Consider the following 72,089-nt stretch of genomic DNA (forward strand, 5'->3'; position numbering starts at 1 on the left):
ATTTGCAATGATGCTTGACCATTCGCACTTAACAGTGAATACCGATAATGTGTGAGTAAAACGATATATGCAAGGTGCATTTAATAAGGTGCCATCGGCAGCACAGCTGATTATAGAAATAGAACGCACAAATGTCAAACTTCATATATAAAAAATATTCGCCCGTACGCCCGTATGTCAAACTCTATATATAAACAAGTAAGAGTGCTATATTCGGCTGTGCCGAATCTTATATACCCTTCACCAAATTATACTTCAAAATTTTAAATATTTTTAGGTAAACAAAATTTAATTTTTTTTCCAGTTGTTTTTTTGAATTTTTTGGAAAAAAAATTTTTTCGATTGTTATTTTAATTTTTTTTTTTTAAATTTAAATTTTTTTTTTTTTAAATTTTAAAATTTTTTTTTTTAAATTTAAAATTTTTTTTTTTTTAAATTTTAAAAATTTTTTTTTTTAAATTTAAAAAAATTTTTTTTTGTTTTTTCAATTTTTTTTTTTTAAAAAAAAATTCGGGTTCAAAATTTTTTTTCCCGATTTTGACCCATTGTAGGTCCAACTTACTATGGTCTTATATACGTCGTTGCAAATGTCTTTGAAATATCTATCATTAGATATCCATATTGTCTATATTAATGTCTTAGTAATCCAGATATAGGTAAAAAAATAGGTCAAAAATCGAGGTTGTCTTGGTTTTTTCCTCATATCTCAGCCATTTGTGGACCGATTTTGCTGATTTTAAATAGCAAAATTCTCGAAAGCATGTCTGACAGAATTATTGAAGATTTGGATCCCGAAGATATCTGGGGTCTTCAGAAAACTGATTTCAACAGACAGACAGACAGACAGACAGACAGACAGACATACAGACAGACAGACAGACAGACAGACAGACAGACAGACAGACAGACAGACAGACAGACAGACAGACAGACAGACAGACAGACAGACAGACAGACAGACAGACAGACAGACAGACAGACAGACAGACAGACAGACAGACAGACAGACAGACAGACAGACAGACAGACAGACAGACAGACAGACAGACAGACAGACAGACAGACAGACAGACAGACAGACAGACAGACAGACAGACAGACAGACAGACAGACAGACAGACAGACAGACAGACAGACAGACAGACAGACAGACAGACAGACAGACAGACAGACAGACAGACAGACAGACAGACAGACAGACAGACAGACAGACAGACAGACAGACAGACAGACAGACAGACAGACAGACAGACAGACAGACAGACAGACAGACAGACAGACAGACAGACAGACAGACAGACAGACAGACAGACAGACAGACAGACAGACAGACAGACAGACAGACAGACAGACAGACAGACAGACAGACAGACAGACAGACAGACAGACAGACAGACAGACAGACAGACAGACAGACAGACAGACAGACAGACAGACAGACAGACAGACAGACAGACAGACAGACAGACAGACAGACAGACAGACAGACAGACAGACAGACAGACAGACAGACAGACAGACAGACAGACAGACAGACAGACAGACAGACAGACAGACAGACAGACAGACAGACAGACAGACAGACAGACAGACAGACAGACAGACAGACAGACAGACAGACAGACAGACAGACAGACAGACAGACAGACAGACAGACAGACAGACAGACAGACAGACAGACAGACAGACAGACAGACAGACAGACAGACAGACAGACAGACAGACAGACAGACAGACAGACAGACAGACAGACAGACAGACAGACAGACAGACAGACGGACATGGCTTAATCGACTCCGCTATCTATAAGGATCCAGAATATATATACTTTATAGGGTCGGAAATGAAAAATGTAGAAATTACAAACGGAATGACAAACTTATATATACCCTTCTCACGAAGGTGAAGGGTATAAAAAATAAGTGAATTCGCCTGTATTTATTTCAATTCGCCACTGCTGTCACCTTGTTAAATACGCCTTGGAAATATGCATACAAACAAAAAAGCCGAACTTTTGTTTACAACACGAACATCTTACACAAATATACATTCACAACAAATAATACAAATTTTTGGATGAAGATTTTTATTTTTGGCTACTTCAATTACTACCTCAACTGCTACTTCTTCTACTACGTCAATTGCTTCCTCAACTGCTACCTATATTACTACTAAATTTTAAAAGTAGCAGAAATAATGGAAAACAAATGAACTGCTACTTTAAAACTTTTTCTTTTTTAAGGTAGTAATACAAAACAAATTACCCTGCTACTTTTAAATTTGTCTTTTATTGCTACTAATACAAAGTAAATTAATAAAGTAGACTATTAATAAAGTAGACTCAGTAGAACAGCTGACTATTTTTTTTATTCGGTCTGAATTGTCAATTCACTTGTGGTTGTTGTGGCGAAAAATACAACAAGCCCAAAAGCAAAAACAACAGCTCAGACCTTAAACCAAAAACAAAATTGCTTGTGGTTTTTGTAAATGTTGTATTTGTTGTAGTACTGTCGCTACTTTATTAATTTACTTTGTACTACTACAACTACTGCTACTGAAATGTGAAGCACAGAATATGTGATGTGAAGGTAGCAGTAGTAATTGATTGACTCCGAGTTTTTATTAATTTTTTAATTAGACTACTTGTGTTTTTTTGTTGCTACTGCTACATGTAGTTTAGTTTTTTAAACACTGCATAATACGACCGATAGACAATAACAAAAAACCGTGTTCTTTTTTTTATTGTAGGATTGCCGCCACCTTATAATGAATTCGCCTTGGTTTAATTATTGTTACTTGATATTTGAAATTGTGCGTAAGAGAATGATCGGTAATTATTTTGTTACTTCTCTGTTTATTTTTGTTGTTTTGGTTTATTTTAGTAAAGTTATTACTTTGAAGCGAATAAAATCAGTTGTGTTTTGATTAGATAACTTGGCAAGACGAATTTATAGAAGGTGACCATAGAAGAACAGTTGATTATTTTTTCTTTCATTTGTTTAGATAATTTAACTGTCAATTCACATGTGTTTGTTGTGGCGAAAAATACAGCAAAAACAACAACAGGCATCTGTTGTACCTGTTGTTTTTGTACATGTTGTATTTGTTGTAGTTCTGTCGTCACCTTCTATAAATTCGTCTTTTTAACTTAGATTTGATTACGAAAATAGTTTAAGGTTTTAAATTATTTTGTATCACTGTTTCGTTTCTCGTTGTTTATAGTGTATATAAATCAGTGCATTTGTGGTGTTAAAATTTAATATTTTAAAAAAATATATATAATTATATCAATAAAAATCACAAACTGTTATTATTTATGAACAAGATAATTTTTTAAATTCTCGTATTAGTTTATATTTTTTGGCTCGCGAAAAATTGTTTTAAAATACTTGTTAAATAGTGAGTTTTAATTATTTTATGGAGCTTAAAGTATTTGTGACTGTGTTTGCTAACACCCCGTGTTTTGAGGCTGAATATTATAACCTGGTTTTACTTATTACACAGGTCAACAGCAAAAAATGTCTTGACTAACCACTATATAGATTTGATGCATCATGGCTACCTAAGTACAAAAATGGTAAAAATTTTCAATTTAAGTAAAATTATAAATTTTGTTAGACGTTTCTTCACATAATTAATGATAACTCAAAAATGGTTAGTTGAGATTTATGTACATGCATAACATTTAATCCGTTTATATATATGGTTTCAATCAGCTCAGTAGTTTCGGAGTTATAATAACAAATCAAAGCAAAAAATATATTTTTTACGTGAAAATATAAATTAAACACGTGTATTTTGTTATTATAATAAAAACAAAAAACATGTAAAATGTCCACTCAAAGTACACGCTTGTAAGCATATACAATTTTCTGAAAATAAGCGAATTCACTTAATTGTGAATAAATAATTCATCGCTTTTTATGATTGATATCTCATTTTGTTCCTATTACATGTGGCTTTGCGATTAAGCGATATTTCTGAACAATTTCCGCCGTTTTAGATTTTTTATGATTTTGAAAAAGTGCTATTTTCACATAAAAAATATATTTTTTGAATCATTTGTTATTATAACTTCGGAAATACTGAGCCGATTGAAACGCAATACATATGTGAAAATATGTACATAGCTTGGAGATAATGTTTTCAAAATTCAATCAATCGAAAGAAGAACATTAACTACTCAATTTTATGTACATATGTACATATATCAAACAAAAAACTAAAATTTTGTGAAAATGAGAGAATTCACTTAATTGTGAATAAATTCGAAAATGATCAATCGATTTTTATGATCGATATCTCATTTTGTTGCTATTACATGTGGCTTTGTGATAAAGTAATAAACCTTAACAATTTCTGCCATTTTCGATTTTTCATGATTTTTTTAAAACAAAAAAATGCTATTTGCTATTATAACTCCGAAACTACTGAGCCGATTAAAACGCAATGTTAAAGACTATGTAAATTAAAATTTTTCTAAGTAAACTGTAGTTTTTCTTAACAGAATGCTACCGTTATTTGCACCAAAATCTTTATTCAATAGACATGTTAAAAATAAAGATTTCCAATCACAATGTTCAAATATCAGCTAATATTTTATAAAAATACATAACTCGTAGTAATTAGCTACATCGTGCACTGTTCTTCTATGTTTAGTACTGCAATAGTCGGCAATGCAGTGTACAAAAATATATCACAAAACGGCAAGATTCTGTAAATTTTCTGCTCGTTGTTGTTTTTGAATCCACAAAAAATAACAAAAATGTATTTTCAATTACGAAATTATCAATTCAATAATTTTTGTATTTAAAGTTCAACCAATAAAGAAAATTTGTATATTCAATTGTCAAAATTATCAAATTCAAAACACAAAATTCAACAGAAAATATCAGACAATTTTATGTTTGAGCACATGAATACTTGTTTCAATATAATTGAAACCAGTTCAATTTGTGATATATATTTGAATTAAAAAGGTTTAAGTAATAGTTTTTTCAGTGTTATACACTATTGTTTTATTGAGTGGACGATATATTATATATCAGCATATTGGATATTGTGTCTTTTCAAAAATGTGTACAATTTTTAAGAATTAAAGTCTTTTTGCAAAAATATGCGAAAAATGTTAAAATGTTATTAGGGTATATTTTCTTTATCATTTTGTATACCCTACACCACCATATGTTTATAAAATCAAAAGTTGTAAAGAGATTTTAATCATTTAGAGCTTGTTTTGTTTGGAACTTGTTTTCTATACGCTTAGAAAAAATTAACAGCGTAGCTTCATTTCCGTGCCGTTTCATGCCGTTTTAAAAACAATAATTTCGAAATTTTGCTAAAAAAAATAATTTTTTGTTTGCCAAAAAAATATCGGACTAACCGTTTTTGAGTTATCATTAATTATGTGGACTAACGTCTAAAAAAATTTTTATAAATTTCCTCTCCATAGAATTTAAAATTTGGACCATATTTGTACTACATACTGGAACCACAATACATCAAAATTGTGTAGGCTCTAAAATTTTGATTACTGTTAGGCCGATTTTTTCTACCTAATTCCAGACCGAAAATTCCGTAGAACTACTAGGTTCACATAAACATCTTCAAATTACTTGAACATGGTATTTATAAAACTAGTTTATATCGTCCCCTCAATAAAACAATAGTGTATACGAATATACACCATTATTTTTTATTGCATAATAATCTACATAACTGATTCTATATGTGGTGAAAAGATCAATTGAAATATTACTTTTGTTCTAGATGTCTACTAACACAAACATTTTAAACTCAATTATTTCGAAATGGCAAATAAATTATACACTATTGTTTTATTAAGGGGACGATATGTATTTGAGTATTATTCCTAATATGTAATATGATTTATGTATGTTACACTAGGGTGGACCTTAATAAACAAATGTTAGATTTTTGCCAGTCTCACGCTCAGTTTGGTGAACATTGGTAAAAAAAATCATCCTGAAAAATGTTTAGGTAAATCGGTTGGGATTTAGACGTGCCGCAAGCCTTCTGAATTTTTGAGATGCATTTATAAGGGGAAAAATGCAATTCTTTCAGTTTTTGTAAAAACTATGCCTTTAAAAAATTACTTTTGCAAAAATCCAACTTTTGTTTATTAAGGGTCACCCTAATGTTACACATGTGTATAATGGGTAAAATATAAAAACAACCCTTTTAATATTATGTGAATGGTAGAGTGTTGCATGTATCACTTCTGTGTAGATGATAAATAAGACCCTTTTATTTCACACTTGTGGTTAAGTGAAATATTCTTATCACCCGTGTGTGTATGTTTACCACGCGCATTGATAAGGATAATAGATAAGTCACATGTGTATTATCACGTGCGCATGTATCCTAGATTAGTTGTTAGATTTTAGTGTTTAGTTCCTAGTACTCTGTTCATATTTGCGAAAAATTATGGTTTTTTCATGCGAAAATGTTTGTATGCTACAAATAATCAGCTGTTGGTTTTAATTTCGTGCGAAAGAAGTTCTGCTTATGTTATTTCGTATTAAAAAATCAATGTTGCCAGATTATTTCACATGTTTTTCAAAAAAATTTATTTGATGTAAATTGTATTAATATAATAGCTTCAATGCTTCAGATCCAACGGAAAGCTGTAATATATCAACCAAAGTTTTCGATTTCAGTTGAATCTACTTTCAATTATTTCTTCTTGGAATATGTCAGGTATTTCATCAACAGACACAATAAAAAGGATTTCGAAGTAAATTAATTTTCCAGACATCTAGAATAGAATCATGTGCTGTTTAAAAATTAATATGAAAAAGAAGAAAAGAAGGTACCTATGTCACAGACATCAAATTCGTACGAAAATGAAAACTAAAACATATTTAGCTACTATATCAATAGTAGGCGTAGATGGATTTTAGATTGTGTGCATTAGACATGCCCTTAAAAAATAGATTTGCTTTGGGTGCACCTTATTTTGTTCATTGGAAGCTAAAAATAAAAAAATTTAAGTGCAATCGGATAACTAGACCCCATGTCGGAAATCGATTGAATGTTGTAAAATTGAGTAAATAATGGTACTTTTTCCGATGTCTTAAAAAAGCCCTATTTAAATAAAATTGTCTAAACATTTCTAATCTTCTAGAGAAAATTGTCTTGCTAACAAGAAACAATAAGAAAATTATATTTTGTCAAATTAAAATTGGAAAATAAATTAAGTATTATTGGTTTCCTAAGTTCTTCTCGAAATGTTTATACGGACTCCTAAAGTGAAGCGGATCTCCATCTAAGAACAGTTGATTTAGAAGTTCTGAGTTTTGTGTCAAAATAATCAAATTAAAAATTGTTTTTGTATTTCATTTCGTTTACCCATAGATGTTTGAATATAAACATTTTCGTACATCCAACTGATAACCTTATATAAATTGACACCAATACAAATCATTAATACCTAATTTTATATTTCAAATTTTTTTTAAAAGAAATTTAAATCAGAATCTTCTAAACTACTGGCCTGAACAAATTGCAGGGAGGTCATAGGCATCCCCTGCAATAAGACAATTACTTTTTTTATCATCCTGTTAGAAAACAAGGTCAAAAAGAGGGTGTCAAAGTCGACCATCTCTGTTTAGTTTCTAACTCATATAAATACGGTTTTGTTATTAAGCAAGTGGGGAGGTAAATAAACTACTGCTTATTTCACTAAAGCTGCCCACACACGGATGATTTGTTCGTGTTCGACTTGTTAATGGGGATGTGCGCGAACAAAATCACAACTAATTGAAAATTTTCAATCACAAATCAGGCGAACAAATCATTCCGTGTGTGGCCAGCTTAAGATATATAAATTATAGCTTAAGAGAATTGTATTTAAGTGTAAATTTTAATTTTATAAAATTACATTACTTTTTGACTTCCACGTCGCGACGTAGCAACATCAATAAAATATAAAAAAATAAGACGGTATCCAGATAGAACAGTAACAATAAAAGAAAATCTATTTTGGCAAAAATATCGCCAGCCAAAACGCCATTTTTGCTTTTCATACAAATTCGTCCAAAATCATTGTCGACAGTGGTTGTGGTCCCAATTGTAATCATGCTGGATTTTAAACAAAATGTATCCTGTTTGAGATAATAATTCAATAGCATACATACAGTTAAAGTATTTATGCCATTTCTAAGCAGGTATTTCATATTTCAAACTCTTCTTAAGAAAACCAAGTACCTGCATATTAATTAGGGAAAACCAATTACAAGGTTTTATGAGTTTCATGTACCTAGATTAATAACATACAAATATTTGAAGTAAAAGTGCGATTTCAATTTTAAAATAATTTAGTCGTACAAATATTTTCACCATTAAAACATCGTATCTTCCTTTACGGTTTTTGATATTGTTTTTAAATATTTTCTAACCAATCACATAAGTTGTTGTGTTGTATTTCGGTGTCTATTAAAAATTTAAAAAATGATACAAAAGAATTGTTGTAAGTTGTAATAACATTATTAATGTGTATTTGGTAGAGTATTCATCAAATATTTTAATTTTAAAATTACACTATTAAATTTGTGATTCGGTGGCTGAGTTTCGTGGAAAACATTTTAGTAGTGAAGTTTTTTAAAATGTAACCATAACACTTTGTTTTCAATATTTTCAAAGTACCCAAAAATAACTATTATAATCGGATCATTACTTTAAAACAAAGACTTACTTAATTCGAATTTCAATTGCATTTACGTAATTTCGTAAATTTATATTAAAGGAACCAAAAAGAAAGCGGACACAGTCACTAAGTGGTCAAAATTGTATTGAATACATTGATAGTTCCAACACAGTTCCTGCATACGTAATAAAATCCTATATGTATGTATATTATACACCTCTCTGTTATATTTAAAATATGAAATCTAAAAGAGAAAATGCACATGGCTGATGGGTAAATGTGTGCTGTATTGTTTACAAATAAAAATACTGGATAATAAAATTCAAATATTTATTATACCTAATACCAAACATATGGCGACTATGTTGATTTTGTCATTCCGTTGGTAACACATCGAAAAATTTCAATTCTAAAATCCCGGGAAATTGTGCGAAAATTGTTTTCCTTAGTTTTTTTGATGTTTTTTGAACTTGACTTTCTCTAAAGAAGCTTAAAGCTCCAAAACAAATGCAGAGGTTCCATACAATAAAAAAAGATTTGACCCAAATAGACCAATAACAAGTTCATTATTCAAAATATTCCAAAAACTCGTGAATGTTCACGGCTGTCACAGAATCTATTCTATCGAAAGTGGTATTATTTTAGTATTTTTCACATAGAGTACAACAAAAATTATTGGAATAAAACCACCGTGGAATTGAATTTTGTTTAACATTATTGAGTTTTCTTCAAGTTTTAATTAACATATTTACTTAATTTTTGATTTAATAAGCAAAACATTTCCTATTCAAAATAAAAAAATGTAAAGAAATTTTTTTGATTTTTAACGAAGTCTACATTCTTAAAATTGATAATTGGATATTTTTCTGATCTTTGAGATAAAGTGGGAAACGCACGTTCCAATTTTACGACTTTTAGGAAAAGCTAAAAAATTCTAAAAATGGTACTAAAATGCCAATAAAATAATATTATGTTCAAACAATAAGTTTTTTTCGGGGTTTTCATTGTTGTTAAATAACATTAAAGAGAATTTCGACTACATATTTTAAATAAAATAAAAAAATATTTAGAAAATAATTAAAATTGCAGATCTGAAAATAACACCAACGAAAATAACGTGAACTGAACAATTATGCTCCATTTATTTGTTTTATTATACAACAGTAAAAATTGTATAGGGTCTAGGTTAAAAAATGTACAGATATTGACTATTTTCATTACCAAACAAACCACATAACAGAGTGTGTTGGTGAAAAATTTCAGCTTTCGTTTGTGCTCTATCGTGTTTTCAACAGACAGACGCACTGTGGGAAAAATTACCAATTTATCTTAGAATTCTATGATAGCTGCTACTAAAAAATGCATTCAACATTTTTCGATTGATATGTTAATTATGAAAATACAGGGCCGTAAATAAATGCAATGAATAAGTAGTACGTTCATGAGCCATTTTGGTTTCATGTTTCACATATTGTTGTCAAAATTTCTTAATGTGAAAAGGGATTAGAAAAAAGTACCCCTAATTGCCGTCAAACTAATTTTTGAATTTGAATCTGGACCTAATAAAGTAAGTCTGGACAAAAAATTGGCTGCTACAAAGTGCCACAAAGTATAATTTTAAGCAATTGTTTAACCATCTGGCTCTGGCACCAATATTTTTCTGGGAACCATGGCACTATTTACATTTGTAAATACGTTTAATTTCTTGTATAATTTCCTATATAATCATATTGTTCGGGATACTCAACCATTAGGGATACTGGTGTAGCCATCCTTAATTTCACCACAATAGTACCAGGCTTCAAATAACTAGGACCAAAACAGTGTTTAAAATTGCATATATAAATAGGGTTAAACAAATATAACTTGTGGGCGATATTCAAGTGTTTGTTTTTTATGGGTTTTTTGCCATAAAATTTTGATTTATTTTGTTGAACTTTAATATCAAAAGAAATCAGGGACCGTAACAATTATGACATTTATAATAAAAATCACAACATAATTGTTATTTTCTGAGTTTTATTTTTTTTGTCAGAAATAATTGTTATTTTCTGATTTTTATTTTTTTTGTCAGAAATAATTGTTATTTTTGATTTTTATTTTTTTTTTGTCAGGAATATTTGTCAGACTTTGAGTTTTATTTTTTTTGTCAGCAATATTTGTCAAACTTTGAGTTTTATTTTTTTTGTCAGACTTTGATTTTTATTTTTTTTGTCAGAAATAATTGTTATTTTTTGATTTTTTTTTTTGTCAGATTTTTATTTTTATACCCTTCACCACGAGTGGCAAGGGTATATATAAGTTTGTCATTCCGTTTATAATTTCTACATTTTTCATTTGCGACCCCACAAAGTATATATATTCTGGATCGTTATAGATAGCGGTGTCGATATCGCCATGTCCGTCTATTGAAATCAACTGTATGTTGAAATCAACTTTCCGTAGCCCCCAAATAACTTACAAGCATGATTGATACGTCAATATATCGGGAATTCTTCCGGCTCGGTTGCCATTTAAAATCGAGAAAATCGGCCCACAAATGGCTGAGATAACGGGACAACCTCGATTTTTGGCCTATTTTTGATCTATATCTGGATAACTAAGTCATTAATATAGGCATTTTTTTGGTAAAAAAAATTTATGACAAAAAAATTTTTTTGGAAAATAATATTTATGACAAAAAAAATTTGTTGGTAAAAAAAAAAATTTATGAACAAAAAAATTTTTTGTTAAAAAAAAAATTCGGGTTAAAAAATATTTTTCCCGATTTTGACCCATTGTAGGTCAAAGCCTTATATACATACATCGTTGCAATGGACTTTGAAATATCTATCATTAGATATCCATAATGCCTATATTAATGACTTAGTTATCCAGATATAGATCAAAAATAGGCCAAAAATCGAGGTTGTCCCGTTATCTCAGCCATTTGTGGGCCGATTTTCTCGATTTTAAATGGCAACCGAGCCGGAAGAATTCCCGATATATTGACGTATCAATCATGTTTGTAAGTTATTTGGGGGCTACGGAAAGTTGATTTCAACATACAGTTGATTTCAATAGACGGACATGGCGATATCGACACCGCTATCTATAACGATCCAGAATATATAAAACACTCAAAGCTAGTAGAAGAAAAATTTAGTTGCTGCTCCTAAAAGTATGCACAACATATTTTTTATTATTTCTTTTATTACAAGCTTTTATTTAACTTGTAATGTTTTTTTTTAATATATATCACTTATTCCGCAGCATTTGAGTTTGTGTGTTTTTTTTACATTTCACTTACAAATTTGATGTTTGATGTCACCAGAATATATTCCCGATTTACCCTACCTACCTCTAATGTTCCATATAAACTTCAATATAAACATTTTTGACATTAATCAAAATCAGTGTAACTAAAAAATTTTTAATAAATCGGAATCAAATTACTGGTCCGATTGCAAAGTGATGTATTAACGAATCGTAGTGGAGGATCACCTATGGTTAGAAACATTTTGTACAGCTTTTAACTTGTACAAATATGGACATATTTCAATGAATGAAACTTTGTTATAAAGCAAGTGATTAGGTAAATAAATTCCTGATTGTTTCAATATGTTATCCATATCTCTTGTGGTTTAAAAGATATTTAAGTTTGAATTGTGAAATGTTTGGATTTTACCTTTACTTTTGTCTTTGTCAGAAATTTTTATCAGATTCTGATTTTCATTTCTTTGTCAGGAATCATGATGTAATAAGTAAGGTGAGAGCGTTTCGACAACAAACACAATATTTCTTGCTGACAAGTGCATAGGTTTTGTCAAATAAAAATTAAACAAATTTTATTTTGGCATCTTTTAGATTTTTTTAAGGCGATGTTTATTTTTTAAGTTAAATTTTATTGATACTCACCTGATTATTTTGTATATTTTATTTATTATTTTTATTAACGTTGATTTTAGCAAAATTTGGCTTCAAAATGTTGCTTTTCAGAATTAAAGACATTTTAATTTTTGTTAGAATTTTTGAATTTATTATTTTTTATGTCAACACACAATGTAAATAATCTTTGACAAAACCGTTACCAATGTAAACAAAAAAGCTTTTGTTATTTTTGCATATTAACTAAAAAACGACCGTTAAATTTAAATTATATTTGAAAAAGAAAAACGGTTTAATAATAGTGCTTTATCCAAATTTCATTATATTAAATCTTTTTATTCACATTTTCATTCATGATTTTGATTTAAAATTTTTTTTCTTGGAAAATAAAATTTATTAATTTTTCAAAATAAATTCAGTTTGACAAAACTCAAGCAACTTCAAAATAGATAAATAAGAATCAGCTGTGTTGTTGATTTCACCTTACTTAGTGCATCCTGGTCAGAAATATTTGTTATTTTTTTTGTTAGACTATGATTTTTATTTTTTGGCAGATATAAAAAATACCGAAAATGTGCCCCAAAAACTGAGTATTTTTGGAAAAGTACCTACTGTGACGTTATTTACCGTGTGATAGTGAACAGACTTTGTAAGTATTTAACAAACATATAGAGTTATACAAATATGGAGCTTTTTGAGGATCGGAGCTTTGCCTTTTTAGAATGTTTTAGTTTTTTAGTCAGACCTATTTTTTTTTTAAATTGGCCAAGTTTGAATAGGGGGTTTTGTGTCCGCTTAAGTGAACCAAATTTTTAAGATTCTTTCCGGATCATATAAAAATTGTATATAGTCCCGAAAAAAATTTTTTCAACAAAATAAATTACTTAAAAAATACGGCCCATTTTACATGCTCCAACTTTGGATGCATGTAACTTTTTATAGGGTCGAGATAACTGTAAGCAAATTATATTTATTTTATTCGGAATTCTATCACAATTATAGCTGATATTTAAAAAAAATATTCGACCCTTCGTAGTCCCGCCATATCTAAAAATAAAAAATCGAGCAAAATAATAAAATAACTCTTGAAATAAAGGAGATAACTTAGGTGGCGTGTAACTTAGGTAAGCGTAAAGAGCATTATTTAAATTTCACTGAAATTTTCCGTTTTCGTTGAAAATTTTAATCCTTAAGGGTCCTTCTTGAAGGGACTTTTCATGATTTTCTCGAAAAAGGGTCAAATTGACACCTAAATATGAGCTATACGTTAAGATCTTCCATAAAAATCCAGAATATAACTCTGACAACATTAGGTCTGTTCATTTACTTTCTCAGTAAATACTTGCAACGAGGAATGAAATCAAAATTTACAAAATTACTCTCTTAATTTCTCAAAAATAGTAAAAAGTAAATGAACGCTTTTCCAGTAACAATTGTTTTATACACACAATTTTCTTATTTTATTCCTTTTAAAATGTATAAATACTCACATTTTCTTCAATTAAATATAAACTGCGAACTTGCAATTTTTTTGAGTTAATGAAATGTTACTTTGTAGTAAAAACTTTTAGTTATTGAACAGAGCTATTAACTTACATTTTTTTCATTTAGTATAATGCTCCCTTAGATCAAAAAATTAAAACTTTGACCCACTGTAAAATAAAACTCAGACTAGAATAAATTAATATTCTACACAAATTATCTACTCAACATGGCCGATATTCTGTTCCAATCAATTATTATTTACGAAAATTATATCCTTGGATGAAGAAGATTTTTAAATATTTGTTCGTATCATTTAAGATATATCGCCTGTATTTACTAGGGTATTCAGCGGTTAAATTTGGTCAGTTAACTGTTCGAATGATTCAAAATTACCGATTTTCGAATAACAAAAATAAACCTATTAATTTGTGTCGATTAACCGATTTACCGAAATTTCTTTTTTTTTGCACTTTAACATATTTTTTTGTATTTATTTTTCCATTTTAATTAAAATACATACAACATTACATATTTTTTCGGGCATCCAAGAAACATGTTCAGAGTATAACAACTGACATATTTAATCTCAACTTTTAGTTACTTTACAGTAGAAGGAAAAAACTCAATAAAATCTGAAAGTGAAAGCCAAAAACTAACAACTAAAAAATTTTAATATATCAAAAAATACTTTTAGAAAAGTTGTTTGTTTTAATATAAACCAAAAATATACATTCAACATTAAATGAGTTAGGGGTTTTTCTTTCAAACAATTTTTGAAATGAGTTAGGGTTTTTTAAATTACTGTAAATCTGTTATTCTTCAACATAGAAAACTGAATTTTTTTAAGGGAGGTATACTTTAGGGTTCTATAAGTCGATTATTTCCTGAAAAAAGTCGAAACCGACTTTTTGGTCGGAAAAAAATCGAACAATAGATTATGTTATCTCAAAAGTCGATAAAAGTCGAATAGTCGTTTAGTATTTTAAATAAGTACAGAAAATTCGTGGTTTTATTTTCACTTTAAAATTTAAATAACTGATTAAATCTATACCCCGATTAATTACTTGCTCGATTAACCGATTAAACCAGAAACCTGATTAATTGAATAACCTAGTATTTACACAATTTTATTCGTGAAAGTAACTAAAGAAAATTTGTTTTAAATTTAAATTTGTTGATGTTTTATTCAAAATTTGTCAAATATACTACAAAAGGATTTACAATATGAATTAAATTTTTATAACTTTTACGACTTAAAAAATATTAATTACGTTAATATTTCTTACTTATATATATAGCAATAAAATAAATTCAAAATAAATAATTATTAGTTATAGAAAATAATATATTTTTTTGTTAGTCATTAAAATAATTATCACGCTAAACATGAATCCTTGTAATTACAAATCAACTCAAACTCATCAGCATTGACTGTGTGAAAGTTACCCGATTTTGCTTTACTCTTCAGCGTTTGGTTTTTAGAAGACAGCCTTGGGACAGCCGAAAAGCGAAAAAGTACAATATAAGGGACACCCTAATGTAAATATGTACTCATACAATGTGTTACAATGAAATGAACAATTTCCCTCTCACAACGTGATACGACAAAGTGCTTTTTGTGTTTTGTTGTTGTTTTATTTTCCATTTCACTTTTGACACGAAAACATGTGGCAGTGGTGGATATAAAGGCAAATACACTCACATTTACACTTACACACAATCACACCACACAGGAAAAGCGAAAAGAAAAGCATCGTCGTCATCATAAGCAACAACAATAACAACAATATTAATGTATAATAAAACCAAACTCATCTCTATCAGTGTGCCAATGATGAACAAGAACGTGCATAAGATTCTTCTCTTGGCTTTTCACCTCAGTACCACTTGTTCCTTAAGACGAAATTGGTCGGAAAATTCTGTGAGCGGTTAAAATAAATAGCAACAACAGGCATGTGTTCATGATTGTCCGTTCGTTTCCTTCTACTTACCGACAACAACAACACAAATTAATCATAAATAGAAAAATCTGTTGGAATTCAAAAGCGTGCGTGTGTGTGTCTGTGTTTCTGAATATAAACAAAAAGAGCAAAAAACAGAATATTAGCTGAAATAAAAACGACTACAAGACAAGTAAATACATTTTTAATTTGTAGTTTATTTCGGGCAAAACAACAAAATTTAAGGAAAAACAAAAAAATATATATTTTGTACGGTACGTATACGCAATATAATAAATACATGTGAATCTAGATACAAATGAATGTCGAAAATATTTTTAGTATCGCATGTAATTATTATAATTAAAATACTACAATAATGTTTATATTATGCATATACATCATATTTATACATACATTTAGTATTTAGTTTGAAGTTAATTTGACATTTGAATAAAATAAATTTAAGGATTTTCAATATCTGCTTTGCCGTTATGCACCAAGTGTAAAAATTGATTTGTAATAAACAACAACCTATGTACTCAGGAATATTAAGAAGAAAAAAAAAAAAACATAAAATTGTGTCATTTAGTATATAACTGAGTTCTACTTGTTTTTTGTTTTTGTTTCTTTATTTATTTTGTTTGAAAACAATAAACTTTTAATTTTTGTTTTCTTTTAATTTGTTCCATTTTTAGTTCTCTCAGCTGCTTATTTAAGGTTCAAGGAAACAGACGTTAAGATGAAACTGTCATTTTCAATTGCTGTCTGGAAATACGCTCTACTAACCTTGAATGTTCTAGTTTCGGTAAGTGAGAGTATGACAACGAAAAAAAAAAACACTAACAAAACTCTATAGAATGAAGCCAACTAAAGTAATTCGTACTACATAAATACTATATATCTACTATATACATACCTACATATATATATGTATGTATATAGGTAGGTATATGTATTCTATACAAAAATGTTCATACAAAACAATTGTATGGATATATTGGCATAATCAGAACACGACGAACGAACACAACCAACAACATATTATTGTAATATACTTATGTACTCAGTACATAGTTATGAATATGTATGTGTGCACCTAGTAGGGTATTCATTCGAGTAATAATCGTTCGATTAATCAAATAATTTCTTACGAATTAAAATTTTTTATAATTCTAAATTTAAATAAGTAATAACTAATGAATTACAAAAATTATATTGTTTCTGAAATCCGACAAATAACTAAAGATAAAGGGAATCTTTCGATCACTGTAAATGAGTGGACCGAAAGCTCCTTCTATAAATATATAAATATTACTGCGCAAAAATGTTTTATGTTTAATTTAGGACTTGAACCAATAAATTTAAAAGGTACGGAATAAAATATTCTTATTTAGTAAAAAAAGGATGAATGATTTTTGAATTGATTTCGAAACAGAAATTTTAGGGTCAAAACATAACGGGGCGGCCGTGGTGTGAACATATATTATGTGAACATAGATTATTAATAGCAGAATTTCAATTAATAATCAAAATATTAACATATATTGTGGCGAATGTTATTTTGAAACGGTCCACGGTGGCGCCATTTGAGTTTTTTCGTTGAAAAAATCATAACTTTTGAACCAAATGAGATAATCAAAAATAGGACCCGTCATCAATGTATACTGGACACATTGGAAGGCTATACACAAACATCGGACATGCCCGATCGCATACCAGACACAGATAGAATATCATGGTCAAACGGAACATTTGAGCAAATACCCGTAGGAATTCGTTGCTATACGGATGTCTCTAAACTGGTGGACAAAAAGGGCCTGGGGTTCTACACGCAGAGAAAAAATATAATTGGGCATGGTTACTGTAACCATTTAAATAGTGTTACAAGATTTTTAACAATATTATAGTCACAGTAACTATTTACATGATTGTGATAACCATAATATAGTTAATTTATGATTCACATGATTGTATCAACCATATATATGGTTACAGTAAACAAATATATGTTTGTGGCAACCATATTTATGATGAATAATTTTATCATAATATGTTGTTCTCAGATTATGATAAGCCTTAAGCCGAGAGCAACATAATATGATATGATAAGTCCTTCATCATATGAATGGTTGTCACAAACATATATCTGTTTACTGTAACCATATATATGGTTGATACAATCATGTGAATCGTAAATTAACCATATTATGGTTACCACAATCATGTAAATGGTTACTGTGACTATAATATAGTTAAAAAACCTGTAACAATATTGAAATGGTTACAGTAACCATGCCCAATTATATTTTTTTCTGCGTGTACATTGAAAACCCAGAAACAGAAATATACTACCGTCTACCTAATCTAGTGTCTACAACACTAGCTTCCAGTCCGTGCAATAACGGAATGTGTAAATTGGATTGGAATAAATATGGCGCTAGCGGTTAACATATTTATCGACCGCCAGAAGACAATTAGGGCGATATCAGATGATAAGTTTAAATCTAAGACCGTAAGAGAGCTTTGACCGAATATTCTAGGTGCATTTCTTCGGATTTGATGTAGTATTCATCCTCCTATCAACCTAACCTATGGGTTAGCAAATTTGAAATTTGTGGAAAAATCAATTTCATGGGAAATAAAATGGATGGTTGGTAAATATCGATTTACAGTACAAGATTTTTTATTCTTTTCTTAATAAATAGATCTATTAATAGAGACAAAAATAATTACGATCCGTTACATAGTTTTCGATATCTGAAAGCGGACCATATTACCTAAAAATGGTCTGTTTTTTTGAAAACTGAAAATCAGTAAAATTTGAAGGGCTATATCTTTTGAACCAAATCTGATTGTAATAAGAGTATCATATTTGAAATCGGTGGACAATTTACTGTAAAATAGATTTATTCAATATTCAATATTAGGGGCACACGAAAGTGATATTGAGGATGCCATTTATTATGATTACGTTAAAGTAGACGAAGACCATGATCTTAAAATATATATAAGTGAAGTTATTAAATGCGTACGTAAGTGTATTAAAATATTTAATAAATCTACTGATAAACACAAAATATTGTAAACTTTCGTTTTGTTGCAAGAAAATCATGGAGTTGGCCATCTTTGTCTATCAATCATACACGGTCTGACTACAAATTAGCCACGTTCACTGACAATGATATCAAACTTAGGACAGATTTGTGTAATCCCCTAAGACCACTTGATTAAGCAAAGATTTTTTTTTTTTTTTTTCAATTTTATTTTTTATTTATTGTATCTTCATTCATGAACTAACAACAAGTACTTCAAATCTTATATCTAATAATTATAATTTAATTAGTCCAGCCAGTGCCGGACGAAAAATTGTTTATTCATTTAGCTTTTATTAAATTGGCATTCTTCCTTCTATTCTTTGGATTAGGTCTGCTGTGTCCCTCCTTCTTAACCGAGTGTGGCCACGGTTATTTAATATGTTGCGGCCAGTGGGTTTGGGTGAATTTCAAGTTTTTTTAAATATTTTTCTGCATTTTTCGTGATCTCAGTTTTTACAAGGGGCACGTTTAGATCTTTGTGTATATTCGCGTTTTTGATATACCAGGGGGCAACTGTGATCATTCTTAAAAACTTGTTTTGGCGTCTTTGGATCTTTTCAACATTTGACGCTGAGGCCGTGCCCCATAGCTGTATGCCATAACACCATATCGGTTTTATGATCATGTTGTAAAGTAGAAGTTTACAATCTAAACTAAGCGTAGAGTTTCTACCAATAAGCCAATTAATTTGAATTGACTTCAATTTCATTTGAATCAACTTTGCATCTATATGACTTTTCCATGTAAGGCGACGATCGAGATGTATTCCGAGGTATTTCACTTCCGATTGTTGAATTATTGTTTGGTTATTGATATGAATAGGGGGGCATGATTCTCTACGCAATGTAAATGTTATATGGGTACATTTTTGCTCATTGACTTTAATTTTCCATTGTTTTAACCATTTTTCTAATTCAAATATGTGATTTTGTAAGTAACGAGATGCTTCTTGAGGGTTTTCATGAATGCTTAGAATAGCAGTATCATCAGCAAATGTTGATGTATGAGTACGATTGTTAGTTGGCATATCAGACGAATATATCAAATATAAAAAGGGTCCCAGGATACTGCCTTGTGGGACTCCAGCTTCAATGGGTTGGGGACTACTTAAAAAGTCTCCTTCTTTAACCTTAAATGTTCGACCAGTTAAATAGCTTTCCAATAGCTTATGTGTGTTTGCAGGTAAATTTTGACTCAGTTTGTATATTAAACCATCATGCCATACTTTATCAAATGCTTGAGAAATGTCAATAAAGAGAGCGGAACAATATTTCTTTTCCTCAAACGCTTTTCTTACAATATTTACAAGTCTATGGGTTTGTTCGATAGTACTGTGTTTTCTTCTAAAACCAAATTGATGATTCGGAATACAATTGTTTTCAATTAACATCGGGTGCAACTTGTTCATAAGTATCTTCTCAAATAGCTTTGATATATTGGACAATAGGCTTATTGGTCTGTATGATTCTACTTTTGTGTGATCTTTTCCGGGCTTAGGTATCATGGTAACCAGTGAAACTTTCCATTCTGGAGGATAATATTCAAGGCGTAATATAGCATTAAAAATAAAAAGAATTATTTTTATTGCTATCCGGGGTAGCTCCATAAGCATCTTGTTACTGATTTTATCAATACCAGGTGCTTTCTTGGAGTTTAAATCAACAATAGCCTTTTCGATCTCTCGAATCTCAAAACGTAGGGGTACGACTGCTCCAAAATGGGGTACAACAGGTGGCAACTCAATTGCTTCATTTGATGTGTTCGGTGTAAATACGTTTTTCAAATGATTAACAAACAGATTCCCTTTTTCAGTATCATTTCTTGCCCAGCCACCACTTGAATTTCGCAAGGTGGGCTTACATATGACAGGTCTTTTAAGACTTTTTGTTGCTCGCCATAATGAGTAATCCGATTGCGGGGTTGCGTCCAGGCTTTCTAAATATTTATTCAATGATTCCATTTTTCGAAATTCCAAGAGCTTTTTAAGTCTTTTTATACAATCTTTAAGTTTCGATTTGAGTTGGGGGGATCTGTGCAATTGCCACTCTCTTCGAACTCTTCTTTTTTCATTTAAGAGCCGTTCGACATCTGCAGAATAAATTCTATTATATCTGATTTGTCGGGGGGTTTGGGTAGCATGTTGAGCAGCCAGTTTGAGATTTTTATCGAAATTGATAAGAGAGTGATCGATGTTTTCTGGTGTTCTTAGCGGTATGTTTTCCGAGCAATGTGTACTGAGGTATTTTTTATATTTGAGCCAATCAATTCTTGTGCCTGTCATCGCTAAAGTACCAGTCGGGGATACAATTTCTCGGGGGCTCAATAAAGTAACAATAGTGGGTGAGTGATCTGAAGATAGTTCCATCGAGGATTCAACTTGAATCATTTCTCCAGGGATATTTTTCATCACGCTAAAATCAATAACATCCGGTATTTTTCGTGGGTCAGTAGGCCAGTAGGTAGGTTGGCCGCTCGAAATCACATTCAAACCCATTTTAGAAATTGTATCAAACAAAACACGACCTTTAGGGGTAATCAGTCGTGATCCCCAGAATGTGTGCTTAGCATTATAATCGCCAGCAGCCAGGAAAAGGGGGCCTAGTGATTTAAAAAATCTATTATATTGACTTTCTGTAATTGAAAATCTAGGGGGTTAGTATATCGATGAAATCACTAAGTTTCGATGAAAATCTTCAAGACAGATTGTAGTAGCTTGAAGATAATCTTCGCAAAGATCACACATTAAGTAGTGTTTGATTCGAGCTTTTATTAAAATTGCCGAGCCTCCGCATGCTCTACCTCTGGGATCTTTGGTATCATATATTACGTATCCATTTATTCGAAATGAACTTCTGGACGTCAAATGAGTTTCAGAAACCAGCATTATATCAATTTGTTGGTTTCTTAAAAAATATTCGAGTTCGTTTTTGTGTTGGCGTATGCCGTTTGCATTCCAGAAACATATTTTCAAACAGTTCATGGCTTATTTAGGATAGCTTGTAATAACATGGATTGCATTTTAAGCATTTCCTGCATCATATTACTCATAGAGTTGGTAAAATTGTTAACCGATTTCACTAGGGTCTCTATTGTAGCTTCCAGTCGACTAAAATTAGAAGTGGGATGTTGGTCTGCAAATTTCACATTGATATTAGGGTTATTTTCTTTTCCTATTGGTGGGTTTTGAGCAAAAGTTGGATTCGTTTTTAGAACACTAGCGTATGAACCTTTATTATTCATGGTTTGCGAGATTTGGGGATAATGGGTATCAACTAGGTTCTTTGATTGCACAGGATAAATACCGGGTTTCTGTGTTAATGTTCTTTTAACTATAGAATATACTGGGCATCCTCTGTAATTTGCTGTGTGATTTCCGCCACAATTGCTGCATTTTTTTACTTTTGAGTCGTTTTTGGATTTATCGCATTGGGTAGAACCGTGCAATTCTCCACACACCACGCAAACAGGGGGTAGTTTGCAATATGCCCTAGTATGACCATATTCTTGACAGTTTAAACACTGGACTGGTCCCGATCTCTTATGTGGCTCTTCTATCGTAATTTTACGATGCAATAAATATTTTAAATTGTAAATTGGGTGTGTTTCATTTTTCTTGAGATTAACATCACCTGGTTCTAGTTCAACTCTAAACATTGGTTGGGGAATTTTCTCGCGATTTCTAATGTTGACTACATTTTTTATTTTAAACTTGTTATGTTCCAAAGCAGCCTTTATATCTTCAGGATCTACACAAGAGTCAATACCCTTAATAACAATTTGAAGCCCTTTGCTACTCTTCAATTGGTATGTGTAAAAACTTTGTTTATTGTTTTCAAATTCGGTAACAACCTTACGGAAATCATTTTCATGATTTACCTGTATCTTAGTCTCGCTTATGTTACCTCGCTTAAAAGGTACAACGTAAAAAGAATTTTCTCCGACCAACGAGATTAAATTCTTAATTAGAGCATTCGAATTTTGCTCTCTCAAATAAATAGGAGGGGGTTTGGACGACTTGGGTAATGTTGGGTGGTCAGCTGCTTCATCTTGCAAAATAGAAAATCTGTTTTCGGTAGTTTTCCTATCAATTTCCCTATCTTTAGGAATTTTTGCGGTTGATGCGATTTTTGAGGATCTTGGGCTGCGTCCTCGTTTCAGTACGGTAATGTACCTATCAATTCCCACTTGGATTTGTGGTTTTTGTGCACTATATTTGGGCTGAACATTTTTAGGTATTGCTCCCGTACTATGGTTAATTGGGTTTGTACTTACTGTGCAGGTTTTTGTTTTAGGGGGTGAATTATTTAGCATACCTTCAGGCGGTACTAAAAGTTTACTTTTGGTTACCATATTTCCATCAACAGCTGTCAACGGCAAATTTTCTTTTGTTGTACAAACACCTTTCGTAAACAAAGCGGGGGATAATGAACGAGCTCGATCACTTTGTTTGGCGGTCAAATACAAGCTGTCATCAACTCTTGTATTTTTGTTTTCTTTCGAATTTTCTTCAACATTCACAAACACATATGCATTTCTGCCGTTCATGCTAAGCCTGCGCTCACTATGATTACCACTTGAGAAACTCATAAAGAGTATTCTCTGTTTATTTTTTTGCACTTGTGCTCTTTATTGGTGGAAAAAAGAAAACAAACACCAGAACGAAAATAATAAAAGATAACTTTAATTGGCACTTTTAATATTATATTTTATGACTTAATCAAAAAACGATTGTATATTTAAATATAATTTCGCGTCCATTCGCGTTAAAGATATATATATATTCTTTTTTTTATATTTAATTTATTTTTAGCCGTCAATATCATCAAAAAAAACGAGATATTTGCGGAGATAGAAAAAAACACGTCCGTTTAGCTTAACTATACGCAGTGTAACGTTAATATAGAGCTTGTTATAAATAATTTAGAAAAAGTGAATAATTCATTTACTAAAGAATAAGTTACTCATTTTAAAATCCCAATTAATGAACGACATATAACAGTTCTTTATACGTTTATATTGTACTTCAATTCAGTATAATGTCCATCTAGCTCAAATTTAATTTAGATTTTATTTTTAAATTTTAGATTAAGCATAGCTCCAAAACGGAATCTAAAGTGTTTGCTAGTCAATTGTTTTGTAGATTGTTCGGGAGGGAATCTGATCAGAATATTTCTGAAAATTTAATGATGGACTTTGTTTTCGAATGTTTTTTAACATTATCAATACTTGAATTGTTAACTTTAATGTTATTTTTTGTTTTTCTTTTACAATAAAATATGTATTAAAAAACGTACATCAAAACTTCATTCTTTGCTATCTAAAAAAAAATTAAATTATTCGATTAATTTTAAACGTCTGACCGAATTATTCGAACAAGTTAAAATCTCTTATTCGAATTATTCGTTTTATTCGATCAAGAGAAAAATCGAATAATTTGAATACCCTAGTACCTACATATGTATATAAATTGTTATCATGGTCATGAAACACTATATACTCATACTACATACATATGTTCATTAGTGTGCCCCGTTTACATGCAAGAAAAATAACGAGTCGATGTTTCCAACTAAAATGATAGTTTAGCTTGTTTGAAGAGACAATTTCTCAAACTTTTTGTCCTAGCGTCAGTATTCGGTGAGTTGGATTAAAGCAAAAAAAGACACATATCTATACCCAAACACGTTATAGACCAAAAATTCTCCGAAATGGGTTTTCCGCTTTTCAAAATTCAATCCAGTTCGTATTTTATTTGAATTTTTCGAAGCCTATTTTCTCTGAAGTTAAACAATCACAATATGGATATCAAAATAATCGCAGTTTTTTTTTCCATTTAAATACAAATAGGTTTCCACCAAAAAAATACCGGAAAAATCTGTTTTGATCCATGGGCCGCCCTAATTTACATAGTATGTCAGTCAAACAAAAATACAAAAGAAATTTTAATTTTGCATTTGTTTGAGCGTTCGTTTTTGTTTTTATATACCGTGTACATGTATGTATGTTTCACATGAATGTTTACATATTTACATGTACATATGTACTATGGACTTATGTACATGTCAATACATATGTAAATGCAGATATTTGAGTGTGTAATGTAAATACATCATACATATTTTAACAAGTAAATATTACATATTCTTCATTACATAGACGTAGTAAAATTAAATTCCATTAACCCATTAATGACAATAGTTTATATGGTTTACATTATTGAATCGAAAATCGACAAGATTTTAGGGAAATTTTATGAATAGATTCAATGATGATTTCTATGTAATGAAATTTTTCCAAAATATTTTTTACTGTTACCTAAGCTAAGTTATTCGGAAACACGAAATAATTCAAATAAATTTTCTCAACGTTTTTGGAATCAGGATCTTAATATTTCTAACCATAGAACGAAAACTCTCTTGTCAAAAACCTAAGTCTCTTCTCAAAAAACGGTGAGAATGTATTAGTTTACGCTCTATATGTATTTCTCTATATTTCTATACCCACAACACCATTGTGGGGAGGGTATTATGTGTATATGTAGTTATACGGTTCCATTTACATACATATATTTAATAACATAAGCTATAATAAATATCTTAAATATATTGTTAACCACACAAAAGTCGTCATAAATAAGTTTTATGTAAGCAAAACTTAGAACTCCGATTTTTCCAGTATTTACCATAGCACCCATATAAGGTCTACAATCTGCATTTTTTTCTCCATTAACTCTCTTGGGGTATTTGCCTTCCACAAAACATCTCCAGTAGATTTTCTCGTATTTCCCATGTGAGATTGCACAGTCCTAGTTATTGGATTATCGTGCGTCTCCATATACGATGTTGCCATTAGATTCAGTGTCTTTTGTTACTTTACCCTTCACCTTCGTGAGAAGGGTATATGAGGAGCCGCATTTTTGCTTATTTAAAATTTTTAGGAAATTGAGTTTTATTTTTTTCGACCCCTTAAAAAACTGCATAACCTGGAAATGTTAACAAGTTTCTTACTTATCAATAGATACATCTAACTGCCATAAGTCAGCACATTAAATGTTAAGGATGTTTGGTATAAAACCATTTTAATATCGGAAAAAGAACCTTTTGTTAAAAAATAAAGAAAAAAAAATTACGTTTTGTTAAAAACAAAATTAAAAAGTATGTTTTTTATGCATTTTTTTTTAAACGATAATATTTTAAATTAATGTTTTTAATCCTGATCTAATATATAAACATATTACACATTGAAATTAAATATTTTTTTTTTCGTTTTATACTAGTGTTGTACCTTTTGTTAAGCACAATTTTTTTAGAACCCATTGTTTCTAAAAGATTTCAACCCAAATATTATAAAAATACCAAAAAACCAATTTTTGAAAAAAAGCGAAAAGTACCTTTTGTTCTGCGGCTCCTCATATATAAGTTTGTCATTCCGTTTGTAATTTCCACTATATATTTTTCCGACCCTATAAAGTATATATATTCTGGATCCTTATATATAGCGGAGTCGATTTTTGACCTATATCTGGATTACTAAGTCATTAATATAGACAATATGGATATCTAATGATAGATATTTCAAATACCTTTGCAACCATAGTAAGTTGGACCTACAATGTGTCAAAATCGGAAAATATATTTTTTAACCCGATTTTTTTCACCAAAAAAAATTTTAAAATTTAAAAAAAATTTTAATTTAAACATTTTAAAATAAGAATTCGAAAAAAAAAATTTCCAAAAAATTTAAAAAACAACTTTGTAAAAAAAAATAAATTTTGTTTACCTAAAAATATTTAAAATTTGTATTTTGAAGTAGGTTTCGTTAAACGGTTGTTGTTCTAGCTAAGTAGATGATGATTGATCTGCTGTAGCGGGTCCTATGCAGTGTTGCCAATTTAGCCCTTTTTGGGCTAAATTTAGCCCTTTTCAATCTTGTTTAGCCACAAAAAAATTAATTTAGCCTTTAGCCATTTTTTTAGCCTTTTTAACTTTCATTTAGCCATTTTTATGACTAAATCAAAATTTATATATTTACTCTAATGATATGAAATTTTTGCTGTTGAAAATTAGTAAAATCAGTTCAAAAAAATTGGCAGGGATATTATGACAAAAATTAACTAAAAATTTTGAACCAGTAAACAATTTAAGCACATACAAATTGTTGGACCTTCCATACATTAAAAAAATACCATATCTAATATAGAGAAAATGGACGTTATTTGAATAAAAATTGTTAATAAATATGTTAATGTTTTACGCGCGGGTCCGGGCGTTTATAAAATCATATATAGGGTTAAAGAAAAAAACTTTTAACTTTATCTGGGCGATGTATTGACGTAAATATAGTACTTTAACAAATATTTTATAACACATGCCATGTAGTATACCGTTTTCAAAGACTACAATCCAACCAATTTAGAAAGAAAAATTCAGTTCATTATCGATAATAATTTAGCTATGATCATTTTTATCTGATCAAATATAGAAAATTAACTTTTTTCCAAATTTTATATTTATTATATTTTATTAAATATAATATGTAAACATAAATTAAATATTTATGTTTACATATTTTGGCTACCTTAGTTTTGATATGTTTACTAACTAATGGCAAAATTTATGTTTTTGTCAATGAAAATCAATTTTAGAATATTTTTTTTCTGCATTACATGAGAGGCATATTTGCTATATATTCACTTATCAAAATATTCTCCATCGAAGTTATCATACATACATAATTTTTCTTTCATATAAAAAAATTTGCCTAGGCTTTAAAAACATCGGCATATGATATACGTGTGGCCCCATATTACGTTATTTTAAAGTTAAGGATCAACATACAGGAATAAATATTCTTATTTTCTTGCATTTGAAAGTGTGTTATATTCATACATTTTTGTTTGTATATTCGGCATAGCCAAATGTAACATTCTAAGTTGTTTTTTGTGTCAAATGTTAATTAAAAATGTTAGCCCTTTTTTAGCCACTTTTTACCCTTTTTTTTCTAAGAATTTAGCCCTTTTTGTTCACCATGAATTTGCAACACTGGTCCTATGATACATGTACGATGTTGTCATAAGATCCAATCTATTGTTATTATTGCCTGGTATCAGTTTCGCTAATCGGTTGTTGTTCCAGCTAAGTAGATGACTGGTCTGCTGTAGCTGGTTTAGGATAATGGGGCTGCCATCTGTCGTTGCCTAGAAACAACACCCTCTGTATATTTGGTGCAGTCGTGCTAATCTTTGATTCCTAAAAAATATCTGTATAAATATCTTAAATATGTTAATGACAATTAATTTCGAGTTATATAAGTTTCTTAAAAGGAGAAATGATTTCCAAAAATTTTGGGAGTATCGGTACTGAGTATTTTTTTAAAAAACTTAAATTATGGATCATCGGTCCATAATTATCAGAGCTCCCATATGAAACTTGCAGCAACTATGTTTGTTATAAATTAAAAATTTTGTTAGGCTCGATCCGTAATTGCCAATTATGTTTATATTTATTAGCGTATTCCATCAGGAACATAAGCTGTTCACGTAGAATATGCATTCGTTTCAGTCTGTTGCAATGTATCTAAGTTCCATGAAAGATGCCCCCGTCTCGTGGAAAGTAGGACTATATCGTCGGCGTATTCTAGGTCTTCGAGTTGCTGTTTTATTCTCAATTGCAATGCAAGAATAACATCAAGGGATGTGATAAAAAGGAGCGGAGAGAGAAGACATCCTTGTTTTAACTGGCTTAATGTATTGAAAGGTTGGCTGCATTTTTTGTTTTGCTTTTTCCGAGGTGCAGTACGCTCATTTTTGCAACGGTGTGTTGGGCTTTGATTAGGTTATTTAGTTATAGCCATCATTATAAAATACACAATAAATAAGTTTCCTAAAAAATCCTTGAATAGAGAACTGATTCCAGAACCGTTCCGTTTCAAACAAAAATCATTGGTCCCAACGCCAAACTAGAACTAGTAGTGGCTATAATGTACTTGCGTTCTGGAACTACTACAGTTTTTCCTGGGATATTTTAATTTAATTTTAATACGTCCAAGTTGAACTCAAAATCTATATTTTAATTGACTTTATTGCCCTTAATTCTTAAGTTATACAATGTTTCTTAACAGCTATGAAATAAAATATGTTAGGAATGATGGTTTTGTTAAAAAATCGTTTTTGTTTTTTAAATAATTTTATTTATAATTTGAACCTCATAGAATATTTAACAGCTTTAACCAAAAAGCAATGTCCAAAAATTTTACTTATTTGTGGTGGTCATAAATGGGTTAATTAATAAAATTGCACATGCGGATGCTGTGATTAAATTGTGTTGTGCCTCGCACAAATTGAATTCAGTTTTCAAAAAGAGATGCGGTCAATCATAAAATTAAAAGAAAACTAAAATAATGAGCATGTGTATTTTAAAATCACGATTATTTCATTGCTGTAGACTTTATTTTTACAATTTTGTTTGAGATCATTTTTGTATAAGAATTTTTTTCTGACTACATATTTTACAAAAAATGTATTTTATTAGAAAGTGTTATTTGAAGATTCTAGGCATTGATATATACATTTATTTATTTGTATTTTAGAGTGGAACGATTGAGCAAATAAATGTTTTGCAATTTGCAATTCGAACTCAGATATGCTTTGTGATAATTCCAAAAAAAAAAAAACAAGTAAGAAAGTATGGTAGGTCAATCCCGACCATATAATAAAAGTATAGTAAAAGAGCAAAAGCATTTTTCTTTTAAAATTTCAATAATTTATATTTTTGAGTGATTTTCGGAAGTGGGCCTTATATGGGAGCTATGACCAATTATGGACCGATCGCCATGAAATTAGGTCGTGTGATTTATGTCTATATGAAAGTTATGAATAATGAAATTTGTATGTATACCAAAATTTTTATGCGTATTATGCACGTTAAAGTGATTTTCGGAAGCGGGTTTATATGGACCGATCGTAACAAAATTTGGTGACATAAATTTTGTATATATACAACTTATTTGGAGCGGAATTTGTGGAGATACATATATAAATTAAACATTTATGACCGATAAAGTCCAATTTCGGGAGGACATTTGTATGGGGGCTAGATGAAATAATTGACCGATTTCAACATATTTCAATAGGCTTGTTCCTTGGGCCGAAAAAATAATATGTACGGAATTTGATCGAAATATCTTCAAAAAATGAGCTTAGAGTACAACACAAGGTTTACATGGACAGCCAGCCAACCAACCAACCAGACGGACGGGCATCGTTTAATCGACTCAGAAAGTGATTCTAAGTCGATCGGTAAGGTGGGTGTTAGGCATCGGCAGCTTCCCTGAAATTTTTAGATATACATTAATGAAATTGTTCAGTTTTTTCATGTTACATTGTACACATTTCTTTGATCAGATTACAATAGTTTACAATGTTTTGACATAAAAATTTGGAAAAATATTGAAAAAAAATACAGGACGTCAGAATTTTGAGATACATATTAAGAAGGAAATATGTCTCTCTCACGACATTCCAACTATAGTCTCCTAGCATATACTGGTCCCAAATGGTCCCTTGATAATGCCTTTCAAATTCAGCAAATAAAAGTTGCAATAAATCTATTTAGTATTCAATATTGAAATTTTCGATTTTAACCTTGTAATTTTTTTTAAACATTATTTTTTGTTTAATTAACTTCAAACTAATGTGGAAAAACATTTTTCCAAAATCTCAATCCGCCTGGTCGTGAATTTTTTGATAAGAAAATCTTATTTTTCTTAAAATTGTGACGCATATTTCGGAAACGAAATTTACTTAGAAAACTACTGTACGTAACCTATTTCAAAACTAAGTATATGTTTCATTTTATGAACAGAAAATATTTATTTATAATTTAATTTTTTGTTCAATATTCTTCTATGTAGTGGACGACCAGTAGCACGCTCTTTACCACGAATATCCAGTACATAATACGAAATATATTTTTCTTTGCATTGGTTGTATAAATGACCAATTTTTTCATAAGAATTGGTATTTTCTTTGTGTACAAAATATATTATTATTTCTTGTTTATTTCTTTAACGGTCAACCACACCTTGCTAAGGTTTTGTAAAGAATTCTAGAACATTTGTAGTAACAAACGTTTTCTGTTGTCTTTGCAATTCTTGATATTAAATAACACTATACAACAAAATCTAATTTTTTCCAAAATTAAAATTAAAAAAAAAGTCACGTGTATCGGCGTTTTGAAAGTTTACATTTGAAATTAATTTGAGGGGGGGTTAAAGTTTCCCAACTCTGACATATTCTTATTGTTAAACGGCATAAGAAACCATGTGATCCTTACATTTTAGGTATAAAATGTGTTCAGAAAATTTATGTAAAATGTTACGGAGAACATTTTTGTAGAATATTATGACCCTCTAAATCCTCAAGGCATGGGTCTTTTTTGTCCATGAAAAATACCTTTAAGGGGTTAAAATGTATGGTGGAAGTGTAATTGTCTAGATCTAAAAAAGTGTAATTAATGAATACTTCCTATCCAAATTTGCTATCGAAGGTAAAATAATATTAGCGATTTTTAGTTAAATTTTAACTATTTTTTTATGCTAAATTTTTGGGGTACTTTAAAATAAAATTCTTAATAAATGCGAAATTAACCCTAGGCTCTCATTTGTTATGTCTTATTTCTGACTTTCTGGTTGAATTTACCGTTTTGGTGTATTCAGGGACTTATAGTAAAATTTCACGGACAATATTTTTGCGGAACATTTTAAGCCCTTAAATCCCTGTTTTAATGCTTTTTTCGCTCTTTTTTAAAAGAAGTACAAAAAAGACCCATGCCTTGAGGATTTATAGGGTTAATATATTCAACAAAAATGTTCTCCGTAACATTTTACATAAATTTTCTGAACACATTTTATACCTAAAATGTACGAATCACATGGTTTCTTATGCCGTTTAACAATAAGAATGTGCCAGAGTTGGGAAACTTTAACCCCCCCTCAAATGAAATTCAGATGTAAACTTTCAAAACGCCGATACACGTGTCTTTTTTTTTATCTCCTCCATCAAAATTAATGTTGGTGTTGTACAGTGTAAAATATCTAAATCAAACAAAAACACAAACAAAAATTGGACGTATGTCTAGTCACATCAACTGGTGCATTGAAGATCAAATGCCAATTAATAACACTGTGCACGAAATTGACACTTTTTTTCTGTCAAAAAGGGCATTCGGGTACGCTGAATTCGGTGGTGCTGACCGTTTTTTAGGCTAGCTCGTATTTTCAAGATATAACGTTATTTCGAAAATGGAGGAGGTTTGACAACATATATTTGCGTAACTCAAAAACGGTTTAGTTTCTTGAATAAACTGGAAAAACCGCAATAAAATTACTTATAAGTAGGGCTTAACACGATTTTAATCTTCGCAGTCGTTTTAGAAATATAATTTTTTTAAAATTTTTTTATAAAAATTTCGAAATTTTTGGTTTTGGTAGGCAAAGAAACCTGTTAATAAAGAATGACACAAACTCATTTAAAAATAATGATCTACGAGTATTTTCTGACAATTAAACTTCAAATGCAAAAAGTACCAATTTTCCACACTTGAACCACCGCACTATAGGTTAAATGACTACTTTTTCTGTGCTAAATTAATAACGACTACAAAATCATGGTATTCAAACCAAAACCTTAAAGAATTTCATAAGTAAGAATAATTATATTAAAAAAATGGAATTTAACCCACTAACGACCAAAAATTAACCCTTTTGCAATCATTAATGCAAACTTAATACATTAATTTATTTTAAAAATACTAATACTTTTAGTAATTGCTTAAATCTAATTCATTTTGTAAATTTAAATCAGAAAGGTCCTCTTAACTTTCACTAATTTCATCGTCTTGGTGGGTATAGTGAATTACTTCAGGTGGAAATGTGGAACTTTTCCGCTTTTGTAAGCGCCTATATAAAAATGATGTGGAAATTAATGGATCTGAGATACAGCTTAATATTAATATTAATTCGGAGCTTAAAAGATCTGTCTTCTCCGCTTCCATTACAGCGTCTTTTTGCATCTCAAAATTTTTTTAGCAATATGCAGTAAAATAGATTGCAACGAAACTTTGGCAAGAGTCTCATTTGCATTTATAATTTTTCTTTTAAAATTTCAATAATTTATATTCGTGAGTGATTTTCGGAAATGGGTTATATGGGAGCTATGACCAATTATGGGACGATCGTCATGAAATTGGGCCGTGTGATTAATTTCTTTATGAGAGTTCTTTATTTTTTATGTGTATACCAACAATTTTAAGAGATTTATGCACGTTAAAGTGATTTTCGGAAGCGGGAGCTATGACTAATTAAGGACCGATCATCATAAAATTAGGTGACATGAATTCAGTATATATAAAACTTATTTGGAGCAAAATTTGTGTAGATACCTATATAAATTAAACATTAATGACCGATAAAGTCCAATTACGGGAGGACATTTGTATGGGGGCTACGTGAAATAATGGACCGACTTCAGAAAGTTTCAATAGACTTCGTCCTTGGGCCGAAAAAAATATATGTACCATATTAAGGTGGGTCTTAGACTAATATTCTTGGACATTACAAACATCTGCACAAACGCATAATAACCTCTCCACTATGGTGGTGTAGGATATAAGAAATGCATTGTTGTTCCACTTCATCTGAAAATATGTTAACTTCAATTTTGTTCACTACATGTTTGAAAACGACATCAAATTTTTATTTTTTTTTGAATTTTCGTTAAGCCAAATTTCAAACAATAACCTAAAAAATATAGTATTATTCGAAAACGGCTAAAAATGGCTATTGAATGTAAATGAAAATTGGTTTATAACATTTCAATATATTCATTTCTGATTGCATTTAATCTACTGAACTTTGCCGAAATTTTAAAAGCTTCCACGAAGTTACATTTTGAAAACAGTCGCAGCACTTTTAAGGTTAAGTTAAAAAAGTGGATTTAATTCAAGCAAGTTAAACAATTTTATCACATTTTTTAACAAAAAACCCTACTTACTTAATTTATTGTTCCCCATTTTCACTTTCTTCTTTATAACTCGCGAAATTATTTAAACATGCAATTGAAAGTTTGAAAGCAATACAGGCTTTTCAACAAAATTTATTAAGTGATTACAATGCAATGTCTTTGACTGCGTGTTGTCAAACGGAATTTAATATTTAACAAAAACAAAAAGCTGACATAGTTAATTTGGAGTATTGGTTACAAAATGGCATTAAAAAAAGTGCAATATTTGCATTTGAAAAATTGGACTTTAGCACAGTTTTGGTAGCCGTTTAACCTATAGTGCACCGTTGAGTTTGAAATAAAAGTACTTCTAGGTCCTATATTATAGAAAATTCAAAAACTACCAATTTGAAGAACGAACTTTTTTGGTATCATAATATCATTAAGCCCCTATTCTTAATTATGTAGTTCTTTACTGAAAAGCATATTAGCCAACTTTAATGTATATAAGCTAACTAATTTAATATATTAAAAAAGTACCATTAAAAGAAAAAGTACAAATTTTCCTTTATCCTCTTGAAGTTTGATTTTTTTTCGATAACACATAATATTTAACAAATCATCATAAAACCGATAAAAAGACCGAAACCGATCGGTTTTCAATTTTTTAAAACCGTAACCTCGGTTTTGAATACGTTTTAGAAAGTAGTTAGTTAGATAGTACCCAACAGAAGTAATATATTGCAGAGTTTGGAATGAAGGAAGAAAGGCTAAATGCTATTTAGCATAATTTGCTTGATAAAAAAAGAATTTTCATTTTCCATTTATTTTTAGAAAATTTAATTAATTAATATATAAAATGTAATTGATTAAAACAAAACAATTGCTATGATATAATTTATGAAATAATTTATACAGCAGTCTATTATATTGTTAGCTAAAATAAAATACCACGTAACTACAATATTAAAATTTTGACAGATGAATGAAAAACATTTTTGAAATAATTTTATATTCTTTTGTAAACTTTTAATTAATTCATTCTAAAAATATATTGAGAGTCTTTTCATAAAATGTATCTGAATAAGTAAATAAATTGATTTTGGGATTAGCTAGTAAGGAAACTGACTCTAAAAGACTCAATTGACTCCCTGCTTAGGACATGCTCGTGTTAAAATAACTAATCAAGTAACTACTTATGTAACTAATTGTCACCTAAGTGATAGGTTAAATCAGTAGTTCGGGAACGTCACCAAGAACTGCTGGGGGTAAACACATCCCAAGTACGAGTACATATCATACAATATAAATTGAAATGCTTTACTTTTGATGATGTGAATTTTTTTTAATCAGATTTGAAGAATTAATAAATGTGGTTAATATTTTTAATTGGTTGTTTACAGGTCTTAGGTGTAATACTCATATCAGTCGGTGTGGTGACATTGGGTGGTGCCGGTTCTCCATTGGGTGCATATTTAGCCACTGGTTTAGGCTCCATAGTCCTGACACTATGCTCCCTGGGATGTTTTGCAGCTTTGCGTGAGTCATACGCTTTATCGATGGCAGTAAGTATTTCGAGCAGTGTAAGCAATTGGGAAATTTTAATCATTATTTATTGTATTCTAATATTTTTTAGTATTTGGGTTTTGGTGCATTTACTGTGGTCTGCGAGACAATTTACATGATTAGTTTTGCAGCAATGAAGAGTGACTACATTGATATGACCAGACAACGAGTGCAAGATACTTGGGAGTTGGAACTAAGCTCTCCCGGTGCCATGTTTAGTATTCAAACACAAGTGAGTTGTAATTCTATAAATTTCATTGCAATACATTTATATTATTTTGCATTTTTTTTTATTTATGACAAACCAGTATGAGTGTTGTGGCAAAGATAGCCCTCAGGATTATATTAAGGATAATAAATTGCCTTCCAGCTGTTGCATCTTAAAGGACTGTTCCAGTGACAATAATATCTTCACGAAAGGTTGTGAAAATATGGCTGTGAAATTCATTGACTGCCAAAGTGATAATCTTATCTTGACCCTTGTCGGTCTAGTAGCTTTAGAGGTGTGTTTTACTAGACTCTACTATATTATTTTAATTATTAATCTGTTTATTATTTTTATTAATATTTTTGCAGGCTCTTGCAATGATATCTTCATACTATTTAGCTAAAAGTTTAGAGGCGCGTGGTGTGAAGAGTGAACAAATTGTGATTTCAGAGTAATTACTTAGTTGCTGTTGTTGTTACTCGTACAATAAAAACAAATCAAACAAAAATGTAGATCGATCAATTGAAAGTTAACTCGTTAAATTTGTTAATTTTAATAATGTTAATTGAATAAAGTCTTTTATACTATATTCTTGTTATAAAAGAGTAATACAGTTATTTTGTCAAAATTAATTACTAGATAATGATGTGCCGATATCAATCAATTAAATATTTTTGTTTTAACCTTTTTAAATGCCAATAATTTTTACAATACCAAATTAAAAATGTAATAAATTAAAATAAAAACAAAAACAGAAACAATGAAATACCAATTAATTTTATTTTCAATAATACTCGTAGTTTACGAACAAATTGGCCAACTGCCAATTTATGGATCATTTTCTGTTGCATCAATGCAGGCAATTAACACAAATAAATTTTATTTGCACGGCCAGAGCCAGCTGCGATCGTGAGAAATTTAATTTTAAAAAATCATTTAACAAAAACAACAATTAGTTTGCAACTTAGAGTAAGTATTTTAATTAGTATAATTTGATCAAAAATAATTTAAAATTGAACTATCTGAGAATGTACAAATCACAACGGTTTCTGTAAATGTATCAAATTTTGAGGATTGCAGCTGGACTACAGTGACATTTTAAAATTGGAGTCTTAGGGCACTGCCACACGTTCAATAAATATCGCGATACTGGATCGCGGTCAATATATATTGAACGTGTAGCAGTGCCCTTATAATATTAAAGTTCGATCAAAACATTTTTTTAGTTTTTTGAAAATATTTGTATTTTCTACAAAAACAACACATTTGTATGTCTTGTATCAATTGTAGTGTTTATAAACCGGATAACCGGTTAACCGAAAAACCGGCTTTATGACTAAAATCAATAAATCTCATGTTTTGGCGCATTTTTTATATTCATTGTGTACACACTAGGGTATTTAATCGATTATCCGTTAATCGGTTAACCGATTAATTTTGGACAGTTAACTGTTCGAATAATTTGAAATTGCCGATTTTCAAATACCAAATATACGAGAAAACATGAATTTTAATTTTGATGTTTACAACAAAAAAACACTCTCACACAAAAAATAATTGACAAACTATGTGAAAAATTATAGAACAGTTCGTAAAACACGGATTTTAAGTTATGACGTTGTTGCAGCAAATAGGCGATATGTTTACAAAAATGATCTCAAATACTATATTTGCTGTTTTTTATGTTTTTGTATACAAAATTCGTTGTTGTATTTTCAATTTAAAATGAAAATAGAAATTATTCGGTTAATCGAATAATTTTAAATTAACCGATTATTAACCGAATAAATCTAAACCTCGATTAATTATTTGCTCGATTAACCGATTAAACTAGAAACCCGATTAATTGAATACCCTAGTATACACCATATCAAACATTTGGTTTGATATGAAACCTAAACTGCTGATTTACAATATAAACCTCTTTATATAAAACTGTTTAAGAATTACAATGACTCTAAATAGTAGAGGATGATGAGTTTACTTAAAAACTTTTTCAAAATAAATTACTCATAATGAAACTATTACAAATTAAAATTAAATTCCGCAAAATTCTAGATGTTAAGTTCAATCTTACTAATTATTCATTATAAACTTAGGGATGATTTTACCAAACGTTAAATTGAATTTGCTGTACATACATTCTTTCAATAAATTTGACTTCATTAGTGTGTTTTTTTTTTTCTTAAAATGTTCCTTTTCAGAAATAAACGGTATAAAATCCATGATTTTAAATATTTTTGAAATCTGATAATGGAGTTTATTAATTATTTGGCAAGATTTATAATGACAAATAATCACAGTTAAGAAGTGAGTTTTGCATTTTAAATGTCTATTTTGGGACTTGGAATATTTTCTCTTTCATATCAGAAAGTCGAGGTGATAATAAATTTTTAAAATTATTAAATATGTATTTAATTAAAAAAATTGTGATTTACATATTTTGGTTGAAATTTAATGAATAAACCAATAATTGAAACAAGTATTATGTATTTAGTAACATATTTATCCTCAATTCCATTTGACTGTGATGATAATTTCAAAATTTTTACAAAATAAAATGGACTTAGCATTTTTGCATATTTATAGTTACTTAATATTAACTATTCCTGACTACTAAAAACCAAACATTTTAAAGCTGTTTATGCATTTTATGTTTATTTCTCATATATGTATGTCGCTTAACCGGTTTTTTTGAAGTCGGTTTACCGAAAACCCGGGTTTCAAAAAAGTCAAATTTTCCGTTAACCGACAAAACGGTTTTTGTAAAAGTCGGTTTTTATAAACACTAATCATTTGAAATGGCTTTTTAAATCACATCCAACGCATAGTGGTGTCGATCTTAAAAAAAATGGTAATAAATCTGTGCCTTCTAAACTACTGGTCCGATTTCAGAATGATATACAAACAAATCGTACACGCAGAGAAAAAATATAATTGGGCATTTAAATAGTATTAAAAGATTTTTAACAATATTATAGTCACAGTAATTATTTACATGATTGTGGTAACCATAATATGGTTAATTTATGATTCACATGATTGTATCAACCATACATATGGTTACAGTAAACAAATATATGTTTGTGGCAACCATATTTATGATGAATAATTTTATCATAATATGTTGTTCTCAGATTATGATAAGCCTTAAGCCGAGAGCAACATAATATGATAAGTCCTTCATCATATAAATGGTTGTCACAAACATATATTTGTTTACTGTAACCATATACATATATATGGTTGATACAATCATGTGAATCGTAAATTAACCATATTATGGTTACCACAATCATGTAAATGGTTACTGTGACTATAATATAGTTAAAAAAATTTTAACAATATTGAAATGGTTACAGTAACCATGCCCCACTATATTTTTTCTATGCGTGTAGAGTACGACAAAATTCTTTCAAAATTATATATAGTATACATACATATATTATATGTAGGGCGGATTTTCATGCATTTATTATTGGAAAATAGGCGCTTAAAATATGCATAAAGAAAAAGCAAAATATGTTTCAAAAATGTGCACTTATATTTTTGTGCATATATGTATGTACATAAGATAATTAACTGTGGATCGTGCAATGACTAAAAAATACACCCAGCAGTTAAGACTCTTTAAATTATGCCAGAAATTTAATAGTTAAAGTTTTAAATTTATAATTGTTCTTCTGACAAATCAATGCCATTTTACAGCAAAATTTCCAATTAGTCTACATTGTATTTGGACGTTCGAGAAAAAACATTAATTTGCATATAAATCCGGGTTCTAATTATATGCAATTGAATAAAATTCTACTGAAAATTTTACTATATTTACAAAATTCACAATTTTTCTATATATTCTAGAACGAGTATTTATTATTTTTGAATTCTCCTTTCATTATTTTTGAACAGTTGTGGTTTTTAACAAAAACAAGATGTACCTATCTTCTTTTTCTATGCATGAATTCCGGGATTCGGGATAAACAAATCCCGCAAATTACGAGATTTTTGATACTTTGTTAGGTTTTTGAAAATCCTAAAATAACTAGAAGGCTAAATTTCATCATACTTATAATACTAATTTCGATTCAAATCCTAACGGAGCCAGATTTTTTAAATTTCAATCAGTGATCAGCAGGTTTTCCTAGCATTTACTGTCTTATACACAAGTTTATTAATACATACATATATAATTTCGTAAAAAGAATTGCAAAAAATTGCGAGATTTGCATTTATGATATCTAGAATCCCGGAATTTGTAAAACCCAGTCCTCTTTGGCATCCTTGGTGGGTACCAATCTCACAGAATGTAAAAAAATATTTTTTTTTAACAGTAAGTAAACATAAAACTCGGATTTTTTAAGTAAATATTGTAACCAGAGTCATAAAGTTAATATTGCTACAGAAAGAAAAAAGGGCTTTCCCTTATTCTTTTTGTATCATCATAATGCTTTATTAGGATGAACTTTTATTAGGTTTTTATATGCTTTACAAAAAAACAGAACTTTTTTCAAGTTTCTGTAAATAAAATATGTACTGTTAACTTTACATAGAAACAAAAAACTTTAATTTAATGTTAAATACAAGTTGAAATGTGTTTGTGCAGTTATGTATATATGTATGTGTATTCCGGCATTAGAGTTTTTACCTATGATTTTGGGTCAACTCTAGTTAATTGAATAGATACTTAACTAGTTGTTTTAACATGAGTTTGTCCTTAGCAAGGGATCAGTTGATCCTACATAGAAACATAGAGTCAGTTACCTGGTCTTCTATAAATTGTTTAATTCTTTAAAATGGTATATATTCTTGAAAAGAAGACACAATTTCCTTCACGTTGATATATAATATGTATATCCTTTCTTTTCCACTACTCAAATATATTATTGTTCTATGTCCCAATATGTACTTAAGTATTATGCAAAGGGAATTTATAGGCCCGACCTTGGATCACTTAACAGAGCCAAAACCCTAAAAAATACAATTTTTTAAAAAAGGTACATAGATAGATCCTTACTTAGAAACATCAATAGGAAATATCTCTTTTCATAAGTTGGACCACAAAGGGATAAAAAGGGGAAAACGGGAAAAATTGGTACCTTCAGTTTTTAAATATTGAATATTTCTTTTACGGCCATTCTCACAATGTACGATTAAAAGTTAACGTGAACTTTCACCGCAAGTTAGGCTAATTTGAATTTCACAATGTACGATTAATTCTTAATTGACACTATTTGACAACAAAGTTGCTGTTAAATATAACCGAACAAATTTCGCCGGTTAGCATCTTAATTGTAAGAAATATAATAAAAGAACATAGAAAAACATTTATATTTTTGTAATATTTATAATTTTTAAAAGTGTAAAGCGAAGAAAAGTAAATTTTGCACGGGCTGATCCATATAGCACCATATACCATCCATACACAAACCAAACAACAAATGTGCACTTTTCCTTGTTGGTTTTCAGTAATTGTTGTTCAGTTTGTTCTGTAAATTTTACAGTTAGGTACCTTAATATTTTTGAGTTTTATACGTTTTTTTTATTATACCACTAAGAAAACACAAACTATTAATTTTTATGCCGTCTTTTAGACAATTTTTTATATTTCAATCTTTCATTACACTATTTTTCGTAAACAAATGTATGCATTATTGCCATACTTTCTACTGAATGCTTTGGTTAAGTAATCAAATGATGGTGAAACGTAAATCGGTAACCGTTGGTTAAATGGTCCCGTTAAACAAACCGACAGTTAGTTAATTTTCCGGTTAAAATGAAATAATTGTACATTGTGAAAATGGCCGTTAGAAAGAAAACTTTTTTAATTCAGTACGAACGTAGGGGTCACCATTTTAAATTTTTTGTTATATCATCATATAGTACTTATAGACATTGTTGATTTTTGGCCGATTGTTTGAAAATTTGTATTGGTTTTTGGCTTTATTGGAAATTATTTTTTTACTTGATATCGAATGTGGTAATTCAAATTAATTATAAAAAAATTATCTTTCTATAAGAAGAATTATAATTTTTTCCAAGCTACCCCTGGCAACACTGCTCTTTACATGTGTAACTGCTTAAAAAAGTTAAAGTAATGCATTTGCTCATGTAAGCAGAAAAACTGCTCACACATTGCTGGCGTCAAATGAGTTTATGTATTTAGATAAGGCGGTTGTCGATAATATAGTTTAAAAGCTTTTTCAGAGCTTTTGAGCAACTCTCTTGATTCCATACGAATCCAAATTGTAAACAACTGGTGAATACCAGGGATGTCAATTGAAATTTTAAAATTGTACCAACAAGCATTACAAATTGTACTTTTTTGAAAATGAAAAATCACATGTTTGTAAATCGGAAATAAATTTGTTTTTACATTAATTTGTTTGAAGTTAGCTAGGTTCACACATTAATTTTTTAGGCGTTTGGTGTTCACATGACGATTTATTGGTTTCATGATTTTTCTTATACGCAGAGTTGATTTTTTTAATTTTTAATCGGGTTATCAATACAAAATACAAATGAGTGTGAAGAGAAATATCCCAAAAAAATATGAAAACATGAAATAAATTTTAAAGTTAATTTTTGTTAAAGTCGACTGACTTTATTTTAAAATATAACTTTTGTTTTTATGTGAAAAAGGCTTCAAACTTTTTCCAAGATATAGGTACATTCAAATAATTGAAAATATTTTTCAATGAATGTACATAAATAAAAAGAAGAAATTTCAAAAAATTAAAAAAAACGAAATGTACATAAAAGTTCAAACAAAAAGTTTTTTTTGAAATAAAACAACATTTTAAATTATATTTGAAATTTGTTTTATGGTACGAAATTTAAAATAATAGTCAACTTTATGGACTTAAAGTCGACTTTAATGCTTTCGTAGTTAGGCTGATGATTTTAACAAAATATGAATATAGCATTAGACATAATTTTAAAAATATACCAAATGAGCCAATGGTACTTTTCATCTTTGAATTGTACAAAAAAAAGTACAATTGTACCAACTTTGCCATCTCTGATGAATATTACTGGCTGAAAGCGAATCATTTGTTGCTCATTCAATATCAGAATATCGACAAAGTTGTTTGTGGAAAACAGACATTTTAGATTTGTTTGTAAAAAAATACGTTGTTTTTAAAATTCAAAAAACAAAAAGCATAAACAATCGGTAAAGTGTTTTTCTAGTTCAGTTTTGTTTTTCATAAAAAGTGTATTTTGTTTTGCTTTTATATATAAAATTTGAATCATTCAAATGTGTTTCTGTTCTGTTCTATTTTAATTTTTTTTATTTTAATGCATAAAATAAACATTAGGTGTAAATAAAATTTATAATTTTTTCTTATTTTTAAATTCATTTTAATATAGAAGTGAAAAATTATCAAAATGGGTTGTACATCTGGTGTAATGAAATGCGTTTTAAACATACTCAACTCCTTGATGGCCGTAAGTATTGAAATTAACAATGTTGAATTTATTAATTTACTAAGTTGTTAAAACAACAAAACTTGAAAATACAACAACAATAACGAATTTAATAATTAAATTGTGTATGATCTCATCATCCACCTTATTTGCGAGTCTTTGTATAAAATACAAAAAAATGCTAAAACAAATAAATTATTCCATACAGTCGCATTAAAGTATAAAACACCTTTAATAAATCCATTTAACAAAATTTTAAGATTTTAATATTCTTATATAGTACGAATTTTAACTTCAAATCAAATGACTAATTCCATACTTTAAGAATAGTTTGAATCATATCAATCAGTCCAATTTAGATAAATTCAAGTTCATGATATTGAAATATAAATATACTTATTTTTACAAATTTCCATTTCACAATATTGTGGTTGGTTTACAACATCAACCACAACTACTCTGTAGTTTTATTTAAAAACAAATTTAATAAAAAATCATTTTTCATCCATTTCATCGCATGACTAATTGAAAAAGTTTGTAAAAAAGTACCCACCAGCAGTCATAAAAATGCTTGTGAATTTCTTTCAAATTAATTCTGTTTTAAATACGACTTAAAAATCACGGAATGTTTTTAATTCTCCTATCTTCATCACTATTTGTTTTTGTTGTTTGTTTTTTTTTTGGGGGGAATTTCATTCAAATATGTTTTGATAGAAAATTCATAATGTTATCATTTGAATAACAAAAGCAATTCAAATAAACAAAATATTTTCATCTTGTGTCAGGGTTAAAGAACAGAGATATGTTGCATACGTAAATTGTTTCGTTATTCTTTCAGTTTAGGTGAAAATAATTCAAATTTCATGGCTCTTGAATACTATACGTTAGACCAGAGTCGAACAAAAAGCGTAATGATAATGTATTGGTATGTATTGGTTTCAAAATTTTAGAAATTTCACCCCCTCTGGATCCGCACCTGCATAATAACAATAAATTACCAATAAGTGAAGTATATTTCATGCATCTAGAATTTCGTATTGTATTTGCAATTAAATGTTTCTATGTTAAATTTTTGTTTATAAAATATACCACAACTAATTTCACATAAGAAACAATTGGGGTATTCACACGGTCTGCTATTAGTCATATTGTCGTAATGTCCTATTATATTATAATAGTTGTTGTTGTGTTTCAAACAAAAAAAGGTATTATTTTATGACAAAACAATAAACATAGTTCAAATAGTCTTATTAGTTTAGAACTTTTTTGTTTGAAACACAACAAAAATTTGATTAAACTATCATAATATATTAGGATATTATGACAATATGACTAAATAGTAGACCTTGTGAATACCCCAAATATATCGTAGTGGAATAAAATTTGTCTAACCAATTGAATAACTATTTTTAAATGAAACTTTAACTTCTTCATAACAATTTTCGGTTATTGTTTTGTTTTTATGAACGTGGCCTCATAATTGCTCATAGCTCCCATATAAAGACCACTTTCGAAAATCACACTAACCTACATAAATGTCTTACAAGTATCTATTCCCAACCAAAGTGTGATACACATCAATTGAATATATACAAAAATTATACTACTGGATATGTACAATGTACATAAGAGCACTTGGGGTCAGATGACTGTGTTTTTCGTGATTTTAAAAGTTCAGGTTCATTTGGACCCCAAGTGCTATTAACGGTTAATTTTCATTTTTGAGCAGTTATTGTAAATACTAGACCTCATGTTATATTTTTCGCTATATTTCCATTAGAAATTCAAAATATTGAAAAATTTCAGTAAGGAAATTGGGCTCATTCGCCAAAATATGGCCAAAAAATAGTTTTTTTTTTCGAAAATAGCAAAATTTATATCGCAGGTACGGAAAAACTATAGAAGGTATTGGCATATTTTTTTTTCATTTTTATTCCCTATTATGTTGTCAATAAATCCCCATGTGATGATCATAAAATTCTAAAATTTGTTAAACAAAATTTTTAAAAATTTGAAAGTGGAGTTTTGATACTACCGTTAAAAAATTATTTTTTTTGGTCATACCTACGGTTAACGTTTACCTACTAAGGCAGAAAAAAATTTGCTTTTATTTTAATATTTCTCAAAATATGTTAATTTTGTTCCTACATTTCTTGTTCTAGAGGCCTGAGACACATTAATGGCCTGGCGAATTTTTAATAACTTTAATATTTTTTAACCATTTTTTAACATTTCGATTTTTTTAAATTAAATTGCAAAAGTAATTTTTTAATGGCAAAATTTTTAAAAAAACTTAAATATTGCATATTTCCCCCCCTGAAAATGCACCACAAAACTTTGAGCGACGAGCGGCAAAAATTTTGGTGGTACTACATGTCATTGCGAAAGTAATCAGCGGGTACCATTTCAACATTTCAAACATTTAATTTTAAGAGTCACTCTAATGTACATATGTATGGAGATCGATTGTTTAGTAATTTAATGAATCCAGAATATATGTTCGTTTGTCAGCGAAATCAATATTTTGAAACTATTCACATGAGATTCTAATCGATTCCGAACTTGTTCTATCATTTTTCAATATTTATGCTAGATGGAACATTAATTGATTGCATTGATAGCAAAGGAAGTATTTTTTCTATAATTACATACGAACATCAATATAAAAAACAAACCTTCGAGAATAATAAGAAATGTTTTGAGCGATCGTGATATAATTTTCAAATTCGTAACATTTAAAACGTAATAAACATATTAAATGTTTATTTTTCACAAATTAAATACAAATCGCATAAAACTGTTTCAGGTGCGCTAAATTTATTATTCACATTCAGCTCCAGTTTTTCCTATACATATTTTGATTTGAAAATTATGCAGAATTAATGTTAAAAATAGAACAATTAGCAGTTATGATAAAAATGTTAATTACAAACAGTCATTCGTGCACATTTACATACATACTATGTACTAAAAGTAAATCTGAAAACCAACCATTCAGCAGTTTTCGAAAATATATCGGATAGCACTATTGAAATCAGCGTATTCAAATTAGGTTTACCCCATTACGTGCCCAGCTTGTTAAAATTAGTGATCAGCACAGAGTGGCACATGTTTAGACTATTAAACAATAAAGTTTAGGCCCTTATTGACGTCACAAACTTGAATAAAAATGTGTTTATTTGTTTTTCTAATTTTCAGTTTAAATTTAAATATTAAAGTTTTTGGTTTTTAACAGTAAACAGTTAACACTTGGTTTAATTCATGATTTTTCGAATGATATCAATTTGTATTTTTAAGTAATAGTGTTTTATACAACCCACGACAAAAAAGCCCTAATATTATATTATTTGGTCAATTCACAAGGTCTCGTATCAGTCATATTGTCATAATGTCCTAATATATCACGACTCGGCAGATCGGCTTTACCAAGTCTTAGGCATTCGGCGAAGGTATCTGCTGGTTGGTTACGATAACAAAATAAACATTGCATACATAGTAGTATTATTTTAGGACATTTTTTGCTTGAAAAACAATAAAAACCATTGTGAAATATTAGGACATTTTGACATGATAAGAAACCTTGTGAATTGACCAATTGTGTATTTTGTGGAGCTGAATCTCTAAGAATTAACCAGCAGTTCTATTTTGACTTAAGTGGTAAATTTATATATTTTTGGGTAATTTTGAAGTGAGGTCAATTGTCACTTTAGTGTCTCTAAGTAATATAGAGTGTAGTCACTTTATACATTTGTTTGTACTGCACTTTACAAAGTAGTTATTTGCCCCACCAGATGTAATCTATTGTAGAGTCAATTGTCACTAAGTATCTTTTTGTAATTGTTATTTAATTAGTTCGGGACACTTATTCCAAATAAATTGAATTCTGTTTCTATGAACTTATATTTAAACTAATTACTTGAAATAATTATATGTCAATATTTAAAAAAAAACTTAAAATGTTTGCCAAAAAATATTGTACAATACTTTGAATATTTTGGGACTGTCAGGAGCATTAAGATACGCCATTGAAAGTGTTCTTCAAAGATTTAAAAAAAAATCATAAAAACTTATAAACAATTACCTTTTCATCCATTGATCAAGCTCACCAAATACTAACGATAGGAAAAACATTTTGAGAAATGGTCTCCACAAATCACCTTATTGTTCTCCCATACAAACAGTGCCACCCTAATGTAAATAATACATATGTAAGTGTGTGAGATTAGATCCAAATGAAGAATTTTCAAAAATATTCGTGTGTAAAAACCCGTTTTTAACATATTGGAACAATGTTTGGCAATGTAATAAAAAACAAAATAAACTTATTAAAAAATAAATAAAATATGAAACATTCCTTATGGTTTATATCATTCTTAATATTGCATAAAAAATGATTTAAATCATACAAATTGAAATTCAACATAAATTCTAAAACAAACCAGATGATCCATTATCTACCTACATACATATGTATAAATTTCTGTAGAAATTTTCACTTTAAAAAAAAAAATATTCAAAGTAATGAAATTGTGTTAAATTTTTTTTTTTCAGATTGGAGGCATTCTATTGATTGTTTTAGCCACATTGAGTTTGAAAACATCCCCAACTAATTACGTGTTGTACATGTACATTGTTGGTGGCGTAAATTTGTGTGCTGCCTTATTGGGTTGTTGCGGTATTTGCCACGAACATGTCTGTATGACGGCCACGGTAAATGACGAATTTTAATTTATATGCTAATTAAATAAAATTTAAATTATTATTGTTTTTTACTTTTATGCAACTTTAGTATGCTTTGATTTGCTTGGCAACTTTGATTGCTCAAATCTGCAAGAAAGTTTATTCATTCGACTACGAAGCTCCAATTAGGAAATTTGCCCGTGAAGATGTTGAGAAGACATGGGTTATGGAATTAAAAACTCCAGGTTCTATGGATAATACACAACAAACGGTAAGTTGACCATTTGATTTACTTAGTATGCATACTAAACATTCTTATTATTTAATATCATAATTATATTTAAATTATCATTCTTTTAATAAATATCTGTCTAGATTTATTCTGAATCATTCAGCATAAATCGATTTTTATTATCGAAGTTCTGGAAATTTATCTGAATAAAGAAATTGAACTTTTGTATTATGGGTTAGCGTGAAGTCCGATTTGAAATTGGCGAATATCGTGGAAATTTCGTACATAGCTGCATTTCCAATTTTTCATGACGTTTTAAAAAACAATTTCGAAATTTTGCTAAAAAAATTTATATTTCTAAAACCACTGCGCGGATTAAAAAATGCAAAATATCTAAGCATCCTGTAAAAACTATTCAATTCTTGATGAAAAACAAGATTAATGGACCAAAATGGACCAACATTATTCCAAAAAACAATTTTTTTCGCCAAAAAAATTATATTTCTAAAGCTGCACATATAAAAATGTTAGTCTTTCTTAAAGGTAATTTTATTGCGGAATTACTGTTTTTAAGCTTATTCAATAAACTGAACTGTTTTTGATTTAAGCGAATATATGTTGCGCAACCTCCTCCATTTTCTAAATAACGGAATACATATCTCGAAAACAAGAGCTAACAAAAAGAAAATGGTTAGCACTACTGGATTCAGCGTATCCGTATTAAGTTAACCCGCCGGGTTCCCTGCTTGTTAACTAACAGTTATACTGTCGGTTAATATTATTGCATGAAAACTGTCAATATAACTATTAGTTAACAAATAACCAGACTTCGTGTTAATGGGGGTTAAAAGAAGAAAATAAACTTTCAGTTAAATCAAACTTTTTATTGAATTACATAAACAATTTATATACTTAATACAAAAGCTTGTAACGATATTTTCCTGATACTGGGCTTGTAATAAATTGTAATGTAATAAATATTTTGATTTAAATTAAAATGAAAGCTTTAGTTTCAAATAGTTTTTTATTATTTTATTTCTTCTTTTTCGAGCATATAAGACCTATATTCTGACACTATGTTGAAAATACAGACTTTAAAATTTATAAACATTTTTACTATTCTTCTCCAAATTTTAAAAACAAAATTGCCCTCAAATAAAACTACAAATTTTTTTTAAAAATCGTTATGACTTAACGCTTTATAATATAAGTTTGAATTTTCGAACTTAATTCGAATTTTCGAACATAATATTTTATTGTCATCAAGTTTATTCAAGATAAAGAATGCTGATGAATTTTCTAACATTATGTATATTACATTGTCATCAGGTGTATGCATGAATGACAAATTTCAGCCTATTCGCGCTACGAGAACCGTTTCCAAATTTAGTTTTGACCTAAACTGTTATTCAATACAAGCTTTTAAAAAATAATTCATATGTATTTTTTATACCTTTTACCTTCGTGAGAAGGTTATACATATACATATGTATAAGTTTGTCATTCCCACAATATAATTTTCCGACCCTATAAAGTATATAAAACCATAGTAAGTTGGGGCTAAAATGGGTCAAAATCGCAAAAAATATTTTTTAACCCGAATTTTTTTAAAAAACTATTTTTTTTAAAAAAATTTTAAATTTAAAAAAAAAAATTTTAAATTTAAGAAAAAAAATTTTTAAATAACAATTCCAAAAAATTAAAAAAAAGTTGTTTACATAAAAATATTTAAAATTTGTATTTTGAAGTATAATTTGTTGAAGGGTATATACAGGCCTGTCACAGAATTCCATTCCGATCGAAAGTGGAATTAATTCCGTATTTTGCTTCTTTAGAAAAAGTAAAACGAAAATTTCTTTCGGAATGAAACCACTTTCAGTTTTCAAAGTGGAATTTTTATTTGATTGCAATTATTTGGTTTTCTAAAATTTTTAATCAATTTCTGTACCAAAGCCTTCACATTTGTTTTAATATGAAAAACGCCGTCAAATTAAAACCATGAAGACAAATGAAGAACCTAAAACGAAATCGATCAGAATAAAAACTACGGAATTGAAACCATTCCGAACAAAATGTGTGACAGGCCTGATAAGATCCGAATATAGTTGTGTTACTTGTTTTTTATAATCTTTATAATGAGTTATCGAAGTCAGAACATAATTATATTTAAACATTTGTAAATTTTTTGGAAAATATTGATACTTTGACGCAAAAGTCGAAGCTTCAAATAAAATGTGAAACCTCTAAACCTCTTATTGTGCTAAAATTTTGTTTTTAGATGACGAGTTATCGAAGTCAGAACATAATTATATTTAAACATTTGTAAATTTGTTGGAAAATATTGATACTTTGACGCAAAACTCGAAGCTTCAAATAAAATGTGAAACCTCTAAACCTCTTATTGTGCTAAAATTTGGTTTTTAGATGACGAAACAATTTTAGATCTTAGGAGCACCGAAAATCGCAAATGTGCAAAATAATGGCCACCCTAAGAAATATAGGAGTGACTTAAAACATTCAAAAGTAAATTTTCTCCCGTTTTTCGAGTTATGACGGTCACTCGTTGCAAATGAGTGGTTTATCTGTAGATGTCAAAATATTAACCCTCCGTTACTCGCAATTGATCTAGTTGATACAGGCAATTTTTTTTATTGTAAATTTTTTTTAAACACCCTAAGTTTTAAGCTATTTTTTGATAAAAATATATTTATACTGCAATTTTCTTTGTATTATTCTTTTAAATACTTTGAATTTAATATTGTTTTTGTGATTTCGAAATAAAAAGTGAAGAAATTATTTTCAAACGCGCCTTTCTTTTATTGATATCAATTTGATACATTGCGACTAGTCTCGATTGAAAATGATTGCGACTAACGGAGGGTTAAATATATTGTAAACTTGTAGTTACAAGTGAATGATAAATTGAAATATAATTTGATTTTTAACAATTTTTTAATCAAAATTAGTGCAAATAAGCACAAAATCCAAAAATTTTAATATTAATTAGCATTTGGTAACCTTAATATAGAAAGGCCCTAACTCGTGTTTTTTTAAGTCGAGATTTTTTTTGCTAAATATGATATATGAGTGGACCATTTATCGAAATAATCGATAATCTGGGCTTATAAAAAACACGAGTTAGGGCCTTTCTATATTAAAGTAACGATTTATTTATTTTGTTTATTTTTAAATAGGTTTCATATATACAGAAGTCATGCCATCTAATTTTAAGGCGATTGGTGTAGGGTATCATCTTGGGCTTGACCGACTATTCTTTCTTACTTGTTTTTTTTTTTGCTTTTGGGAATAGCCACTTTGGAAATCTAATCACATATAGACAATTATAAATTAGTACCCATAATTGCAAAAGAATTTTATCAGTCCCCGCACATTTTTTATTTATTTATTTAATATCAATACAAAGAAGCCGTCGTGGCCAAAAAATACATTTTCCGATAGACTGGGTCTAAAAAATAAGTAATATTATTGAAATATGTTATATTGCGTTTTTATAGGATATTTTAGTATTTTGAGTAATAATAAATACGAATTGTAAAATTAATATCACAATATATACAAGAACTTGTAATTGTAGATATTGTAGTTTACAAGTGCAAACATCTACAAGTGTTGTGAAGATTTTAATGAAACACAATTCATCAGCACTTGTAAGAATTAGACTTGTAATTTTAACTTGTAAGCTTGTAGAATTGTAGTTTAGTGAAATAGGCGCCTGGTAACCATTTTTTAATTACTCTAGTGGCAAAACATAAAAAACTCACATTCATTAGATAGCAAGCATTACCACATATGGTAATTAATTATGTAAGACCGTATATTCGCACATAGAAAAAGAAGTATGACACAATATTCAAGGATATTTTTATAGTTGTTTATGGGACAATGTCATGAACAAATTTTAATTAACCTTATTTTCCCTTATCTTGTATGACTTTCTTTATTTGGCATGTTTTATGCCACATTACCAACTTTGTACTGTGCGATTATTTGCATTTAAGAAAAATTAACTTAATTTGTGAAAAGTCGCTTATTTTTAATTTATTCCACTTGGGAACATATTCCAACTAATTCCATCATTACAAATTAATTTAATTTCATCAAAAGATTTGTTTACTTTCTTAAGTTCTATTAAAATTGTTCTAAGCCATGTATTTTTTGGGCGACCGGAGCTCCGACTTCTTTGGGGATTCCATTCTAAAGCCGCCAATAGGTTTACGGAGAGTATGTCCTATCCATTTCCTTCTAGTTATTTGACGAACTATTGGTTCTTCATTTGTTAGCATCCAGAGCTGTGTGTTTGTGATTTTATTTGGTCAAAAATTCGACATAGTGTAGATTATACGCAAGTGATATTTGTGGGTCCCTCCACGTTTTATTTAGGCGACCAAATGCCGACCATGCCTTTTTATAGTATATACTAGACATATCTTCCCTCATACCATCATCAATTGACATCATGCATCTCAGATAACAAAAGTGTTTTACAAAATTTAATTATCTGGTTTTGTATTCTGAATTGGTTATCGGTGACGTTATTAACTCGCATTGCATGTGTCTTTTCAATGTTTATTTCTAAACCAAGTTTAAATCGGCTTTGCATGTCGTAGAATTTATGCGAAATGAGTCAGATATCATCAGCGAAATCCAATTCTTCCAGATGTTTGCAAAAGCCCCACCTAATACCCCTTTTCTTCGCGCATAGTTTTAACATTATCTCATCAAGTATCACGGCAAAAAATTGCCTACTGTGGACAAATTTTACTCGTTTTGGGAATTTTTTCATATCTAATGAAAGGCCTATCCAGCGATATAGTATACAATATGCCATTATTTTATACTGTTGCTCAGTTGAAATGAAATCTTTAATAAAACTAATAAATATAATAATTTACTTTATTGTTTATCTATGTATGTATATGTATTCCATGTTCTTAAAAACTCATATTTTAATAAATTAAGCAAATCAAACAAAAATAAAAGGAAAATACTAATTATTTACTATTTTATGTATATTTTTTTTAGTATGGATGTTGTGGTAAAATTGGTCCAACCGATTATACTCCTCTGGCGCGTCCAATTCCTAAGAGCTGTTATCCCAAAGAGATAATTGACAACAAACATATCTACACCACTGGATGTATTAAAGCTGCCCAAGATAAATTTATTGAGATCTTTCGTTTTGTCTCGTCTGGAGAATGGTTTGTTCTGGGCATTTCAGTAAGTTTCAATTCTAAATTTTAGAAGAATTCTACAGAAACTAATTACAAAATTATTATTCTTGTTCACTTGTAGGCTGTAATGTTTATTTTTGCCGTTTTTTTGGTTATCCGTTTCCGCAGCAAACAACGCCATTATAATTATTAATTTAATTAAACACAAAATTCTATTTCCAAAGCGTACAAGAAAAATCATTAACTACATAACTATGTTTTCAGAGTGGAACTAATAATTCACTTGGTTTAATGAATATAAGCCATTCATAAACTAAGTGCATTTTTCATTTATAAAATTGTTATTAATATTTACTAAAGTCTATGTGTTTGTATTTCCATTAAAATTTATTTAAATTGTTGTAATTTTAATTTTTAATAATGTTAATTTTTATATAAATAATAAAATCGAATATCTTTTATACATATAATACACAGACATGAATGATATTTAAAAATAGATGTGATAGCTTAACTAGGACCCGAGTGTTTAAAAATACTTTCATATATGTGGAATGTTTTTAGATCTACAAGTAGAAATATTATGTACTAAGTAGAGTTTGCAAAAAACCGAAATACCCACCAGAATCACAAGTAGAAAATATACCATTCACTAAGTAAATCATTGTGTATTTTATTATAATTTCAATCATTTTTTTCGTGAGTGATTTTCGGAAGTTGGCCTTATATGGGAACTATGAGCAACTATGGACTTATAGTCCTGCAATTAGGTCGCGTGATTTCTTTCTATATGGAATATTTTTTATGTTTTTTATGTGGGTCTTATATGTAAGCTATTAGCAATTATTATCATCATAAAATTAGATCGTGTGATTTACTATTATATGAAACTTATTTATGATGAACTTTATGTAGATACCTAAATTTATAAGAGATTTATGCACATTAAAGTGATTTTAGGATTGATCCAAAAAAAAAAACAAGTAAGAAAGTATGATCGGTCAAGCCCGACCATATAATACCCTACACTAAGTAAAAGAGAAAAAATAGATACCTAAATTTATAAGAGATTTATGTACATTAAAGTGATTTTAGGATTGATCCAAAAAAAAAAACAAGTAAGAAAGTATGATCGGTCAAGCCCGACCATATAATACCCTACACTAAGTAAAAGAGCAAAAATATTTTTCTTTTAAAATTTCAATAATTTATATTTTTGAGTGATTTTCGGTAGTAGGCCGATGACCATGAAATTAGGTCGTGTGATTTGTGTCTATATGAAAGTTTACTATGTTGAATTTTGTGAGTATACCCACATTTTTAAGCGATTTATACACGTTAAAGTGATTTTCGGAAGCGGGTCTATATGGGAGCTATGACTAATTATGGACCGATCGTAACAAAATTTGGTGACATGAATTTTGTGTATATAAAACTTATTTAGAGCGGAAATTGTGGAGATACATATATAAATTAAACATTTATGACCGATAAAGTCCAATTTCGGAAGGACATTTGTATGGGGGCTAGGTGAAATAATTTACCGATTTCAGCCAGTTTCAATAGGCTTGGTTCTTGATCCGAAAAAATAATATGTACCAAATTTCATCGAAATATCTTCAATTGCGACCTGTACTCTGTGCACAAGGTTTACATGGACAGCCAGCCAGCCGACCAGACGGACGGACATCGTTTAATCGACTCAGAAAGTGATTCTAAGTCGATCGGTATACTTTAAGGTGGGTGTTAGACTAACACTATGGTGGTGTAGGGTATAAATAAATATGATTTCCTTTTATATAAAACTTATTTGTGGAGGAATTTATATGGATACCTATATAAATCAGACATTTATGACAAAAAGTTCATATTTTGGTGAAATAATGGACCGATTTCAAAATATCAAAAGTTTGTCTTCTCTTCAAAAATGTATACAATTTTTAAGAATTAAAAAATTTATAAAAGACTTTTTGCAAAAATATGGAAACAAATTTTAATATGTTATTAGGGGATATTTGCTTTATCTTTTGTTTATAAAATCAAGTTGTAAAATCATCGTGCATGTTTAAAAGAACTAAAATTTTTTTTATGAGATTTGTTTTGGTTTTTGGAAACATTTTTAAGGATTCCAAAAACATCAATTGTATTAATTTTTGATTCAGAATCGACTAATGAAATCAAATTTGCAATATATTCAACAGTTTTTGCTCTACAGAAAAATGTGCTCAAAATCCGCATCTTTAGGTGCGTTGAAACACCACAAGGAGTGAAAATTTTCCAAAAAAAAAAGTACGCCATTATTTTTATTTATGCAAAAACCTTCAGAAAAATGATGATACCCGGAAAACAAGTGACCTGATCACAAAAGAACTCTAAAGCCAGTGTAGGTATCAAATTATTGCTATTTCATTACAATTATTGGTTTTAAAACAGGTCTCACAATTTTGTAGTACATAACTTTAAAATAATGGCACGGTCTGTATCTTGGTGTATTTAATTTATGAAATTAGGATGGCTTAACATTTAATATAACATTTAGTTCGATTTATCATTGATAAAAAAAACTATAGAATAAACGCATAGAACGGAGGGAGAGAGCAATACATACATTACTATATAATACATATTTACCTCTTCTTAGTTTCTGTATAATTTAAAATTAATGCAAGTACTTTTTTTCGAAAAAATGGCGATAAAACGACTTTTTTACTTTTTTTAAAGTTTGAATACACATAACTTTTGACTCAGTAGAGGTTTTTAAACAGTTTTTTCTTACGATTTGTTGTTAATCAAAAAAAATATAATTCAAGAAAATCGGGAAGTATTGGAAACCGGTACATAACACTATACAACAAAATCAAATTTTTTCAAAATTACAAGGTCCGACCAATAAATTTTGATAGAGGAGACAAAAAAAGATACGTGTATCGGCGTTTTGAAAGTTTATATTTGAGGGGGGTTAAAGTTTCCCAACTCTGGCACATTGTTATTGTTAATCGTCATAAGAAACCATATGATCCTTACATTTTAGGTATAAAATGTGTTCAGAAAAGTTATGTAAAATGTTACGGAGAATATTTTTGTAGAATATGTTAACCCTCTAAATCCTCAAGGCATGGGTCTTTTTTGTCTTTCTTTTAAAAAAGTGCAAAAACCACCATTGAAACAGGGATTTAAGGGGTTAAAATGTTCTGGAAAAAAATTATGCGTGAAATTTTACTATAAGTCCCTGAATACATCAAAACGGAAAATTCAACCAGAAAGTTAGAAATAAGACAACATAAGAGAGCGTAGTGTTAATTTCGCATTTATTAAGAATTTTATTTTAAAGAACATTTTAGGTATAAAATATATTCAGCAAATTTATGCAAAATGTTACGAAGAACATTTTTGTATAATATGTTAACCCTGTAAATCCCCAAGGCATGGGTCTTTTTTGTCCTTCTTTTAAAAATAGCAACAAACACCATTAACACATTTAAGGGGTTAAAATGTTCCGCAAAAAAATTATCCGTGAAATTTTATTATAAGTCCCTAAATACACCAAAACGGAAAATTCAACCAGAAAGTCAGAAATATGACACAACAAAAGAGAGCTTACGGTTAATTTAGAGGGTTAACATATTCTACAAAAATATTCTTCGTAACATTTTACATGACTTTGCTGAACACATTTTATACCTAAAATGGTTTCTTATGACGATTAACAATAAGAATGTGCCAGAGTTGGGAAACTTTAACCCCCCTTCAAATGAAATTCAGATGTAAACTTTCAAAACGCCGATACACGTGTCGTTTTTTTGTCTCCTCTATCAAATATTATTGGTCGGACCTAGTAATTTTTTTTGGTGTTGTACAGTGTAATTAGTCATAGCTCGCACATAATGCCCGCTTCCGAAAATCACGTTAACGTGCATAAACCTCCTAAAAATGTTGGTATACACATAAAATTCAACACAAATAACTTTCATATAGACATAAATCATATTACCTAATTTCATGGTGATCGGTCCATAATTGGTGACAGCTCCCATATAGGGGCCACTTCCGAAAATCTCTCTCGAATTTATAACCAATTTTAACACGATTTGTCTCATAGTAATGAAATAATAACATTCTTTTATCTTATAACAAAAATGTTTTTAATATCAATCATGGTCATAAATTTCAGTATACGGGGATAAATATGAAATATCTTTTGTGTCAAATTTATTTTAATTCAATGCAGGATGCACTAAGTAAAGTGAAATCAACAACACAGCTGATTTTAATTTATCTATTTTGAAAGTGCTTGTGTTTTGTCAAACTGAATTTGTTTTGAAAAATAATAAATTTTATTTTCAAAAAAAAAAAAAATTTAAATCAAAAAACATGAATGAAGATGTGAATAAAAAGATTTCATATAATGAAATTTGGATAAAGCACTATTAAACCGTTGTTCTTTTTCAAAAATAATTTAAATTTAACGGCCGTTTTTTAGTTAAATGCAAAAATAAAATTTGTTTATTTTTTATTTGACAAATTCATTCTTGTCAGCATGAAATATTGTGTTTGTTGTCGAAACGCTCTCACCTTACTTATTACATCATGATTCAATGAATTAATTTAAAATCCCGAATACCAAGATTTGTAAAACCCAGTTACGCTTGGCATCTCTAGTTTAACCGTTTAAGCATCTTCGTAAGCTATTTTTTGATAAAATAATATTTTTACTGCAATTTTTCTTTGTATTACTCTTTTAAATACATTGTATTTAATATTGTTTTTATGTTTTCGAAATAAAAAGTGAAGAGATTATTTTCAAACACGCCTTTTGATACATTGCGACTAGTCTCGATTGAAAATGATTCTAGTCTCTAGATTATTTAGAGACACTTAAGTGACATTACCTGGGATGTATAAAGTAACCAATTGACTTCTCTCAGCACTACTGGGATGTCGCTCAACATACATACGAGTACATACATAATTATAAAATCTATGTTTAATTTATAAAGCTTAGCTTGTATATAAATTTCACTATTGAACTTGTATAAAATTAGTTTATTTAGTATATACATGATTCAAGTATGACTTGATTAATATAAAAAATATATTAATTTCATATTTACACACCTACTAGCTACCTACATCTTATTAAGGAGAACTGTGTCATTAAAACAAAATCATATTTAGCAAATGCAACAACATTCAGTCCGTCACACTTGGACTCAATGGCAACAACAGTCAGACTGCAATAAAAAAATATATTTAATTGACTGACAACGTTCCTAATAATAGAATGATTAGTAACAACACACAATTCCATTTTAAATTTCTAAAAAAATTTTTAAGCACATTTTATTTCATTTGTTGAAATGAAAAACAAAAATATGTATTGCAAATTGCAATTACAAATCCAAACTCAACAATTGCAGCAACAACAACAATTATAAATATTTAATCGCAATGTTACTGTTTTTAAATCGCAATATAATAATTTGAGACTCTGATGAAAGCGTGTTTTACATTTGAATTTATTTACTACATAAACATATAATATAAATACAAAAATTAAACCTAAATATAATATGATTAAGAATTTTCATTAGATACAATTGAATCATTTAATAAAATTGCTTGATGTTTGATATCGTTAAACCATTATAAATTGATATAGATATATGTATGTAGATTAGCGTACATATTTCAAATTCCAAATCTTACATTTTAATTTTCTTTTAAACGTTATTTCAATAAATTATAAAAAGTGTTTTCGATTCTAAAAAATGCTAAATGAGGATTAAAGTTTGTAGTTGGTGGATTTCAAGTCAATTTAGTTTTTGGTAATAGATTTTTTAATTATATTTCTTTAAAAAACATTGCGTAGTCTATTTTCTAATATTTAATTTAAGATTGTGTGTATAGGTTGTAATTTTAAATTTCAAGGACATTGTTATTAACACTTATATAGGTATCTGTGATCAAAATTGTTCAACACAGCAACTACATACATTTACACCAGAGATTTCCAAAGCTAAAACTCTATTTGTGTTGGTGAGCGAAAAAGAGTTCCACTGAAAGAAAAGTTTATTGAACTAAATAAAAGATGCTAATATATTTAAGGCTTTATTTGTTAATAATAATCAAGTCAATAATCTTAATCAAATTGTCGGCGACATATTATCATAGCTCATTAATGGAAAGTTCGATATCGATATGTAAAATATTTTTTTTGCTTATTTTATTACGTTGTTTTGATTAAAATCATTTCAAATCTAAAAAAATTGTTCGCGGAAGTAATTTGAAGGGAATAAATAGACAAAACTTCAATGATTTTTTAAAGTTCGAAATATATTAAACAATCAGAATATTTGTTCAAAAATTTAAAAAAAAAATAAAAAATAGTAATACACCCGCTTAGCATGTTCATTCGTCGCTGTCTCAGTGACTACTAAATAAAAGAGAATAAGAATATGTGTGTGGTTAGTTTGTAGAATTGTGCTATGAAATGGGCATCTCTGATTTACACTATAAGATTTTAAAAATATAAAATTGATGAAATTTATTAATTAATTTATGTACTCGTGACTATTACAAAAATTATATACTTTTTACTTGGATATCTTTTACCCATATTAACCTTTAACTTTTAAGTACAAAAATTGTAAATTTTTTTAATTCTATGGATAGATTTTTTTCTAAAATTGCGAATTTTTGTATATATTTCTCCACCTAATTTATGATAACTCAAAAAGGGTTAGTCTGATATTATTGAAATATTTAAAAAGTTCCAATTTACCTAACCTTTAATCTCTTTATATATTGCGTTTTAATCGGCTCAGTAGTTTCGGAGTTATAATAACAAATTGAAGCAAAAAATATATTTTTTACGTGAAAATAGCAAATTTGTTTGTTTTAAAAAACTCATGAAAAATCGAAAACGAAAGAAATGGTTCAGGTTTATTGCTTTATTGCAAATCAAAATATAATAACAATAAAGTGAGATATCGATCATAAAAATTTCACAAAATTTTACTTTTTTGTTTGATATACATAAAATTGTGTAGTTAATAATGTTCTTTCGATTGATCAAATTTTGAAAACATTTTCTCCATGCTATGTACAAATTATCACACATACAGTGGTGGCCACTAATTTAAGACAAATACTTGAATTTTTTTTATCAACTGAATTTTAAGTGCGATAGAGCCAAAATAAAAGGACCTCTAAGGGTATGAAATTTATTATTAATGTTTCTAGTTTCTGAAAAATGTTTGGAAAAATCGGTAAAACAAATATGGACAAAGATATGTGGAAATACGTTGAACCACCTCAACGAACATCCGCTGTTAATAACATGATATGACCGAAACTAATGGAACTAAAAATACGAAATTTGGTCCGAATATTTTATAATAATAAAATTATAATGATATAAAAGTGAGAAAATATGTTTATTTAAAAAAAAAATTTTTGGTCAAGTTGTAGAAAAATGTTATGTGTTCATGGTGAATATGTATGAATTGACACAGTCGAATAAAACACACTTGTGTGTTAAAACAGTCCTCATGCATACATATTTGTGGAAATATTTGAAAAAATAATTGACAATTACATAGAATTTAGCAAACAATTTTTGTTTTAAATTCATGGCCACCACTGTATATTGAGTGTCAATCGGCTCAGTAGTTTCGAAGTTATAATAACCAATGCAATTTTTTTGTTTTATAAAAATCATGTAAAATCGAAATCGGCAGAAATCGTTCAGATTTATTGCATTACAGATAAGCCACATGTAATAGGAACAAAATGAGATATCGATCATAAAAATCGATTGATTCTTTTCGAATTTATTCACAATTATGTAAATTCGCTTATTTTCAGAAAATTGTATGTGCGTACAAGCGTGTACTTTGAGTACTTGAGTACATTGAGAACTTTCCAAGTTTATTTCAGTAATATCGGACTAACCCATTTTGAGTTATCATAAACTATGTAGAGAAACATCTACAAAAATTCGGAATTTTAGAAAAAAAAATTTTAAAAAAAACTTCTCCAAGAATTTAAAATTTGGTCCATATTTGTACTACTGGAACCACAATACATCAAATTTGTGTAAAAACGACGTTACAAAATCGACAACGGTTGGTTCCATTTTGACACCGTACATTTACAATTTGAAAACAAACGGGTACGAATCGACAACGCAATGTTGTTAAATTATTCGCCGACGCATCTCAACGTGAGTTGCTCTGCTTTGTTTTTATAAGTGAGTTTTATTTTTATTTACATTAAAACATTTTAATAAATATAATGATAAAAGTGAAGTAAATAAATGGTTTGAAAACCAAAATATAAAAGAAAGCGTAATTGTGTTTAATAGCGAATTTGTGTTGATGCAGATTTAGATCCAGGCAGTGAGAAGATCACTAAATCCAGTGACGACATACTACTCCAAAAATTCCTGGAATCAATAAATATGCCTTCAGTTTTTGTACATTTAAAAGGTAAATAGAGCTATATGTATATATGTATAATTAATAGAGGTGTAGAATATAATAAGTATTTGTGTTATGTTTTAGAAAGAGGACATAAGGGAAGCAGTGCCACCATTAGCTATGCTATTTGAAATTTCACATACAGGAACCTCGACAATTGACCACCAATGTTTTGCCATATTTAAACATGGAATCTTTTATATGTACATGTTTTATATTTAAGTATTTATTCTTATTGTATTTAAAAATAAGTAAAAAATAAAGTAAAAAAATAATAAAGAAATTATTATTTATTTTAATTACCAAATCGTACACGAATGGTATCTAATCGACAACGTATGGTGTCAAATTGACAACGGTGCTGTATCAAATTGACAACGGTCTGTTATAAAATCGTATACGAATGGTGGCAATTCTGCAACTGAACGATGTCATTTTTTCGTAGTCAAATTGACACCGTTCGTGTACAATTTGTACACATACGGGGTTGATACACTATTTACACCGAATGGTGTCAAATTGTACATGGATGTGCTCATTTTTTCGCTGGTTGGAGTGGTTTAAAAAGCCTCTAAATTTTTTTCGATTTTGATGCCCTGTGTTATTGTTCTCTCAGTGGAGAATCATATTTGCCGAATTAGTCTCAAATTAGATGAGTGGTAAATCAGCTTTACGTAGCCTTGATCTGTTTTGAGTAGCCTTGCGAGCGGTTTCGGATGATGATGTAATTTTGACAAGCTTCACGAGTTTTTTTTTTAAATTCATCCTTGATCAAAGGCACATCTAAGTGTTTGTGGATGTTTTAATTTCTTATGTACCATGGAGTTCCCGTCATGGTTCTAAGAATTTTGGATTGTGCCCTCTGTATGAGATCTATACTGGTATTGCTTGCTGTTCGCCATAATTGGATTCTGTATGTCCAAATGGGTTTTAAGACCGTCTTATACAGCTTGACTTTGCAGTTCAGGCTTAATTTTGATTGATGGTGGATTAACCATTGTAAATTAGAAGCTTTTAGTTTCATGTGGAGCCGCTTGGCTTCTAAGGTGTGTAACGTGATCAGACTGTGGGATGTTCACACAGTTTAGTGTCTTTGGTGGACAACTTGCACTCCTAGGTGAAAACGTTAAGTGCTTGCTTTTGATTTAATTTACTTGTATTCTCCATTTGATTAGCCACATTTCCACGCGCCTGAGATAATTATCTACGTTTCTAGATGCTACATTAAGTCCACGTGAAATCTAAGAATTGCAGTGTCATCTGCAAAGGTGGAAATGGTTAATTCTTCGGACTCGGTCAAATCAGAATTGTATAATAGGTACAGGGTTGGTCCTAGAACACTACCCTGAGCTACACCAGCATTGATCGCATATTCGCTTTGCACATAATCGCCGCACTTTATCCTAAACAAGCGATCCCATAGGTAAGACTCTAGTATTTTTTTGTGTACTAGACTTTTAAGCCGAACAGAACTTTTTTAGTTCGAAAGATTTTCGTATTTCTCCGTTGATATTTGCGAAAAATATTATATGCAAAATTCGTGCGAAAGAAGGGCTGCTTATATTATTTCGTAGTCACATGTTTTTCACAATAAACAGAGTACTGCTTTTGCGAGATTATTTCGCAAATATTTCATTCCAAATATTTGATATGTAGTTTGACAGCTTTAGGCAGTTAACATGCTCATTTGTTCAGTGATATTCACGGAATCCAAATTGATGATCTGAGATAATGTTTTGACTATTTAAGAATAGTTTAGAGAAACAAGGCAATAAGCTAATCGGTCTGTAGGATATGTATGCAAGTACTGGATAGTTTATTTCTTTAAATTTAATTGAGCCATTTTCCTAAACTGCCTTTATCTTTCATATTACAAATTTATCTCAAATTAGACATTTTTCTAAATAAATTTTAGACGATTTCTCACTATTTCATCAGCTCATACGCACAAATCACTAAATAGTTTAGGTCATTACAAAACTACATACATATCTGATTTCATTCATAATCGTAAAATCTTACTCCAACAAAATCACGTAATATGTTTTTTTTATAGTTTTACTCACATACTTATACAGACTTATTTTCAAACACATTAAAGTTTTTTAAAAAAAAAAAACTCTACTATACAGAATTTGTATCTTGAAAATAGTTTTGAAGAACAAATTCTCAAAAATACTGGTTTTTTATTTGAAAATTCTGACATCATTGCTGCTTATGACGAGATCAGTTCGTCTCTAAACTGAAAACGAAGAGTGCGGCTGCGAGTACTTGCACAAGTATCTATCGCCATTTAACTGTTGAATGTTCATGGGAACAACGCACGAACGGACAAACGAACATGACAATTTGTAATGTCAACTGCTTACAAAGCGCCCGTTAAATGTGAATGAAATTCGAAAAAAAAAACAACGAAACTAAACAAAAACAATAAAATGTTAAACATTTCATTTTGCTCTTGGAATTGTAAATAGAATCGTGGGTAACATCTGGTTTTTTATTTTGTACTCGTATTGTTAAATGGTTTACGATGGGATTTTTGTTTATTTTGTTTGGCTGTTGGACGTCGACGACAATAACGATGGTGGTGGTTGGTTGGTTTGTTTGGATTGTTTGGTTGCTGCTTAAGCTTTTTTGTTTTTGGTCTTTATAAACAAGTCACATTGTGGAAATTGAATATGAACTCAATATTTCTGTTGTTAGAGAAACAACAAAGCAAAACAAACGACAATAAGCATTCAACAGATACAGATATGAGCCAGTAAATAAAACATCTACATACTTCATACTTTATTTAGTTGCTCTGCTTGCTCTACTGTTGTGGTGGCATTTTGGTTTTTTGATTGTTTACCCATATTTCAAATGGGTCTTTCCATATCGCATTTATTGTTTACATGTTGTAATTTTTATTTGTGTATATTATTACACTTTTACCTTTTAAAAAGTGTGGTTTATTTCCTTTAAATAAACCGGATATGTTTTATTGCAAATAAAAGCAACTTTTTACACGCTTATAATGCACAATAATACACACACTTTAATTACACTTTATAATGTACAAGAATGCAGTTGATGTTAACTCTAACAATGCCTATGATAAACTAACTTAACGACTGCAACCTCTGCCACTATTTATGTACAGCGCCATCTTCCTTCCACTAGCTTCATGAATGATCTAACTAGAATGTTAGAATTCTAGAGCTTTAAGCAACTTCAATGTTAATGTTAGCAGCTTAAACATTTAGTGTTGCTGTAATTACAAACAATGCCAATAACTGCGTGCTATCAATATTGTTGATAAATAGAAGCTTCTATTGATGGACATGTTTAACCGTTAAATTCAAATTGATATTGCAATTTCATAACAATATCGTTTCTCAATTGTTTTTCAACTAAGAAAATTAAATCGATCACATATGATACCCTAAGCAGTTTTCTTTTAAAATTTATGTGGGAGCTGTGATTAATTATGGACCAATTGCCATAAAATTATGTGCATGCCATCTGTATATATAAAACTTATTTGTGTTGAATTTTATTTACATTTGTCCTGAAGTGGGTCTTATATGGTAGCTATGACTTATTACAGAACGATCGTCACAAAATTTGGTGGTGCGAGTTCGGCTTGTATAAAACTTATTTGTGCTGAATTTGGTTTGTCCTTGGGACAATGCTTGATGAAAAGATTATACCAAATTTTGTCTAATTATGTTTGAAATTGCGACCTGATCCTGACCAGATTGGTATACTTTAAGGTGGGTGTTGGGACAATATTTGTGCAGCCTCCCCTCTATGGTGGTGTAGGGTATAATTATGAAAATTTGTCACAAAAAAACAAACTAGAATAACTGCACAGAGAAAACAGATTCGTAGTGGCAACCGATTTTGTTAACAATCGAATGATTCTACCTTAGTGATCGACCGAATTTTACAGTTGTATCTACAAAAGTTTAGAAGGCAACCATTTTAGAAGCAACCAAACCAATGTTTGGAAGCAACCAAAGTTTGTTTTTTTTTTTTGACAAATTCCATTATTAAATAAATACTTACAAATGTTAAGGGTCGAAACACAAAGATAACATATTCGTAGTAGCAACCGAATTTGTTGCCAATCGAATGATTCGGTTGTACACAAGCAACCAAACTTTGGTTGCTTGAACCGAAATTCTTCGTTATCAAGTTACTTTCTCTTGATAGAAAATTTGCCAAAAAAACAAACTAGAATAACTGCACAGAGAAAACAGATTCGTAGTGGCAACCGATTTTGTGAACAATCGAATGATTCTACCTTAATGATCGACCGAATTTTACAGTTGTGGCTACAATATTTTAGAAGGCAACCATTTTAGAAGCAACCAAACATTGGTATCCATTATTAAATAAATACTTATAAATGTTTAGGGTCGAAACACAGAGATAACAGATTTGTAGTAGCAACCGAATTTGTAATCGAAGGATTGGCAACAATCATTCAATCATTTTCTCGATTGGTAACAAATTCGGTTGCTACTACGAATCCTAAACATTTATAAGATTTATTTAGCAATGGACACCAATGTACCCTCTAGACCAACATGTATTTCAACAGTGTTCAACACTTTCAAGTGTAGTAGCTTAACCCTTATGTGTGTGACAGAGTATCCGGGTAACTTTTTGAAATTTAATTGCAATTTTCTCTGTTTTCAGAATTCCTAGGCGCTTGAAACTTTCCGAGAACTCATAACTTTTGTTTATATTTATTTTTTATAATGGACACGTTTGTGTCCCGAATTGAATGGAGGGTGAATCATTTTACATTTTACACCCTTAACAAGGTACCCTGGTAACTCCACATAAATTATATGGAAAATATTACTCATACGCTCCCAACACAATATTTAGTGTTGAGTTTCTACTTGCTGAATTTATTTCAGTACTATGCATATAAATGGGAATCCCAGTGTAGAATTCCATCTGATCGAATATTTGCTCGATTAAGGATTGTGCGAGGCATTAGCGACAGTCCTATGTATATAACTGGCGCATATTTATGTATTTATGTTTATATATAAAATCAAAGCCCCGGAATAATAAGAAGTGTGGAAAGCCTCAAATACTGTGTTTTTGTTGTTGTAGTTTGGTAGATATTTTGTATGATGTTGATGATGATGAGAGGAGCATTAGACTTTAGAATACGTACGTATAGATTGTTTGGATGTAAGTTTGTATGTATTTACGTATACTCCGTATGAGTATAAAAATACATTTTTTTATTTTGTTGTTTTGTTTATTATTATTTTTGTTTTTTGTTTTTATTTTTTCGCAGTAAATGCAAATATTAAAAGTTTTTTTGTATTTAGTTTGCTCGTGACCGTGGCCCTTGACAGTTGTCTATTTTATTTCACTTCATTTCTCTTCACCGTCGTCTATATTTTACTTTAATCGTACACAAAATTTTGAAATGTATTTTTTTACCCGCTGTGCGTTTTGAAATTTAAATGAGAAAAGGCGTTTTGTTTTTTTCTATTTGAAAAATCTGATTTTGCGTAAACATTGTTGAATCTTGGTATTTTAAGTTCACGTGCCGCCAAAAATTGTTCGGTGTTAATTTTTGTTTTGTTTGACCAGACATTAATTCATTATTTAAACAAACAAATAGTTTAAACAAATTGAATTTAAAAAAAAAAACAAATAATAAAGAAAAATGGGTTGTGCTACGAGAACAATTAAATGTTCATTATTTATATTCAATACACTATGGGCTGTAAGTAAATATTTATTTAAATTGTTATAATGTTTTATATGAAACAAGTACAATATGCAAACCAATATATAAAGGAGACAAGGGCAAAAATTAATTGCTGTTAATGTTAATACTAAAAGTAGCAAGTTATTAAAAAATAAACCTTTGAAATCTGTTACATTTTCTTATTACATATTTCCATTTTTAAACAGAGTAGAGGAAAATTATGACAATGTTGAAAGAAAAGTGCTATTGAAAGACTTTAAAAACTCTTCTAGGGTTTCTTTCGGTTGGTTTAACAAAACTTTACATTACAAAATTTACAACAACTATAAAAGTTGCAATAAAAAGTGAACAGAAGTACGTATTAGATATCAAATGTTTTAATATATGTGTCTACTCGCTATGTTATTTATGAACATTAGGATGGGCCAATTTGTTTTTGCTTGAAAAATTTAGTATTTCCGTTTGTAATTTCTACAATAAAATACATAATATTTAGCAATGTCCCTCAGTTTGTGTGTTGATTGAAAAGGGTATACCGAAGTAATTACGATAATTTCAATATTGAAAATCAGCAAAAGCGAGATAAATACCTTACCAAAAACCCACAACCATAGATAAATACACATAGATAGGAAACTCTGCTGTCAAAGACCTAACTCAGATTTTTTTCTTTGAGTTTTTTTCTAGTTTCCGCTCTATGTGTATTTTTCTATGCCCGCAACTACTACTTCGATTTGCACTCAATATACCCAAAAATGCTTCTGGAAGCTTCCTGATAAGGTGCGTAAACTTAAGGCACTCAAATCTGTAAGAAATACTTTCTGAATTGTATATGTTTAATTAATTATCCAAATGTGTTCATAAATGTTCAAGATATGTATAAGCAAAATTCGGCATTTATATTCGAGTGGGCTTTGTCTGCCTATCTAAGTTGTGTTCACACAACTTGAAAATTTTAATCGACAATGGGCCAATTTGGGAAGAAACTTTTTGAAGAAAAACTAAGAAATCTTAAATTAAAGGCTATATATCTAAATATCTAGATAAATGTTGCATATAATCAAGACATTGAGTTTTAATTTATTGCATAATGTGCTCAAATTACGGATATATTAGACGGTTTATAACGAACATCCGTATTGCCTGACCTTCACATAAAAAGGTTGCATCAAAACATAACTGTAAATTTATAATAGCCGAACATTTCTGATGTATTAGCAATATTGGCGTAAAATTTATTAGCCAAACAGCATCAATAACTAGTATTGTTTTCATACCCTCTAACAAAAATATTGATTTCGACATTTCGTTTGAAACACATCGAAATATTGATCGTAGGCCCACAATTGTATAAATTCAGCATCCTTATACAATTTTATGACGATTTCGCTATGTCTGTTGAAGGCACGACAGGATCTACACTGAAGGACTTAAGGCGATAAAATGTTCCACAAATGTCCCCTGTTTATTTGAAATCAGTATTGATAATGGACAAAATCGATTTAGTAGAACCAGAGTTTTGGACCAAAATGTTAGTTATTTTTTTTCATACATTCTTTAAAATTGTTGCATTCTTTAAATAGTACAGAATTTTATATAGATCAGCCCATAAATGGTAATAGCTTTCGACAGCAAGCTAACCTACATAAACATCGATTTCGAACCATTATATTAAACTGATTAGTTGTAAGTTTTCAAAAATCAAACTACTGCATTTTGTGATTATCGATTATAGAGGTCTACTTTAAAAAAAATCACATACGATTTTTCTACACCAGACTTTCCATTCCTCGAACTGGAATCGGTTCCTATCTCCGAGCAACCAAGCACATGTTAAGTTCTGTTTCAGTTCTCTTCCCTCTAGAGATACTTTAAATTGTGTAAAAATATTTTTGTATCAATACAGGATAATTTTAAAAATTGGGCCATTCTAATGAAAATATGTTTTATTCGTTCATACATTTCTTCTTCTTCTCCTACTCGTCCTCCTAAATAATTGTCTATTAAATACTTGTTGTTGCTGCTGTGCTTGTGCTACCTTGGCAGATGATATCATCTTCTCAAAACTCAAGCAGTCCATGTGGCCTAGTCGCTACTCGTATTTGTTGCTATTGTATTTACATACAAATAAGTATATGTACATTGTACATACATACTATGTATGTACATTAGGGTGGCCCCGTTTGTATGGAGAAAAAATAAGGTACCGATGTTCCCGCCTAAAATGAAAATTTGATTCATTCTAAGACTACGTTTTGAAATTTTTTCGTCCTGGGGTCAATATTTGGCGAGCTGGATCAAAGGATAAAAAGGTCCTTTTTTGAGGTTTTTTACATTTTTTCCATATTTCTTCCAAAGGAAGTATATGTAAATTTGGTATCATATGAAAGGTCTTTGAGAGACGCATTGAATTAGTTAAAAGAAATTTAAAAAAAAAATTTTAATTAAAAAATTTTAAAAATTTTCGACAAAATTTTAGTTTTTTTTAATTTTTTCATAGAATATATTCAAATACATAGATGAAATTTCTTGATCATAAACATCATGTAATTTCACCGAAATGGTTTTTCTCGTTTTTTTAAATTCAATCCAGTTCAATCTTTATTCAAATTTGTTTAAACCTAATTTCATCCCTATCTGACAATCTCTGTACTCAATTCATAGTATATGTATGGGCATCAAAATAACTCAAATTTTATAAGCTTTCCATCGATGTATAAATTCTTATACTTTTCTTTTGTTACACTACGAATATTTAAATTTAAGCTAAAACATTTACTATACATCGCGCTATAATGATTATTTTAATGTTATTCCTTTGGAATGTTGTTGTTAATTTTAAGTAACATGTGAAAAACTGCTTAACAGATAGGGATGAAATTGGGTTTAAAAAAATTTGAATAAACATTGAACTGGACTGAATTTTAAAAAACGAGAAAAACCATTTCGGTGAAATTACATGATGTTTATGATCAAGAAATTTCATCTATGTATTTGAATATATTCTATGAAAAAATTAAAAAAAACTAAAATTTTGTCGAAAATTTTTAAAATTTTTTAATTAAAATTTTTTTTTTTTAAATTTCTTTTAACCAATTGAATGCGTCTCTCAAAGACCTTTCATATGATACCAAATTTACATATACTTCCTTTGGAAGAAATATGGAAAAAATTTAAAAAAACCTCAAAAAAGGACCTTTTTATCCTTCGATCCAGCTCGCCAAATATTGACCCCAGGACGAAAAAAATTCAAAACGTAGTCTTAGAATGAATCAAATTTTCATTTTAGGTGGGAACATCCGCAACTTAAATTTTGGGGCCACCCTAATGTACATATATTTAGTACATGATGTGCGTGTTTAGCCACAACTTTTTGTTCATGTTTTTGGTGTTACGTCGAATATTCACTTACTTTTAATATTTAATGCTAACTTCATACATCATAGAGAATTGTACGAGGGTTATGTGATAATTACACTGGAGTCCATAGAGTACGGAAATACTTGTAGATTTTCTTGATCATTATTCAAGGACCATAACACAGCCATTTTCCAATCGATTTCTTTTATTAGAAAGGTAAAAAATATATCTTATAAATACAAATTGTGATTTGTTGAAGTTCGTTATTTCACTACATTGATCGATAAGTATTTCCGAATTCTATGGAATCCAATAAAACAGAATTACTATATGAGAACCCCTGCATATTTTATTATAAATTTAATTCAGGATGAAATTACGATTATCGTTACTGAAATAACAGCAACTACCATCACCGCTAAACTTCCGTTACCGAAATAATCCCAATTAGCGTTACCGTTATCTTTTAACCGTTTGAATCGGTAACCAATCTTGGTAAAAGCCGAAAAACATGTTATCACAAAAAATAGCATACATCATTAATTTTTTAATACATTTTTATTTACAATACTATCTTCTGCTTTAAAGGTATAATATGTATCATTTAAGCGATTTTTTTCAAATTATTAACTTTTATTTTGAAACATTTGTACAATATAAATTTATTTAAAGAATTGGCCATTGTTAGCTATGACCTTTTCCCATCTTTCTGGCTACATATGGATTCCGGCCAAGAAAGAATACTCGGATACTCTGTTCCAAAGTAAAGCGTATCCCGGAGAGAGCGTTATGCATCGATCAAAACAATAGTAGTTCGGAAAAGCTTCCCAACCACTTTATTCTAAATAGTTTTTAACTGGTATTGCATAATGTGGCTGAGCGTTGTCATGATGGAATATTACGGTTTCATGACTGGCCGCATATTCTTGGCGATTTTTGGCAATATATGATGGTCTGGCCAGATTTCAGCAACTCATAATAGATAGGACCCTTTTATCAGAGAATTACCTTTGGTGTCGATTCGGCATGTTGGCAGGGCTTCACATACGAACTGTTATGTTTCGGGTTATCGTAATGGATCCATTATTAATCGCAAGTAGTCGTTCGGTAATGCAAAATCGTTTTTCAAGGTTTCTCGGCTTCAATTCGTATGGTATGGGCG

General features: G+C 29.4%; 3 protein-coding genes across 3 annotated transcripts in view; all 3 read left to right on the plus strand.

Moving 5' to 3' along the window:
* Nucleotides 1–15,916: 15,916 nt before the first annotated feature.
* On the plus strand, nt 15,917–36,596 carry Tsp42Ej (Tetraspanin 42Ej). Its single transcript, XM_065511868.1, has 6 exons — nt 15,917–16,235; nt 16,659–16,768; nt 35,460–35,621; nt 35,693–35,854; nt 35,931–36,125; nt 36,199–36,596. Exons 2-6 carry the CDS (start codon nt 16,703–16,705, stop codon nt 36,283–36,285), a joined length of 672 nt encoding a protein of 223 aa, XP_065367940.1. The 5' UTR covers nt 15,917–16,235; nt 16,659–16,702; the 3' UTR covers nt 36,286–36,596.
* Nucleotides 36,597–42,852: 6,256 nt separating this feature from the next.
* Tsp42Ek (Tetraspanin 42Ek) lies at nt 42,853–53,829 on the plus strand. Its single transcript, XM_065511615.1, has 6 exons — nt 42,853–43,001; nt 43,199–43,276; nt 47,807–47,965; nt 48,045–48,206; nt 53,211–53,405; nt 53,481–53,829. Exons 2-6 carry the CDS (start codon nt 43,217–43,219, stop codon nt 53,550–53,552), a joined length of 648 nt encoding a protein of 215 aa, XP_065367687.1. The 5' UTR covers nt 42,853–43,001; nt 43,199–43,216; the 3' UTR covers nt 53,553–53,829.
* Nucleotides 53,830–67,190: 13,361 nt separating this feature from the next.
* The window catches only part of Tsp42El (Tetraspanin 42El), a 12,521-nt gene continuing 7,622 nt past the window's right edge, over nt 67,191–72,089 (plus strand). The window contains exon 1 of the mRNA XM_065512049.1: nt 67,191–67,582. Coding sequence (XP_065368121.1) covers nt 67,523–67,582 — 60 coding nt within the window. The 5' untranslated portion in view covers nt 67,191–67,522. The remainder of the gene's footprint in view (nt 67,583–72,089) is intronic.

Source organism: Calliphora vicina, chromosome 5 (genome assembly GCF_958450345.1).
Source record: "Calliphora vicina chromosome 5, idCalVici1.1, whole genome shotgun sequence".
Lineage (NCBI taxonomy): Eukaryota > Metazoa > Arthropoda > Insecta > Diptera > Calliphoridae > Calliphora > Calliphora vicina.

Excerpts from the sequence above, each read along its gene's own strand:
- Tsp42Ej (XM_065511868.1), top strand. The coding sequence starts at position 16,703 with ATGAAACTGTCATTTTCAATTGCTGTCTGGAAATACGCTCTACTAACC. Across the intron at positions 35,622-35,692 it reads CATACGCTTTATCGATGGCA|TATTTGGGTTTTGGTGCATT; the intron begins GTAAGTATTTCG and ends AATATTTTTTAG. Across the intron at positions 35,855-35,930 it reads TGTTTAGTATTCAAACACAA|TATGAGTGTTGTGGCAAAGA; the intron begins GTGAGTTGTAAT and ends ATGACAAACCAG.
- Tsp42Ek (XM_065511615.1), top strand. The coding sequence starts at position 43,217 with ATGGGTTGTACATCTGGTGTAATGAAATGCGTTTTAAACATACTCAAC. Across the intron at positions 43,277-47,806 it reads TACTCAACTCCTTGATGGCC|ATTGGAGGCATTCTATTGAT; the intron begins GTAAGTATTGAA and ends TTTTTTTTTCAG. Across the intron at positions 48,207-53,210 it reads TGGATAATACACAACAAACG|TATGGATGTTGTGGTAAAAT; the intron begins GTAAGTTGACCA and ends TATTTTTTTTAG.